The sequence below is a fragment of the Amphibalanus amphitrite genome, unplaced genomic scaffold (genome assembly GCF_019059575.1).
Source record: "Amphibalanus amphitrite isolate SeventyFive unplaced genomic scaffold, NRLGWU_Aamphi_draft 001374F_arrow, whole genome shotgun sequence".
NCBI classification, from domain to species: Eukaryota; Metazoa; Arthropoda; class Thecostraca; order Balanomorpha; family Balanidae; genus Amphibalanus; species Amphibalanus amphitrite.
The window spans coordinates 123,033-177,608 of record NW_024882867.1 but is presented as its reverse complement, the minus strand read 5'-3'; the positions used below and the strand labels follow the sequence as shown (position 1 = coordinate 177,608).

Sequence of the window (54,576 nt, the reverse complement as noted above, 5' to 3'; positions counted from 1 at the left end):
CCCCTAGAGAGGTAGCTCAGGTTGGGATTTTCATAGAAAATCACAATTCTAAAGAATAGTGATTGTTCTTAATTGAAAAGTCCCAACCTTCGGATAGGCCCGGGCAGCGCTTGTCGAACAGCTCTGCGGATCCGAAGGTTGGGACTTTAATTGTGAAAAAACCGCCCGACCGCCGCAAAAACGCAAACACCGCAAAACGCGCAAAACGCACGCCCAAAACGCCAACGCAAATGCCGCAAAAAAAAACACGCCACGCCAAACACGCACGCAAAAAACGCCCGTCCGCCGCAAAACACAACACCGCAAAAAAAAAACGCAAACACCGCCGCCGACAAAAAAAACAAAAAACGCCCGCTGCCAACCGCAAAACGCCGCAAAAAAACGGCCGCCCCGCCGCTAACCGCAAAAACGCCGCAAAAAACGGCCGTCCGCCGCTAAACCGCAAAACGCCGAAAAAAAAAACGGCCGCCCACCGGCAACCGCAAAACCTGCAAAAAAAACGGGCCGCCCGCCGGCAACCGCATACCGCAAAACGCCGCCCGCCTCAAACTGCCGCAAAAAAAAACGGCCGCCCGCCGCGAACCGCCGCCCGCCGCCAAACACAAACAACGCAAAAAAACGCAAATACCGTCGCAAAAAACGCCCGCCCACCGGCACCGCAAAACGCTGCAAAAAACGGCCGCCCGCCGCAAACCGCAAACACCGCAAAAAACGGCCGCCCGCCGCAACCGCAAACCGCAAAACGCCGCCCGCCTCAAACTGCCGCCGCCGCCAAACACAAAAACGCAAAAAAACGCAAATACCGTCGCAAAAAACTAACGCCCGCCGCCGCAACCGCAAAACGCCGCAAAAACGGCCGCCCCGCGAAGCAAACACCACAAAAAAACGGAAAGTCCCGCCCGCCACCAACGCAACCCCGCCGCAAAAAACACACGCCGTCCGCAAAACGCAAACACTGACCTATAAGACAAATATGGCGCCGTGCGGCCAAGTGTGGTGCATTTATTTCTGCCCGTTTAAGCAGCCACCCTCAATCAAAGCGCATCCTCGGATTTTCCACGAAGTTCCTCATCAAACACGTTTCCACGTGGCACGTGCTTTTCAATCGCCCCATATCTGACCCTACCATGTGGTAGCCGTATAAAAAATTCTTATTGTATTGCCCGCAACGGTCTGTCCCGTCTGTCCTGGCACGTGGCAATAATTTTGGAGATAGGTCTATCCTGTATGCTATTTGCGTGTAGTAATGAATACAACAACACTAAGAATAGCTTGAGATAGCGGGAGACGTTTAGTGGATGGTTGCGTGCGAAAGTTATTTTTAACAACAGTAGCTGCTAGAAAACGTGCTGGGTATCAAAACAATTATCAAGCGTCAAAATCTCATTATAAAGCGCATACAAGTCGTACATTTATGATCGTATGAGACGTTCTGCATTGATCTTATAACCACTTTTCAAAACAGACAAATAGAAACTAAAAAAATAATTATGCAGCGAACTGCTATGTGAACTTCATTCGAAGTCAGGCAACCATCTCTCCGGGGCGCCACGAGAGGCATCCCACAGTGTGGCATATCGGCAAACACAGATCTGCTGTAGCAGGTGAATATTATTTACCCTGCCAAGGCATTGGCAGCAATAGCCGATATTCCCACTGTCCGCCCCATAAATTTTGCCTGTGGCAATGCAAGCCACCCATTCATTATGAATGGTTTACCTTATTGTTCAACATCAAACTAATAATGGGTCAGCTACTCAGGACGAGTCAGCACCACCTAGCCTTACGTAACATACATTGCTTTTTTGCGAATAGTTGATGAATGCGTCTAAGCTTCAATTTAAAATCGGACGTCATTTACCTCAAGAAAAACTTTTAAAAGAATATTACTCAATTAGAGTGACTACTTCAAATTTGGCGAAAAGTTTGCTGAATGGATATCAATGAGATAGGTCATTAGAACGCTTCTTGAAGTTTCAGATTTAGACGTTGCAGCACTAAAAACGGTTATATCGGGGATCAGAACCCAAACGGAGCTAGGAATCTGATGCAACTCGCTTTTGTACCTTTCTTGACGTAATTACACTTAGTTTGCACAATACGTTCGTGGAACTGGTTAAGATAGACTTATTATATACTGACACGTTTATCGGGGATCAAAAGCGAACGTAGATAACAGCCTGATGCAGCTGGTCATTGTACGTGTCTTGACGCAATTAGGATTAGCTTTCAAAAGAAATGGAACTGGTTCAATGTACATTTTTGCCCAAAGTACAAGATATTGACGTCCCAAAACCTGCCATAACCAACAAATTTAACTAAAGAAGAAATGAGGTACATGCATTCTCAAAAAGACCATGCGAGCACACATGCAGTACATGGAAACACGAATGCATTAAAAAAAAAAATTCTATTTAAAGGGACTATCCCACCTTCAAAAAGTCCCGTTTAGGATTCGGAAAGTTCTAGATATTTGTGACGAATTCTGCAAGTTTTTACGCGTTTTCATCGTATACTTTTGAGATATTGCGACTTTATATTTCATCGTGACGTCATTTAGATCGGATCGTGACTAATGAAGGATTTACTTCATGTCAGTGTGGGGGAATTTGGCAGCAAATATATATTTGCCTCAAATATGACTCGGCTCATACAATATCAAAAGTGTCTCTGATTGGCTTATTCGTAAATCAAGTGATACTTCACTTGACCAGGCGTTCAAAAGGCAAATGGCGTCATCAGATACCGTTAATGGTTAAGAGACTGGGCCTTGCGCAGGGCTCATTTTCAAATGAAGGGAACGAATTTCTTTCAACACACCCGACTAGGCCGCGGCGGTTGCAAACCAAGATAGATAGTGGTTTCTGGGCCTCGCCGCAAACTTGGCTATCTCAACTCAAACTAATGTAAATGTGAGATAGTCCCTTTAAGGTGGCATGCAAGCACACATGCAAGACATGGAAGCACGTAGTTTTTTTTTTGAGGGTGGCATGCAAGCACGGAAAGTTTTGTTTTTGGAAAATGGCATGTGACTCAGGGCTGCGGAGTCGATGGATTTTCGGCGACTCTGACTCCGACTCCGACTTCAAAAACCAAATCCGACCCCGACTCCGACTCCGCGCAGAACTGTCGACTCCGACCGACTCCAACTCCCGACTCCGACTCCGCAGCACTGCCAGGACTGCGGAGTCGATTGATTTTCGGTGACTCCAACTCCGACTCCAGATCCGGTTTCCAAAATCGACTCCGACTCCGACTCGACTCCAGGCAGATCTGTCGACTCGACCGACTCCGACTCCGCAGCCCTGATGGACTCAGGGCTGCGGAGTCGATGGATTTTCGGCGACTCTGACTCCGACTTTCAAAAACAACTCCGACCCCGACTCCGACTCCGCGCAGAACTGTCGACTCCGACCAACTCCAGCTCCCGACTCCGACTCCGCAGCGCTGCCAGGACTGCGGAGTCGATTGATTTTCGGTGACTCCAACTCCGAACTCTGATCCGGTTTCCAAAATCGACTCCGACTCGACTCCGGGCAGATCTGTCGACTCCGACCGACTCCGACTCCGCAGCCCTGAATTGTGACTCAGGGCTGCGGAGTCGATGGATTTTCGGCGACTCTCACTCCGACTCCGACTTTCAAAAACACACTCCGACCCCGACTCCGACTCCGCGCAGAAGTGTCAACTCCGACCGACTCCAACTCCCGACTCCGACGCCGCAGCACTGCCAGGACAGCGGAGTCGATTGATTTTCGGTGACTCAAACTCCGACTCCAGATCCGGTTTCCAAAATCGACTCCGACTCCGACTCCGCAGCCCTGCGAAGCACACATGCAATCGTACACGCAAGCACATATACATTTTTAAAAAATGAATTTAAGGTGGCATGCAAGCACACATGCAAGACACGCAAGCACGGAAAGTTCTTTTTTTTGTTTTTTTTTTTAATGGAAAATGACATGCAAGCACAAATGCAGTCTCTGAGTGTTGGAATTGGAATAGATTGCTTAATGTCGTTTCGTTTTTAGCCTACCTAAGGTTCAGTAAACCCCTCATTTAATTACGGCGACGGGGTGAGGGATAGCAGTCTCTAGGCAGAACTTACGTCACCTTCCCACTATCCGTATACCTACTTCATTCGATCTAACCTAATTTACCTAAGGGCCTCGCCTGCAATCTCCGGCGAACCGGAGAGCTGTGACTAGCCGTGACGATTCAAAGATCTAATATTCATCCCACGCCTGGGCAAGGTTCCGTAAGTTCATACCTTGGAGACTGCTATGGGAGAAGAACAATGAGCGGGGACAGTGCAGCCTCGAGATTTTTCACCTATGTACTTATTTTCAGGCTCTTTACATCCTCCTACCTAGGTATAATAGAATGAACGCCTAGCGACCTAGTACCACTTTTTTGACAGCTTCCTACCAGTGACGCGTATTGACCAGCTGGTGCATACACCATGAGCGTTATTAATGGCACCGGACCAGCGTAAAATGTGCAGTTGTGCACTGCTGATGGGTGTGTTAAGGAAAGAAACTCCGGAAGCTCCTACGGTAGAAAGGGCTAAGGGCAGAAAGAAAGAAATACCGGTTGGCCTAGGCCTCCCAGACCCCGAATTCAACACCGACCTGTGTGATATTCTGCTTCCAAACACGTAACGTAACCACCTTGTGGAGCCCATTGACACGCGCGTGACATAGTGTCGGTCGTATTCTATCCGATGAAAAGATAGCATTACTGTGCAGGCCTACCAGTTTTGCGACCCCGCTTGGCGGGTCGTCCGCGACTAACTGAAGTGGACGCTGGCCTTTTAGCCCCGGTTGAAGACCGCTTACGCTTGGGAACACTCATCTCTAGCTGTCTGTGTTTGGACTGAGTCAAATAGATGGGCCTGGCGAGTATCAGGCTTTCTTCTGTAGCTAACATTTTGTTTATAACCGCTACGACTTCCACCATTTCTACATGTCTGCCGGAAGCAGCGAGACATTGCAAAACAATTTCACCTACGTCCTGAACATGATGCTGTCTCCACGCCCTGTGTACGTAATCTGCAATCAAATTTTGCTCCCGTGACCATTCAGCTCCGCCCTCTATCTCTACGTAAAGACGCCACGTTTTGGCGGCATTAATGCGCATTTGGCGCTCAAAAATTTCTGCTTCAATGACGTCATCATTAAGGCGCTGAACATTTATTTCCTGCGCGGTAGGCCATTCTGTCTCAGGAATGTACATGTGCTTTGGATGTTTAACGCGCGAAACTACGACAGTCCAAAAGCCCGGATTGCCCACCCATTCCTTTACTTTAACTTCTACCCGAGACAAAGTGGCACCCTGGCCTTTAAAGCCGGTAAACGCGCTGCCCCCCTCGAGCGGAAAACCTACGCGAAATTCAGAACAGTTATCTTCAGAAACAGCGCTGCCCTTTTTGCGAGATGCACGGCCGCGTTTCACTGCACGGATGGGAACAAGATCATCTGCGTCTTTTATGCCTAGAACGTTTTGACCACCGTTGGCGGTATAGCCAGGAACACGAACGACAATAAACTCGGGCAAATGAGGCGCACACTTTGGTGTGCGCAAAACTAGCTTAACAGGGTCCGCGGTGGCCACTAGTTCATCCAGACAGTTACCCTCTAAATCATTGCCATTTACTTTAACGATGACGCTTCCCACCGGCACCTGATAAACGTTTTCCCTATCTGAATGGGGCGTGTCGATAGGCTCCACAAGTGTCACACCTTCAACACGTACTTTTTCCGCAAAGTCGCGACGGCTAATAGTCACGAGCAAATCATCTTCTAGATATAGGGGACCCACAAACTCTACCTGAGACCCGTTAAATAGCCCGAAGCTGGGTGCTACATTTTCTAGCAGCATCAGCGGCAGACCCCTACACGCAAAGAGAACCGAAGGCACCGCGCGAAACTCTTTTGCCGATAATTTTTGTAATTTCTGAGCCTTCCTGGCTGGCATGTGCTGTGAATTTACGGCCATGACGTGAGCGCTCCTATCTGCAGCAAAATTAACCAGAGCACGAGCATTATCAGATTCTACTGTTGAACGGTTTGCAGCCCACTCACTAAACCAGTGATACCCATGTAACGTTATAGCACATTTCCACGCAGGATCGGCAGACAAATCCTCAGTTGTGGCACAGTTTTCCTTGAGCCACTGAATTTTCTCCGGGGTGGCCTTACCGTATCTCATGGACGGAAGAATCTCCTTAGTAAATTTTGCGGCTACCTCGTCATTTTCAACAGTACGACGCACCTCATTTAAATAAACAGTTTCATAGTCGCCGTCGTACGCGGCGGCGCGAAAACGAGCTACTTCCGCACGTACGCGGTCACTAAGATCAGCGCGGTTTACACCTAGCGTTTTTCTCCACGTTTCATACCCTGGCAAAGTGTCAAGCGCCGGCATTCTGAAAAGTTCACGGAAAGATGCCATACCCAAAATAGAGGCCTCACAGCATGCATTACCGTCGTCCGAGCGCTGACGCAAGCTCCAAATAGGAACATCCCCGATTGGAAAAATTTGCGCTGGATCACCGACAAACAGGACACCTATGTGATCCATGTTAACACCTGCCTGACCGAGACGCTGCATTACCCAACGTATCATGCGACGCTGAATCATTGAAAATTCGTCAAAAATTATCAAACCTAGCTCAGTACTAAGGCTATCACAAAGCTGCAAAAAGCGACGGCTATCCTCGGCCAGCGGCTCGTCCCCTGTTTGGCCCACGCTGATGGCGTATAAGCGGTGAATGGTAGTGGCGCCATGCGCCATGTGAAAAGACGCACATCCTGTCGGCGCCGACAATTTAACTACATCCGTCCACTTGGCAAAATCATCACCTAACATTTCACTGAGCTGATGCACGGCCGAACGCAAAGTAAAAGATTTGCCGGCACCGGGATCTCCTAGCAAGAACGCGCGCAGTGCCTTCGGCGGCGTTTGCCGCAAGTCTACAATATCCGGTCTGACGGGTGGGACCTGACGCGATGAGCCCGCCAGACGCCACTGCTTAACCTGCCTATCGTATGTATCCCACTGGCGACGCGAGCAAGCAAATTCCCTCTGTTGCGTTAAATAGCGCTTTAAAACCGCCGACAGCACGCGCTGACGCCCTGAGAGGGCAGCCAGCGGTGCGTGTGCGACGTCTCCTGTACCGCTAGCGACTAGCCTACGATAATTGCGACGCACTAGGTCGGGATTAACTGGCCTGTCTCCTAGCCAGTCTGCCTGAAAATCAAAACCAGCCGGATTGGCAATGCCGGCCGCGGCCACCCCTGGTACGCAATTTGCTTCCCCATCATCCGCCGACCTATCATCCCCCCGATTACCTAGCATGGCGTCTAGAGCCGTCTGATAAAAACGATCGGGCAAACGCGTCGCATTCGCCTCCGGCTCCACTGGTTCATTTTGTTCTAAAACAACTTCATCTTCGGGATCCGGGTCGTCGCTATCCGACGACTCGGACGCACTCGAATCGTCGTTGGCGTCAGACGGGTGAAAGTGATTATAATACCGCCGCACAAAAGCCGGAACGTCTAAGCCTGTTGACAGCAGACGATGGTACCTACAGATCCAATGGATGCACACCTCAGCCGGTGAAGCCTGCTGAGACGGCATCAGGTCCTCTGCGAGCAAGCAGGGTTCACACCAAAGAACAATATCGCGGGCGTATTTCCAGAAGCCCTGCCTGGACGGATTGGCGCTACTTTTACCGTAGTGTGGCGTCAGACGGACGCACACACGTGACCCGCAAACCTGGTGACGCCGACGGCCAATTGTCATTACCTTTTGATCACCTATCTTTTTCTCAGAGACTACAAAAGTATCAAAAAATTGACGCACCGACATAACGCGCTGAAACTCGTCGGCAGCTATGCCGCCATGATGCACATTATCATTTAGACGCGCGTTGAAATGCTCCAGACGGCTAGCAAACACATACTCTCCGGCATCTTCCGCAGAAATTGGCCGCAGAAGGCGAGTACCACTAAAGCCGAAACCGCGCGCGCGAATATTCCTATACAGCAGAGGCAGCTGCCAATTTTTGTGCATTGCCTGAAAGATTGATTGACACCTAGCCGACGAAACTGCATTATACATTCTCATAACAACGCCAGCGTCTATATTTGCGGTGGCGCCGCGCGTCTCCAGAGCCGTAAGAAGAACATCGGCCGGAGTTCGCACGGGAGCAACTGGCTTAAAGCCGTACTTTAGCGCGTATTCTACGTTAGCATCACCTGACCCAATTGCCAACTGCATTGTGAAAGAAAAGGCTACACCATCGTCTGTAGTTACGCTTTCCCAAACGACAGACGGCGGCCGCGCCAGCCACGCCGGCACGACCGCCTTATCGTCTACGTTATTCAAAATGTGCAAGACGGCGAATGGATCATGCCCTCCCATCCACACGTCATTGCACGCCGTTTCACACTGTTTTATACGCCTATCGTGAGAGTCTGACGCAACGACCGATTCAGTCCGGAGACGACGAGGCATCCGCCTTTTGCACCGAACAACCTCTTTCTTCACTGGTGCCGCGTTAGGATTTACTCTACGTGCTTCCGCGGTGGCTGCCTTGTCGACTTTCAGACGTTTAACTGCACATCCGTCTTTCAGCGACGGTGCTGTACCCCTACCGCTGTGACCCGTGTGGCGAAGTGTGCCGTTAATTACGCTCACATACAGCTGGTCAATATAAGCAAAGTCACCGGAGGACATGGCCCTATCGAGCTCGGCGGCCATTCGCGCGCGACAAACGGTTGTTTTCCTATCGTAGGCAAATTCAAATGTACGCCGACCACCCTTAGTAAAGCCCGCGTTCCAATTTGTGTACATGTTCTCAATGCGCCTAATGTAGGACTGCTGACAAGACTGCCACGCCGCGCGCACCTGTGTCTCGACCGCGCTGCGGGACGTGTCCCGTGCCAGCGTTGGGTCCTCGTTGCGCGCCGCGCGGTCAATCCTTTCAGCCTCAATGCGAAGCTGAACCTGAAGACGATGCAAGAAAGTAGAAAACGATTCACTAATTATATTACGGTGAATGTGAGGATTGGCGTTCGCGCCCCACTCCGCACGCACAATATGGTACGTGGCGGAGTAACGCACGCGCGCCAACGCAAGGGTGTCCATTTCCCCAATGAACGCTGTGACCCACGAAACGATGCCCGGATGCTTAAGGGTGTTGGCAAATCGAGCGTGTAAATACTGCTCGTCACTAAGTGTTTCGCTGGCGGCTGCGCCGTCAGACAGACGATGAATAGCGGGATGGTGGTTATACGGGACGGCCCTAGTTTGCCAAAGATGAACTACGAGCGGAATGTCACCAACCCGCCATGACGGCGGGTCTTCTAGATCACGAATAGCGCCTATCATTTCGTGCTTGTGTGCACGCCAAAATGCATCCGAATCATCCAATTTTGTTTGAAAACAGAGCAGAGAGCGAGCCAGCGTGCGGCACAATTGGGGATCGTCTACTAGCTGCTGTTTTGTGGGGAGACCATCTGGAAAATCGGTCAGATTTAGAGCGACGGTGGCATCGCGATTTGAAGAGTCCCTACTCTTTTGGTTGCTTATTACAAATTGTAGCTCAATGTTACCCTCGGATTCTGGCTGCTGGGCTAGCCAGTGCAAATACGTCTGACGCCAAGTCGTTATCGGTTGGCGAATAAGAACAGGCCGCTCCTGAAACGGGTCGGCATCACCAGTTAAAAAGACGTCTGGAAAACAGAGCTGAAAATAGCCGGGCGTCCACTCCGGCAATGGATGCTCGCGGTCGGCCGGAGGCATGCTAATACGGTGCAAGGCTGTCTGTGCCAGTCCTCGCTGACGAATGTCCTCCGGCCGTTCACTTTCGGGTGCGGCAACGCCGCCTACCGCCACGCCGCTGGCTCCGCCCTCGTCATTACCAAATTCACGGCTTAGAATTTCGAGTTCCTCGCAGCACATCAGCAGAAGCGTAGAACCGCGAGGAACAGTGCCTGCCGCCTCGTCTTCGACGGACGGCGCTAACAACCAGTGACGCTCCACCGCGCACTGAACTACGTGTCGTATCGTTACGTTAACATCGTCATCGTCTTCCGACCCGTCGTCCCGTGACTCCCTGACAGCATTGCGAATTTCATCCCAAAGATTTTTCAAGCAAGTCTCGCTCGTGTCCGCGCCCTCACCCCCGTGCTCCAGTGAGTAACTGGTGCGGAGTATGTCCGCCATCGGAAAGCCCGACTCTAGCCAGTTAACAAACTGATTAAAATGTAAAACTTTATTGACGCGCGCGTGGACCTCATCTACGTTAAGCACGCGCAGACCGTGTGGCTGGCAGGGACGGTTGCGTTCGGGAAGGCGACTCTGAAGCTCCCGCAAATTTTCATTGGAAAATGGCACCCACTGCTCGGCCACGAAGCGATAGAACGGCCGCGTGTTTCGCGGATTGTACTTGCACGGCATTAGCCTTTCCATGAGGTGCCTAGCTTTTAGAATTGTCTCCATGTTAACCATAGCCTCGCAATGGGTGCCGTCACGCCTGTTTTGTTGAACGACAATGAACGGCAGCTGGGCAAAATCGTACCAAGGCAGACGCGCGGCTTGGACGGGACGCTTCATGGGATAGCAAATTGATCCGTGCTTTGTGAAAGGTACGTTATTCGCCCTGGATCTGAGCACGGCAACAGTAAGATGAACGGGGCGCAGAATCATGGTTTCCGCACGGGTCCACGAATTAACAAAGAGACGGTACTCATCATCACCATAAACGTCAGTAGACATTAAATTTCGTGCAGAATAGGGGCAAATGTGAGTACGGGGACCATTTAGCTCCTCAGAATCCTGACTATCGCCGGCAACGTCTGCCATATCGGCAGACGCACCGGCCTGTGAAGACGGCAGCGACTGGTCCGTGTCGGACACAAGTGGTCGCGGCACGATATTATTCAAAGGGTCAATTTGGAATGAGGGGGAGCACGTTACGCAGACGCCTAAGGCTTCGCGGTCGGTTAAAACGGTGCCGTTGGCACCGAAGAATTCCGGATCTAACCTAACCGTACACTTGTTATCTCTACGCAAAATTTCTGAATTTGACAGCGCGTCGTCTACGATACCTCCCGGCACGAGCTGGACCATGTTGCCGCGTTCCGGGACACGAACTACCCAGCCCGGATGCGGCAGCCCTGGCGTTTGTTTTTTACAAATGATACAACGAACTTGACGAAGCGAATCATACACGGCATGCAGGTCTCTGAGCACCTGCAAAGAGCCTACGGTTAACTCTACCGACGGATCCTCGTGGTCAATGCCGTCCCCAATAGGATCGTGCCAAGCCTGACAACACTTGGCCTCGCGCGGAGTGGCCACCGTGAAGCGAGCGGCCGTGAAAGGTAAGTTCCGCATTGCCTGAAAACGTTTACGGCGCGACATTAAACCTACAGTTACTTTACCTACCGGTGAGGTCCGCGTCACGAGCGAGCCGCGGTCACGCCACACGACGGATCCCGAATCCCCGCGATGGCAGTAGGAGCCCATAATTTGATTTTCCTCCTTACAATCCCCAGAGTCCAGTACCCGCAATGTCTGTAGCCGGATGACGGCCGGCGGCAAATGGTCACCGAGCTCGCTGACAGCTAACGCTACCCATGTTGAGGGTTTCTCTTGGCGGCTGCACTGCGCAATGTCTATGGCTGTGCCGCAGGTAGTACCTACCAGACGGTCACAAGTGAACTTTATGGTTTGTTTCCCACCGGCGTAGGTGTAAGAGCCTAACGGATATTTGGCGGCAGCTCTGCCGTCTATCACGCGAAGTTTATCACATTCACAGCAGCGACGAATGAAAAAGGTTGGGAATTCACGGCCTACATCGTCGCTGCTGACGTCTGCGGTCTGCTGCGAACCGGCGAGCGGCGGACGGTTGCGACCGCCGCCCGGCGCACTAGCCTGATGTGAAGTAAATTTAAGGTCATAACCTATGCGAGTTGTGTAGGCCCTATCTTCATGACATTGGGGACCCGCAAAAGTTTCAAAGAGGTGTGTATAACGGGCATGATTTTTCCTAATTTTTTCATGAACTTGCCTGATTAGCTGCTCAAAGTGTTGCTCGGACACTGTGTCCGTCTGAGGGTCCGCCTGAAATTGCTCCCAACCGTCCCGTCCGTACATATTAGAAAATTCTTCCTGGAGTGTAGTCTTTCTATAATACATATACCACCCCCTACCGTAATAATAAAGCTTAAGCAAGTTGTACGCATCCTCCCAGCGTTGTGGCCCTCTGTGCGGTTCTAGACCCTCCTGCTCTACATAGCGAGCGTGTACTGAATAGTAACGGTTAACTTCACCGAGAATTTTCATGAAAAGATACTCGCTGTCAAGGACGTCTGCCACTGAGTGACCAGACTTCTTCACGAAATCTTTAAACCTCAACCATGAATAGAACCTAAAGGTAACAACACTACCATAAGACGGATCACAGAAGCCCCGCTTACAAAGGTTGCTCCACAAGGTCCGGCGCCGCTGACCCATCTCACCGGTTAGATAGGTGATAACCACCTTTTACTGTCCTTATATGCCCAGGGACCGTTAAGGTCGGATGTCGCGCCTAAAAGATCTGTCTGAACGGCTTCTATAACTATGTCACTAGCGCTGCGCTCCTCCAGCTCTTCGAGCATGGCGCGCGTCAAAAAGAAACTCTGTTCAAGTCTAAGGGGTTGGTTGACCTAGATGACACGGGACGATTGACATCTGGTTCGCTGTGCACTGATGGTGCACTTTCCCTGTCGGACCCTACCTCGGGGGGAGTCTGGCACACGCTGTTATCTAATCCCGCACCCTCCGCGAATGTGTCCACGGGTGTCTCCATGGCTGCGGCCAAGTTTTCAGTAGGAGCGCTGCCAGTCGAGGGGCCCCTCGTTCGCCACCCACGTTTCCCTCCCCTTCCCCTCCCACGTCGAACCTTATCAGACGAGGCCGATGGTTTATCCGCCAGGGAGTGATTAGCTGAAAGGCTAACGTTCAAACCATTGGGACTCACACTACGCGACGGCGCCCGCTTTGTCAGGCTGCCTACCTTTCTTTCCCCTGCCACGAACCCCGAAAACTCCACGGGCCCTTCCCCTAACCGGAGGCCCACCTACGGCCCTTGCTTCTGGCTGAACCACTACTGCCCGCGGGGGGAACTGTATCTGCGCGGCGCCGTCTTCAAGAATATCTACAGTTACAGCACGATTGGGAGAAAGTCCGCTTTGTTCAGCCCTCCCACCCTTGCCACGGCCACGCTTAACCCTACCAACCTCCACCCACGGCGCGTCAGCCGGCTTCTGAGCCTCGGAGCCGACAACGGTGCTAGCTTCTGGCTCTTTTGCTGTAACCAGGGGGGACTGTGCACTATGTGCAGACGGCAGTGTCGGCACTGAGCTCGACACTTGGACGTCAATTTTTTCGGGGACCTCTGCAGATGTGGTGGACATTACGGGGGAAGATACGACAGGCTCAGATGGAGCCGGGACCGCCTGATTGATGCCTACACTACCTATCACGAGATCGAACGCCTCCTTATGGGAGGCGAACGTCCTTTTCCCCCTACCCCGCATCGTTTTAACTGTCTTTGCGCGTTTGGAACGGCGCGAGGTAGACACTGGAGGGATCTTGCCGCTTTCAGTGGAGGGTTTCTCGACCTGCGTTTCGCGGGCCGCCTGAGATGGCTGAGGGGATGGTGACATCGGCGGCACAGCATAGAGGTCATAGTGACCTCCGTCGATTACCCCCGTGTACCGCACGTGAATTTCGGGGTGGTCCGGGTTCCCATGGCGCTGCATAACCTGCCCATTGCGCCAGACAACGATCCGGCGCCTCACAACGGCAGCCGCCGCGGTCAGCTCTGGCTCGGCGCCCCATTCTGCCCTAGGCACCACCCTCCTGTTCAAGTACTCCCCAAAGTCTCCCACGATGAAGCCCTCAAAGTCGGCGCGGTTAGCCCACATGTAAGTAACCACCATGAAACGCAACATTTCCGCGTCGATGACCCCACCTCCGACGCCGCGCGAGATAGCATGGAACATACAGTCCCCATCCATGGGCATGTTGATGATGTTAAGGTTCTGGGGACCACTTCCCGTTTTGACTACCTCCGCATAGGTGTTGAGCGCCATTTTCTTTCTTTTTATGGAAATACAACTAGAACAAAAAGCCAACTGGCTAACTGATCTGCGAACAAGTGCAAATCCAAGCGAGAAAAGGTTCGAAAAAACAAGGTGCGTGCAGAAAGGAACTAGAAACTGGCGCAACAGGCGCAACAACAAGAGGAAGTTTGCAGAGTGGCGTCTGGTGGTGAGCCTCTCAGCACTGCTCGGCAGATAGGACAGGACAGGCCTGGAAAAGGAAACATCCCATCAGGTGTTAGGACCGCTGATAGATGCATCCTCGTGGGGTGCTATCCGTGAAAGGAGAGGTGGGGCACTTGCTGTGAGTTTTAGACACAACTGCAAGAAGTATTAGTCGAATAGTGACCGTGTTGCGCACAAAATGCATACACAATACACATGAATAGACCTCTGTCAAGCAGCGTTATGATTTGCAGTGTCCTTGGACGGTGACAAGAACTATCTGCTAGTATGAATCAGTATGCTGACTGACAAACATTTGCTAACAAAACGAGTAATTCAGCAAGTATTACAAATCAGTAATCAGTATCAGAAAAATCTCAGATACCGTAAAATGGGGTGTTAAGGGACAGTGGGGTGATAAGGGACAGTTGCGTGGGAAAAACTTTGAGTCATGTTAAGTTCCTAAGTTGAGAAGGTTAAATAAAAACTTGAGTGTGGTAGTTGACACTGTTTTGTTCTTGACTATAGGACAAAATGGCAATGCTTTTCATGCAAGTGATTTGGTTCAAAAATGGTTATGAAAATAATGCTACATTTTCAAAAATTGAGACATCTCCAAAACTCTGTGTGTACCACATAAATTAGTAGGTGTACAGGTAAAATGAATGCACAGGTGTATTGTCACATGTAATGCACATGTTTCCTGAAAAACTTATACAAATCCACCCATTCATTCATTATCCTCTTCCTCTTTTCCGGACACATGCATATTTTGAGGTGGATGTGGGGTGCTAAGGGACAGGGAAGAAAAAATAAAAAAATAATGTCTAAATATAATTTCATAGTTTCTTTCAGTAGGCATGGAAAACACCAAATTCCGCATAAAATGCTGGCAAGTTCATGCTTTCATCTCTAACACATCTTAAGTTATATGTATAACAAAACACCTCAAAACTCCCTTAACACTCTTTTACAATGATGGGTCAATGAAGACTGATGTAGGTAAATGTGGTAAATGTGATCATAAAAATGCCCAAACAAAGAGGGCAACATAATGACAAGTGACTAGCTTCAAAATGGGTTTTTGTTGATGACAGAAGGGTACTTTTTGGTTTTGTTTACCTTATAATTAGCACATTTTCCAGAAGCGTAAACTGCATTACATGTAATTGGCTGAAAAGGCCATTAGTGGTGAATGAACCTGGCTTGTTTTGTGACAGAATATGCAAAACATTTCAATAAATAGATTGTGTGCCCATTTACACCCCAATTGTAGGAATTTGATGACCATTTCTTGGAATAATATAGGTGTCCCTTAACACCCCACATTGGGGTGCTAAGGGACAGTAATGAAAAATAAGAAAAAATAATATGCATGTATATATTTTTAAAACTAGAATGTAGCAGGCATGTTAAGCACCAAATTCCACATAAAATGCTGACAAGTTGATGCTTCTATCCCCAACCCTTCTGGAGTTACCTATATAACAAAACACCTCAAAACTGTCCCTTAACACCCCATTTTACGGTAATAGGGGAGCAGTTCAAGCCTGCACGATCTGACAACAGTTTTTGGTGATTTCCACCTCTGCACCCTTAAAAAACTGAAGGAAATTCACGAAACAAAAACATGAACATAAGAGAACACATTCTTTAAAGCTTGAAAAGTGAGAGCATTCATCAATACTTATGATACTTTTCACTTTCATCATCAATACTTATCAATATTTACTTATACATTCATCAATACTTATGATACTTTTTTTCTGAGCTGAGCTGAGCGGAAACTGAGCTGAGCTGAGCTGAGCGAAAACTGAGCTGAGCTGAGCTGAGCGTGAGCGGAGCGCAGCCGGTTTGAGCGGAACGTGAGCTGAGCTGAGCCGCGTTAAACTGAGCGGGAGCTGAGCGGGAGCGGATAAGACGGAGTTGAGCTGAGCGAGCTCACTTTTTTCTTGAGCTGTCACAAGTCTGACCACTACCTTTTTGTGTTTTGCTTCAAAACTTTGTTACTTTTGCAGCAGCAGAAATAAGGTATACACAATGCAAATTTACCATTAGTTATTATAGGTAGGACTACTTAATAAGGGTCTTAAGCAATATTCATGTTAACATCTCTAAAAGACAGTATCGGTAGGGCACACATAGCATGAGGTTCCATATCTCTGGGAATGCATCTTTCTAACCAAGCCAAAATAAAACATACATAACCTGACCTACAACCTACAGCCTACTTTCTACAACATAAAACCTATGGCGTCAGTAGAGCAGACATCATACAAAAGGCTATGAAAAGCTATTTAACAAATTTGAGCATGTAGACCAAAGTATGTAACAGTCGTAAGTCAGGCAGGCGTAGCATGAGCTGCCATATGCGATACCATGGATTAGGAATACTTCATCTATGGCGACACCATAGGTTGAAGGTTGTAGGTCAGCTTAGGTAAAGTTTGGTTAATTTGTTTTGGTTTGGTTAGAAAGACATTCCTGCACATGTGGCAGCTTGTGCTACGTCTAACCTAGTGATACCCCCAAGTCTCAGTCTAGAGACCTAGATGTAGACTTTCAGCTGTGACTCGAGTGGCTACCCATTGTGACGTCTGCTCTACCAATTGCCAACCTACAACCTACGGTGTCGCATATGTCAGCTCATGCCATTAGTAATTATAAAGCAGGCGTCACACTTCTTTTTTCATCCAAGGCAAGGCTACCCAGAGGTGCTTTCTAAACAAACCAAACCTAGCCTAACCTACAGCCTAAACCTACCACCTAAAACTAAAAAAATACCACCTAACCTACAGCGCCTCTCCTTGGTTGCAGAAACAAGTGTGATGCCTGCTTTACTACAACCGTGCCGTCTGCATTAGTTACCTACTGCTACCTACCAAAAAGACTGGAGTCTAGCACTTTCATCACCTACTATAAGAATAGTTGCCCTAAATGCTTTACAAAAACTGACTACTGAGGCTAGCAATCTTTCACAAACATGGCAGCACCTGAGACACCTGCTTTAGGAATACCTACCTACCTTAAATGCTTTATCTCAGCATTTTATATCCACATCCAGCATATAGTTCAACAAACCGGGTTGTGGTATTAACTGGATTATTTGCCAGCCTGCGCCGTACAATGGCACTAGCAGAACTTGTTGCATATCAATGCTAGATATAAAAGAGTGAATATCCACCTAGCAATTTCAGTTTTCAAGCCATTTTTAATGTTTGTCCTTCATACCTTGCTATATCGCAGGTCGCCAGCTGGCTAGCCAGCTCACCCAATCCATATATTACCAAAGCCCAATGAACCAGGAAAATGTTTCAGTTTTAATACACATAGCAACAACTGTGACAACTCCCTAAATGCTTTATCTCAGCATTTTAGATCAACATCCAGCACGTACCCAGTCCAACAAACCAGGAAAAATAAGTGCTTTCATTTTAAACGCGTTATATGCGTCGCAATTGCCGCATCATAACCTTTTAGCCTGAAATAGCCTCAGCTTGGGAGAAAAGCGGGAAACAACATTATCCATGTTATGCGCAACCAATTCAAGAAATCCTGGCGGTGAAGATACACTGCATAGTAGCAAATTTCCACTTGAATAACTATCCGGAAAAAACGTCGACCACCTACCTTCGAGCTCAAGCAAAAGCAGGCCGTTGGCCGTTAGAATTGGCGGGAGGTGGATATTCAAATTTTTGGTAGCAAAAAAAAAAGACCGTCAGAGCCTTATTTACTTGTACATATTCACATATTCCTTGAATTTATCGTTTTTTGAACATTCAAGGCAAAAAAAGCATGAAACACCTGTCATATTTTAAAAAAAAACTACAAACCCCTTAAATTAGGTTATTATTTAAGTTCTTGATGAAATTACATGAGCTGCAACCTGGCGCATGCGTTACAATAATGAACCATTGTAAACATTTTGACGGGTGCATATTTTTTAATCCCTCTACAAAATGACAAACAAGTTCTCTGCTGGACCACTCCATAGGCCACTCCCCGGGCGAGTGTCTAAAAAGCAGACGAGATTAGCAAACATGACAATGCTTCGAAACCACTGAACCGATGTCAATGACACCTTCACCATTCGACGCCACGTGCTCTGAAACGACGCCCATATCGATGACATGGACGTGCATGGACGTAGCCAGGGGGGGGGGGGGGGGGCAGAAGCGGCGGAAGGTAATTTTGGATGGGTGGCAAAGTTTTCTCAAGGGGCCCCTCTGGAAGTTTGGGCCCCCCTTTCATTTTTTAGAGTGATATTGTATCGAGCCCCACGAGGCGGCGTTCGAAAGGTCTCTACGAGAGCTTTGTCCCAGGAATCTAGTGGTGCCATTTGTTTTCACATGCGATGTTCAGAAGTGCCTCTAATTCCCGAAAATGCTTATGACGTCACCATCCCTACCATGTTGCAGCTATTTTGTACAATTTGGGGTCAAAAATCAAGATAGAAAGTTGAAATTTGGGACATCTAATGTTCTAATAGAGCTCTATAACATATATTCCGTTTTTTTTTGGAAATTCTCAAAAAAATTTATTTTATTAGCTGTTTTCCTTTTGGAATTTGTAGGGGTGAAAAACGCATTTCATGGAAAATCCGAGATAGCTTATTTAAAGAAGTCGTTGAGCTGCGTCTATTCATGTCCCTAATTTGCATTTTGATTAAAACCTTGATTTTTGGCTATTTTTAAACATTTACCACCTTTTGACTGGAAACGCCATGTAGTTACATCGCTAAAATCGATATAGGTATCTAAAGAAGTTTTGGAAAAAAATCTTAAAAATTACTTAGGAGACGTCAAATTGATGGAGGAGAAGGTATGCCAAGTTTCAGGTTGATAGTGTAAGCGGTTCATGAGTTATTCAAGAAAAAAGGAAGGGGGGTCGGATCCGACCCCCCCCCCCAGGCGGTCGCGGGTTAATAAGCGTGAATGCAAGGGACCCTCGGAAATCAGCCCGGGCATCGTCTGACTGCCGGCCGGCCGACCGATCCCGGCTGCTAGAAGCGGAGGCTAGTCACGGGTTGGCCCGGATGTGTATGAGCGGGGCAGCACCCCATTTTCACGCCAATTCGCGTATTTATTTAGGCACATCGACATGAAAAGTCATTACAATGATACGTGGCGAGATCACAGACCAGAGATTGAAAGTTTTTTTCTTCTCACTTGTATTCCACAAACTACAAAGACACAATTTTCAGGCGGCATGCTCACTTTCCTAGTAACAGTCGTAACAGATATTCAGGAAGACCGTACCAGGGCATACGGCGGCCCAGATCACCAACCTTTCGCTGTCCCGGCGGCGAGCGAGGGACACGGCGACTGCGCACCTTACCGACAAAGCAGCACGGTCACAACGAAGAAGCCCTCAAAGGGCCCGAAGATCCGAGGGCCCTTTGAGGCCTTCTGTGGGCCCTTTGAGGCCTTCTGAGTTCTGACCGCCATTTGACGCCAGCTGATGGCCATTTGATGTCAGCTGAGGGTCCTCTGACACCTGCTGGGGGCCCTCTGACACCAACTAAGAGTCCTTTGAGGCCTTCGTAGGGCCGTTTGACGTCAGTTGAGAGCCCTTTGCGGCCTGCTGAGGGCTCTTTGATACGACAATCACGCAGCTCGATCGGCCTAGTAGTTCCTGAGTTATAGAATGGCTGATATAGGCGACAACGGTCATGTGACCTCCCAAGGTCACCGAGGTCACCTGAGATCACCATTTTCGAAACGGCTGATGAAATCGCATACGCTGAGTCGACTGGTGGCGTTTTCGTCTCGATCGGCCCAGTAGTTCCTGAGTAATAGAATGACTGCAATAGGCGCGTCAATAGCCGTTTTCAAGACGGCCATCTGGTACACATTTGGTGCAGATTAGGTGCAGATTTGGTCAAATTAGGTTCCGTGTATCTCTTAGTAGCTATCAGCTAGGGTTGCGCTAATTGCTTATACCTATGCCTGCTTTGTCATATTATCAGAGAGTATCATCGATTAAAACACTTAAATAAATTCATAAAATGAAGATATTTGCTGCACCAGAGACTACGTGCAGATTTGGTCAAATAAGGTGCACTCGCCGGATAGCCCGTCGTGAAAACGGCTAATGCCAAGTTGACCTTTTGAGGTTACCCAGGTCACTTGAGGTCATCAACATCGAAACGGCTGACAAAATCGTATCCCCTAATTCGAATGGAGTTTCGTTCATCCCGATCGGTCCAGTGGTTCCTGAGTTATAGAATGCTGCAAGGGTGGCGGTCGAATAGTGTTGTCCCTATTTGGCAAAGTTGTGGACTGGTGCGTTTTGCGGCATAAATTGCGCACTGTTACAATTGTGGCGCATTGCGGCAAGGGCAGTCCTTCGTATGTGTTGCTTAAGCATGCATCCGTCCCCAAAATTGAATCCAAATCGGATCATGTTTGACAAAGTTACAAACATTTTGCGATTTCGGGCGATTATGGCGCATAATGACAAATGTGGTGCGGTGAATCAAACGCGGCGCAGTTGTCATTGACGCTTAAAAATGCAGTCACCCACCAAATTTGAACCCAATCGGGTCATATTTGAGAAAGTTATGGACATTTGAATATTTCACGATAATATATCTCCGCAAAAGAGGAGCCCAGCTGAACACGTGTGCCACGTGACCACTGGTGATGAAAGCAGGACCTGTCCCCTCACCGACTGACCCAATTTAGTGTTCTTAGCTGGTTCTGTTTCCACGCTATAACGGCCACCAGCTGTCCAAAACACCATTATGTGGGAGGTACTCGGCTCAAACACGTGGCCACGTGGCACGTGCCAGACCTTTGACAGCTTAACAGCTCACGCCACGTCATGACCAATATAAGTGGCCATCGGAATGTAAAAGATGACCCCGGCCGGTGTCACCGTCTCTGAACAGTGGACGGCTAAACTCGAAAAACGGGAAAATTTAGGGAAATTTCACCTTTCTAATATATAATTTCCCTAGAATTTTAATTTTTTCATTTTACAAAAAATCCGAGATAGCAGTTTTCTAGCACCGTTCATTCTGTGTCTATACACGTTTTCAGATCGACCCTATCTTAAAATCTGACGGCCTGACGGCTATTTCCCCCATTCCTTGCATTTCACAATGCTAGTATATTTAAGCACCAAAATTGACCCCGTGCCACGGCACGTGCAATAGCACGTGCGCCACGTGACCACTAGTGCGACAAGCTGGACTCATCTGCTCACCGGCTGCGTTGATTTGGTGTCGCTAGGTGGAGTGGTTTCCACGCCATAGGACCCCCAGTTGGCCAATGTCGGATTTTCCACGAGGTTCCCCCATCAAACATGTTTGCACGTGGCACGTGCTTTTCAATCGCCCCATATCTGACCCATACCACGTGGTAGCCGACACCCCGGTGCACAACATATAGGAACTTTTTCAAAATCTAACGTGGAAATTTTTGGCAAAATCGATTTGAAAATAATTTTTCGAAATCGCCATAGGCTCAACATGGGGTAACTGTCCGTCACGATTACCCGAAACTGTACCCTATGATTTTTAAATAATTACCCCCAGAAGGTGAGGTGCCAGCTCAAGAACTGACCCTAAAAAAGTGGACAAATATTACTGAACAGATTTTGCGCAAATCGCATTTTTAATTTTTCCCCATGTTAACCCTATGGGAAAATGCACGTGCCGATTACCCCAAAACGGGTTAATTATATTTCAAGCGACCGGTACCAGCCGGTAGCTCCCCCATACGGGAGCAAACGCTGAAAATGGCAAAAAAATCTAACGAGCCGTTTTCGAGGGTATCAAGATGACCCAAATCGCGGCAGAAACGCTAAACACCCCCCTAGAGAGGTAGCTCAGGTTGGGATTTTCAATAGAAAATCACAATTCTAAAGAATAGTGATTGTCTAATTGAAAAGTCCCAACCTTCGGATACACTGCGGATCCGAAGGTTGGGACTTTAATTGTGAAAAACCGCCCGCCCGCCGCAAAACCGCAAAACGCGCAAAACGCACGCCCAAAACGCCAACGGAAACTCCGCAAAAAAAATCGCCCGCCCGCCGAAAACCGCAGAAAAAAACGCAAAAAAACGCCGCCAAAAACCGCCCGTCCGCCGCAAAACGCAAACGCCGCAAAAACGCAAACACCGCCGCCGCAAAAAGAAACCGCATCGCCCGCCTCCAACGGCGAAACGCCGCAAAAAACGGCCGCCCGCTGCAAACCGCAACACCGCAAAGAACGCCCGGCCGCCGGCAACCGCAAAACGCCGCAAAAAAAACGGCCGCCCGCCACAAACCACAAAAACGCCGCAAAAAACGGCCGCCCGCCGCAAACCGCAAAACGCCGCAAAAAAAACGGCCGCCCGCCGCAAATCGCAAAACGCCGCAAAAAACGGCCGCCCGCCGCAAACCGCCGCTAAAACGGCCGCCCGCCGTCAAACGCAAACACCGCAAAAACACCCGCATCGCCCACCCGCCCGCCGCCAAACACAAAAACCGCAAAAAACGCAAACACCACCGCAAAAACGCACACACGCCCGCCGCCAACCGCAAAACGCTGCAAAAAACGTCCGCCCGCCGCCAAACGCAAACACCGAAAAACGCAAACACCACCGCAAAAAACGCCCGCCGTAGGCAAAACGCAAACACTGACGCATTAAGACAAATATGGCGCCCTGAGGCAAATGTGGTGCATTCATATCTGCCGTTTAAGCAGCCATTCCTTAATTACAAATACAGCGCATCCTAATCGTCCAATGTTCGACAAAGTTACGCACATTCTGCGCTTTGCGGCAAAAATGGCGCTTTTAGACAAACGTGGCGCACTGCAACAAACATGGCGCATTCGTTTCTGTCGCTTAACAATTCGTCCACCCACCAAATTCTAGTCCAATCGGACATAAACTGACAAAGTTATGTTTATTTGAATATTTCACCATAAAATATCTCCGCAACGGAGGTGCCCGGAATTGCACGTGTGCCACGTGACCACCGGTGGTGTAAGCAGGACTTGTCCCCTCACTGATTGCACCATTTCAGGCTTTTTAACTGGTGCAGTTTACGTGCTATAAGGCCACAAATCGGACAACACACGATAATCTGGGAGGTACGCGACTCAAACACGTGGCCACGTGGCACGTGCCGGACCTTTGATAGCTTCACCGTTCACGCCACGTGATGACCCATCGACGTGGCCATCAGCATGTAAAAGATGACCCCGGCCGGTGTCAACCTCCCTGAACAGTGGACGGCTAAAGTCGAAAAACGGGAAAATTTAGGGAAATTTCACCTTTCGAATATATAATTTCCCCAGAATTTTGAATTTTTCATTTTACAAAAAATCCGAGATAGCAGTTTTTTAGCCCCCTTCATTGTGTGCCTACACCCGTTTTCAGATCGACCCTATCATAAAATCTGACGGCCTGACGGCTATTTCCCCCATTCCTTGCATTTCACAATGCTAGTATATTTAAGCACCAAAATTGACCCCGTGCCACGGCACGTGCAATAGCACGTGCGCCACGTGACCACTAGTGCGACAAGCTGGACTCATCTGCTCACCGGCTGCGTTGATTTGGTGTCGCTAGGTGGAGTGCTTTCCACGCCATAGGACCCCCAGTTGGCCAATGTCGGATTTTCCCGGAGGTTACCCCATCAAACACGTTTGCACGTGGCACGTGCTTTTCAATCGCCCCATATCTGACCCATACCACGTGGTAGCCGACACCCCGGTGCACAACATATTGGAACTTTTTCAAATTCTAACGTGGAAATTTTTGGCAAAATTGATTTGAAAATAATTTTTCGAAATCGCCATAGGCTCAGCATGGGGTAACTGTTTGTGACGATTACCCGAAATTTTGTCATTTATATTTTAAATAATTACCACCATGAAGTGGGGTCCCGGCCCGAGATTCGACCCTAAAAATATAATTCATTTCTAACGTGGAGTTTTTCCGCAAATCGCATTTTAAATTTTCCCCCATGTTAACCCTATGGGAAAATGCACGTGCCGATTACCCCAAAACGTGTCAATTATATTTTTTGTAACTTTGCCAGCCGGTAGCTCCCCGATACGGGACCAAACGCTGAAAATGGCAAGAAAATCTAACGAGCCGTTTTCGAGGGTATCAAGATGACCCAAATCGCGGCAGAAACGCTAAACACCCCCCTAGAGAGGTAGCTCAGGTTGGGATTTTCAATAGAAAATCACAATTCTAAAGAATAGTGATTGTCTAATTGAAAAGTCCCAACCTTCGGATAGGCCCGGGCAGCGCTTGTCGAACAGCACTGCGGATCCGAAGGTTGGGACTTTAATTGTGAAAAACCGCCCGCCCGCCGCCAAACGCAAACACCGCAAAACGCACGCCCAAAACGCAAACGCAAACTTCGCAAAAAAAAACAATCGCCCGCCCGCCGAAAACCGCAGAAAAAAAGGCCCGGGCAGCGCTTGTCGAACAGCTCTGCGGATCCGAAGGTTGGGACTTTAATTGTGAAAAACCGCCCGCCCGCCGCCAAACGCAAAACCGCAAAACGCACGCCCAAAACGCAAACGCAAACTTCGCAAAAAAAACAATCGCCCGCCCGCCGAAAACCGCAGAAAAAAACGCAAAAAAACGCCACAAAAACGCCCGTCCGCCGCAAAACGCAAACACTGCCGCCGCAAAAAAAACGCATCGCCCGCTGCCAACCGCGCAACGCCGCAAAAAAAAACGGCCGCCCGCCGCAAACCGCAACACCGCAAATAACGGCCGGCCGCCAGCAACCGCAAAACGCCGCAAAAAAACGGCCGCCCGCCGGCAACCGCAAAACACCGCAAAAAACAGCCGCCCGCCACAAACCGCAAAACGCCGCAAAAAACGGCCGCCCGCCGCAAACCGCGCCCGCAGGCAAACGCAAACACCGCAAAAAAACGCATATACCGCCGCAAAAAACGCCCGCATCGAACGCCCGCCCGCCGCCAGCCGCAAAACGCCGCTAAAAAACGGCCGCCCGCCGCGAAACGCAAACACCACAAAAAAAACGCAAAATCGGCCGCCCGCCGCCAAACGCAAACACCGAAAAAAACGCAAACACCGCCGCAAAAAACGCACGCCGTCCGTTAAACGCAAACACTGACGCATTAAGACAAATATGGCGCCTTGCGGCAAGTGTGGTGCATTCATAGCTGCCGTTTAAGCAGCCATCCCTCAATCAAAGCGCATCCTAATCGTCCCATGTTCGACAAAGTTACGCATATTCTGTGATTTGCGGCAAAAATGGCACTTTGAGACAAACGTGGCGCACCGCGACAAACGTGGCGCATTCGTTCCTGTCGCTTAACAATTCATCCACCCACCAAATTCTAGCCCAATCGGACTTAAACTGACAAAGTTATGTACATTTAAATGTTTCACTTTAAAATATCTCCGCAACGGAGGTGCCCAGATTTGCACGTGTGCCACGTGACCACCGGTGGTGCAAGCAGGACTTGTCCCCTCACTGATTGCACCATTTTAGTGTTCCTGGCTTGTGCTGTTTTGGTGCTATAAGGCCACAAATCGGCAAACACACGATAATCTGGGAGGTACGCGACTCAAACACGTGGCCACGTGGCACGTGCCGGACCTCTGATAGCTTCACCGTTCACGCCACGTGATGACCCATCGACGTGGCCATCAGCAAGTAAAAGATGACCCCGGCAGGTGTCACCGTCCCTGAACAGTGGACGGCTAAACTCGAAAAACGGGAAAATTTAGGGAAATTTCACCTTTCGAATATATAATTTCACCAGAATTTTGAATTTTTCATTTTACAAAAAATCCGAGATAGCAGTTTTTTAGCCCCCTTCATTCTGTGTTTATACCCGTTTTCAGATCGAACCTATCATAAAAACTGATGGCCTGACGGCTATTTCCCCCATTCCTTGCATTTCACAATGTTGGTGTATTTAAGAACAAAAATTGACCCCGTGCCACGGCACGTGCAATAGCACGTGCGCCACGTGACCACTAGTGCGACAAGCTGGACTCATCTGCTCACCGGCTGCGTTGATTTGGTGTCGCTAGGTGGAGTGGTTTCCACGCCATAGGACCCCAAGTTGGCCAATGTCGGATTTTCCCGGAGGTTACCCCATCAAACACGTTTGCACGTGGCACGTGCTTTTCAATCGCCCCATATCTGACCCATACCACGTGGTAGCCGACACCCTGGTGCACAACATATTGGAACTTTTTCAAAATCTAACGTGGAAATTTTTTGTAAAATCGATTTGAAAATAATTTTTCGAAATTGCCATAGGCTCAACATGGGGTAACTGTCGGCGTCGATTACCCGAAATTTTGTCATTTATATTTTAAATAATTACATCCAGAAGGTGAGGTGCCAGCCCAAGAACTGACCCTAAAAATGTGGACAAATATTACTGAACAGATTTTGCGCAAATCGCATTTTCAATTTTTCCCCATGTTAACCCTATGGGAAAATGCACGTGCCGATTACCCCAAAACGGGTTAATTATATTTCAAGCGACCGATGCCAGCCGGTAGCTCCCCCACACGGGACCAAACGCTGAAAATGGCAAGAAAATCTAACGAGCCGTTTTCGAGGGTATCAAGATGTCCTAAATCGCGGCCGAAACGCTAAACACCCCCCTAGAGAGGTAGCTCAGGTTGGGATTTTCAATAGAAAATCACAATTCTAAAGAATAGTGATTGTCTAATTGAAAAGTCCCAACCTTCGGATACGCACAAAATGCCGCAAAAAAACGCGCGTCCGCCGCAAAACACAAACATCGCAAAAACGCAAACACCGCCGCCGCAAAAAAAACGCCCGCATCGCCCGCCGCCAACCGCGAAACGCCGCAAAAAACGGCAGCACGCCGCGAACCGCAAAACGCCGCAAAAACGGCCGCCCGCCGCAAACCGCTAAACGCCGCAAAAAACGACCGCCCGCCGCCCGCCGCTAACCGCAAATAACGGCCGGCCGCCGGAAACCGCAAAACGCCGTAGAAAACGGCAACCCGCCGCAAACCACAAAACGCCGCAAAAAACGGCCGCCCGCCGCAAACCGCAAAACGCCGCAAAAAACGGCCGCCCGCCGCAAACCGCCGCTAAAACGGCCGCCCGCCGCCAAACGCAAACAGCAAAAACACCCGCATCGCCCGCCCGCCCGCCGCCAAACACAAAAACCGCAAAAAACGCAAACACCGCCGCAAAAAAAACGCCCGCAACGCACGCACGCCCGCCGCCAACCGCAAAACGCCGCAAAAAACGGCCGCCCGCCGCCAAACGCAAACACCGCCAAAAACGCAAAAACGGCCGCCCGCCGTCAAACGCAAACCCCGAAAAACGCAAACACCGCCGCAAAAAAAAACGCCCGCCGTAGGCAAAACGCTAACACTGACGCATTAAGACAAATATGGCGCCCTGCGGCATATGTGGTACATTCATATCTGCCGTGTAAGCAGCCATCCCTTAATTACAGCGCATCCTAATCGTCCAATGTTCGACAAAGTTGCGCACATTCTGCGCTTTGCGGCAAAAATGGCGCTTTGAGACAAACGTGGCGCACTGCAACAAACATGGCGCATTCGTTCATGTCGCTTAACAGTTCATCCACCCACCAAATTCTAGCCCAATCGGACTTAAACTGAAAAAGTTATGTACATTTGAATATTTCACTATAAAATATCTCCGCAACGGAGGTGCCCAGATTTGCACGTGTGCCAAGTGACCACCGGTGGTGCAAGCAGGACTTGTCCCCTCACTGACTGCACCATTTCAGTGTTCCTGACTTGTGCTGTTTTCGTGCTATAAGGCCACAAATCGGCAAAAACACGATAATCTGGGAGGTACGCGACACAAACACGTGGCCACGTGACACGTGCCGGACCTTTCATAGCTTCACCGTTCACGCCACGTGATGACCCATCGACGTGGCCATCAGCATATAAAAGATGACCCCGGCCGGTGTCACCGTCCCTGAACAGTGGACGGCTAAACTAGAAAAACGGGAAAATTTAGTGAAATTTCACCTTTCGAATATATAATTTCCCCAGAATTTTGAATTTTTCATTTTACACAAAATCCGAGATAGCAGTTTTTTAGCCCCCTTCATTCTGTGTCTATACCCGTTTTCAGATCGACCCTATCATAAAAACTGACGGCCTGACGGCTATTTCCCCCATTCCTTGCATTTCACAATGCTAGTATATTTAAGCACCAAAATTGACCCCGTGCCACGGCACGTGCAATAGCACGTGCGCCACGTGATCACTGGTGCGACAAGCTGGACTCGTCTGCTCACCGGCTGCACTGATTTGGTGTCGCTGGGTGGAGTGGTTTCGGAGCCATAGGGCCCCAAGCTGGCCAATGTCGGATTTTCCTGGAGGTTCCCCCATCAAACACGTTTGCACGTGGCACGTGCTTTTCAATCGCCCCATATCTGACCCATACCATGTGGTAGCCGACACCCCGGGGCACAACATATTGAAACATTTTCAAAATCTAACGTGGAAATTTTTTGCAAAATCGATTTGAAAATAATTTTTCGAAATCGCCATAGGCTTAGCATGGGGTAACTGTCCGTCCCGATTACCCGAAATTTTTTTTCATTTATATTTTGAATAATTACCACCATGAAGTGGGGTCCCGGCCCGAGATTCGACCCTAAAAATATAATTCATTTCTAACGTGGAGTTTTTCCGCAAATCGCATTTTAAATTTTCCCCCATGTTAACCCTATGGGAAAATGCACGTGCCGATTACCCCAAAACGTGTCAATTATATTTTTTGTAACTTTGCCAGCAGGTAGCTCCCCCACACGGGACCAAACGGTGAAAATGGCAAGAAAATCTAACTATCCGTTTTCGAGGGTATCAAGATGACCCAAATCGCGGCCGAAACGCTAAACACCCCCCTAGAGAGGTAGCTCAGGTTGGGATTTTCAATAGAAAATCACAATTCTAAAGAATAGTGATTGTCTAATTGAAAAGTCCCAACCTTCGGATAGGCCCGGGCAGCGCTTATCGAACAGCACTGCGGATCCGAAGGTTGGGACTTTAATTGTGAAAAACCGCCCGCCCGCCGCAAAACGCAAACACCGCAAAACGCGCAAAACGCACGCCCAAAACGCCAACGCAAATGTCGCAAAAAAACCAAAAAAATCGCCCGCCCGCCGAAAACCGCAGAAAAAAACGCACAAAATGCCGCAAAAAACGCGCGTCCGCCGCAGAACGCAAACACCGCCGCCGCAAAAAAACGCCCGCATCGCCTGCCGCCAACCGCGAAACGCCGCAAAAAACGGCCGCACGCCGCGAACCGCAAAACGCCGCAAAAAACGGCCGCCCGCCGCAAACCGCCAAACGCCACAAAAAAAAAACGACCGCCCGCCGCCCGCCGCTAACCGCAAATAACGAACGCCGTAAAAAAAACGGCCGCCCGCCGCAAACCACAAAACGGCCGCCCGCCGCAAACCGCAAAATGCCGCAAAAAAACGGCCGCCCGCCTCAAACCGCCGCTAAAACGGCCGCCCGCCGCCAAACGCAAACAGCAAAAATACCCGCATCGCCCGCCCGCCCGCCGTCAAACACAAAAACCGCAAAAAACGCAAACACCGCCGCAAAAAACGCCCGCAACGCACGCACGCCCGCCGCCAACCGCAAAACGCCGCAAAAAACGGCCGCCCGCCGCCAAACGCAAACACCGCCAAAAACGCAAAAACGGCCGCCCGCCGTCAAATGCAAACACCGAAAAAACGCAAACACCGCCGCAAAAAAAAACGCCCGCCGTAGGCAAAACGCAAACACTGACGCATTAAGACAAATATGGCGCCTTGCGGCAAGTGTGGTGCATTCATATCTGCCGTTTAAGCAGCAATCCCTCAATCAAAGCGCACCCTAATCGTCCCATGTTCGACAAAGTTACGCACATTCTGCGATTTGCGGCAAAAATGGCGCTTTGAGACAAACGTGGCGCACTGCAACAAACATGGCGCATTCGTTCATGTCGGTTAACAATTCATCCACCCACCAAATTTTAGCCCAATCGGACTTAAACTTACAAAGTTATGTACATTTGAATATTTCACTATAAAATATCTCCGCAGCGGAGGTGCCCAGATTTGCACGTGTGCCACGTGACCACCGGTCGTGCAAGCAGGGCTTGTCCCCTCACCGATTGTTCCATTTCAGGCTTCCTGACTGCTGCTGTTTTCGTGCTATAAGGCCACAAGTTGGCTTATACACGATAATCTGGGAGGTACTCGACTCAAACACGTGGCCACGTGGCACGTGCCGGACCTGTGACAGCTTCACCGTTCACGCCACGTAATGACCCATCGACGTAGCCATCAGCATGTAAAAGATTATCCCGGCCGGTGTCACCGTTGATGAACAGTGGACGGCTAAACTCGAAAAACGAGAAAATTTAGGGAAATTTCACCTTTCTAATATATAATTTCCCTAGAATTTTTAATTTCTCATTTTACAAAAAATCCGAGATAGCAGTTTTCTAGCACCGTTCATTCTGTGTCTATACCCGTATTCAGATCGACTCTATCATAAAAACTGACGGCCTGACGGCTATTTCCCCCATTCCTTGCATTTCACAATGTTGGTGTATTTAAGAACAAAAATTGACCCCGTGCCACGGCACGTGCAATAGCACGTGCGCCACGTGACCACTGGTGCGACAAGCTGGACTCATCTGCTCACCGGCTGCACTGATTTGGTGTCGCTAGGTGGAGTGGTTTCGGAGCCATAGGACCCCCAGTTGGCCAATGTCGGATTTTCCCGGAGGTTACCCCATCAAACACGTTTGCACGTGGCACGTGCTTTTCAATCGCCCCATATCTGACCCATACCATGTGGTAGCCGACACCCCGGGGCAGAACATATTGGAACTTTTTCAAAATCTAACGTGGAATTTTTTTGCAAAATCGATTTGAAAATAATTTTTTGAAATCGCCATAGGCTCAGCATGGGGTAACTGTCCTTAACGATTACCCAAAATTTTGTTAATTATATTTTAAATAATTACCATCATGAGGTGGGGTCCCGGCCCGAGATTCGACCCTAAAAATATAATTCATTTCTAACGTGGAGTTTTTGCGCAAATCGCATTTTAAATTTTTCCCCATGTTAACCCTATGGGAAAATGCACGTGCCGATTACCCCAAAACGGGTTAATTATATTTCAAGCGACCGATGCCAGCTGGTAGCTCCCCGATACGGGACCAAACGCTGAAAATGGCAAGAAAATCTATCGAGCCGTTTTCGCGGGGATCAAAATGACCAAAATCGCGGCAGAAACGCTAAACACCCCCCTAGAGAGGTAGCTCAGGTTGGGATTTTCAATAGAAAATCACAATTCTAAAGAATAGTGATTGTTCTTAATTGAAAAGTCCCAACCTTCGGATATCGTCGGCGTTTCAGAAGCCTTAAATGCTGACATTGCCGACGTCATTAATTGAAAAGTCCCAACCTTCGGATAGGCCCGGGCAGCGCTTATCGAACAGCACTGCGGATCCGAAGGTTGGGACTTTAATTGTGAAAAACCGCCCGCCCGCCGCAAAACGCAAACACCGCAAAACGCACGCCCAAAACGCCAACGCAAATGCCGCAAAAAAAAACAAAAAATCGCCCGCCCGCCGAAAACCGCAGAAAAAAAAAACTCAAAAAACGCCGCAAAAATCAAACCGCCCGCATCGCACGCCAAAAAACGCCCGTCCGCCACAAAACGCGAACACCGCAAAAAAACGCAAACACCGCCGCCGCTAAAAAACGCCCGCTGCCAACCGCAAAACGCCGCAAAAAAACGGCCGCCGCCGGCAACCGCAAAACGCTGCAAAAAATGGCCGCCCGCCGGCAACCGCAAAACGCTGCAAAAAACGGCCGCCCGCCGCAAACCGCAAAACGCCGCAAAAAAACCGGCCGCCCGCCAGCAACCGCAAAACGCCGCCTGCCTCAAACCGCCGCAAAAAACGGCCGCCCGCCGCAAACCGCCGCCCGCCGCCAAACACAAACACCGCAAAAAAACGGAAATACCGCCGCAAAAAAAAACGCCCGCCCGCCGCCAACCGCAAAACGCCGCAGAAACGGCCGCCCGCCGCGAAACGCAAACACCACAAAAAAAAAAACGGAAAAACGCCCGCCCGCCACCAGACGCAAACACCGCCGCAAAAAACACACGAAGTCCGCAAAACGCAATTACTGACCTATTAAGACAAATATGGCGCCGTGCGGCAAGTGTGGTGCATTCATTTCTGCCGTTTAAGCAGCCACCCTCAATCAAAGCGCTTCCTCGGATTTTCCACGAGGTTCCCCCTTCAAACACGTTTCCACGTGGCACGTGCTTTTCAATCGCCCCATATCTGACCCATACCATGTGGTAGCCGTATAAAAATGTCTTATTGTATTGCCCGGCAACGGTCTGTCCTGGCACGTGGCATAATTTTTGAGATAGGTATATCCTGTATGCTATTTTCGTGTAGTAATGAATACAACAAACACTAAGAATAGCTTGAGATAGCGGGATACGTTTAGTGAGATGGTTGCGTGCGAAAGTTATTTTTAACAACAGTTAGCTGCTAGAAACGTGCTGGGTATCAACAATTATCAAGCGTCAAGAAGTCTCATTATAAAGCGCAATACAAGTCGTACATTTATGATCGTATGAGACGTTCTGCATTGATCTTATAACCACTTTTCAAACAGACAAAATAGAAACTAAAAAAGTAATTATGCAGCGAACTACTATGTGAACTTCATTCGACGTCAGGCAACCATCTCTCCGGGGGCGCCACGAGGAGGCATCCCACAGTGTGGCATATCGGCAAACACAGATCTGCTGTAGCAGGTGAATATTATTTACCCTGCCGATGGCATTGGCAGCAATAGCCGATATTCCCACTGTCCGCCCCCATAAATTTTGCCTGTGGCAATGCAAGCCACTCCATTCATTATGAATGGTTTACCTTATTGTTCAACATCAAAACTAATAATGGGTCAGCTACTCAGGACGAGTCAGCATCACCTAGCCTTACGTAACATACATTGCTTTTTTGCGAATAGTTGATGAATGCATCTATAGCTTCAATTTAAAATTGGACGTCATTTACCCCAAGAAAAGCTTTTAAAAGAATTTTACTCAATTAGATAGTGACTACTTCAAATTTGGCGAATAGTTTGCTGAATGGATGCCAATGAGATAGGTCATTAGAACGCTTCTTTGAAGTTTCATATTTAGACATTGGAGCCACTACAAAACGGTTATATCGGGGATCAAAACCCAAACGGAGCTAGGAATCTGATGCAACTCGCTTTTGTACCTTTCTTGACGTAACTACACTTAGTTTGCATAATACGTTCGTGGAACTGGGATAAACTTATTATATTACTGACACGTTTATATTGGGGGATCAAAAGCCGAACGGAGATACAGCCTGATGCAGCTGATGCATTGTACGTGTCTTGACGTAGTTAGGATTAGCTTTCAAAAGAAATGGAACTGGTTTAACTATACATTTTTGCCCAAAGTACAAGATAGTTATTGACGTCCCAAAACCTGCCATAACCAACAAATTTAACTAAAGAAGAAATGAGGTACATGCATTCTCAAATAGACCATGCGAGCACACAAGCAAGTCATGCAAGCACGTAAGTTTTTTTATTTTTTTTTAGGGTGGCATGCAAGCACGGAAAGTTTTTTTTTGTGGAAAATGGCATGTGACTCAGGGCTGCGGAGTCGATGGATTTTCGGCGACTCTGACTCCAACTCCGACTTTCAAAAACCAACTCCGACCCCGACTCCGCGCAGAAATGTCGTCTCCGACCGACTCCAACTCCCGACTCCGACTCCGCAGCACTGCCAGGACAGCGGAGTCGATTGATTTTCGGTGACTCCAACTCCGACTCCAAATCCGGTTTCCAAAATCGACTCCGACTCCGACTCGACTCCGGGCAGATCTGTCGACTCCGACTCCGACTCCGCAGCCCTGCGAAGCACCAGGGCTGCGGAGTCGATGGATTTTCGGCGACTCTGACTCCGACTCCGACTTTCAAAAACCAACTCCAACCCCGACTCCAACTCCGCGCAGAACTGTCGACTCCGACCGACTCCAACTCCCGACTCCGACTCCGCAGCACTGCCAGGACAGCGGAGTCGATTGATTTTCGGTGACTCCAACTCCGACTCCAGATCCGGTTTCCAAAATCGACTCAGACTCCGACTCGACTCAGGGCAGATCTGTCGACTCCGACCGACTCCGACTCCGACTCCGCAGCCCTGCCGGAAGCACACATGCAATCGTACAAGCAAGCACACATGCAAGACATGCAAGCACGGAAAGTTTTTTTGTATTTTTTTTTGTTTTTAATGGAAAATGACATGCAAGCACAAATGCAATCTCTGACTCTGAGTGTTGGAATTGGAATAGATTGTTTCATGTCGTTTCGTTTTTAGCCTACCTAAGGTTCAGTAAACCCCCTCATTGGTTAATTAAGGCGACAGGGTGGGGGATAGCAGTCTCCAGGCAGAGTTTAGTCACCTCCCCACTAACCGCCTACCTATTTCCGTTGACATGCCAGCACAAGCATCACCTGACACACTCGGCGGACCAAGCTGCTCGGCTAGCCAGCTGCATGTCACATCTAACGCACGTAGCGCCACCTAACGCATCTCCCACGCCTGGGCAAGGTTCCGTAAGCTCACACCTTGGAGACTGCTATGGGAGAAGAACAATGAGCGGGGACAGTGCAGCCTCGAGATTTTTCACCTATGTACTTATTTTCAGGCTCTTTACATCCTCCTACCTAGGTATAATAGAATGAACGCCTAGCGACCTAGTACCACTTTTTTGACAGCTTCCTACCAGTGACGCGAATTGACCAGCTGGTGCATACACCATGAGCGTTATTAATGGCACCGGACCAGCGTAAAAATGTGCAGTTGTGCACTGCTGATGGGTGTGTTAAGGAAAGAAACCCCGGAAGCTCCTACGGTAGAAAGGGCTAAGGGCAGAAAGAAAGAAATACCGGTTGGCCTAGGCCTCCCAGACCCCGAATTCAACACCGACCTAACTGTGTGATATTCTGCTTCCAAACACGTAACGTAACCACCTTGTGGAGCCCATTGACACGCGCGTGACATAGTGTCGGTCGTATTCTATCCGATGAAAAGATAGCATTACTGTGCAGGCCTACCAGTTTTGCGACCCCGCTTGGCGGGTCGTCCGCGACTAACTGAAGTGGACGCTGGCCTTTTAGCCCCGGTTGAAGACCGCTTACGCTTGGGAACACTCATCTCTAGCTGTCTGTGTTTGGACTGAGTCAAATAGATGGGCCTGGCGAGTATCAGGCTTTCTTCTGTAGCTAACATTTTGTTTATAACCGCTACGACTTCCACCATTTCTACATGTCTGCCGGAAGCAGCGAGACATTGCAAAACAATTTCACCTACGTCCTGAACATGATGCTGTCTCCACGCCCTGTGTACGTAATCTGCAATCAAATTTTGCTCCCGTGACCATTCAGCTCCGCCCTCTATCTCTACGTAAAGACGCCACGTTTTGGCGGCATTAATGCGCATTTGGCGCTCAAAAATTTCTGCTTCAATGACGTCATCATTAAGGCGCTGAACATTTATTTCCTGCGCGGTAGGCCATTCTGTCTCAGGAATGTACATGTGCTTTGGATGTTTAACGCGCGAAACTACGACAGTCCAAAAGCCCGGATTGCCCACCCATTCCTTTACTTTAACTTCTACCCGAGACAAAGTGGCACCCTGGCCTTTAAAGCCGGTAAACGCGCTGCCCCCCTCGAGCGGAAAACCTACGCGAAATTCAGAACAGTTATCTTCAGAAACAGCGCTGCCCTTTTTGCGAGATGCACGGCCGCGTTTCACTGCACGGATGGGAACAAGATCATCTGCGTCTTCTATGCCTAGAACGTTTTGACCACCGTTGGCGGTATAGCCAGGAACACGAACGACAATAAACTCGGGCAAATGAGGCGCACACTTTGGTGTGCGCAAAACTAGCTTAACAGGGTCCGCGGTGGCCACTAGTTCATCCAGACAGTTACCCTCTAAATCATTGCCATTTACTTTAACGATGACGCTTCCCACCGGCACCTGATAAACGTTTTCCCTATCTGAATGGGGCGTGTCGATAGGCTCCACAAGTGTCACACCTTCAACACGTACTTTTTCCGCAAAGTCGCGACGGCTAATAGTCACAAGCAAATCATCTTCTAGATATAGGGGACCCACAAACTCTACCTGAGACCCGTTAAATAGCCCGAAGCTGGGTGCTACATTTTCTAGCAGCATCAGCGGCAGACCCCTACACGCAAAGAGAACCGAAGGCACCGCGCGAAACTCTTTTGCCGATAATTTTTGTAATTTCTGAGCCTTCCTGGCTGGAATGTGCTGTGAATTTACGGCCATGACGTGAGCGCTCCTATCTGCAGCAAAATTAACCAGAGCACGAGCATTATCGGACTCTACTGTTGAGCGGTTTGCGGCCCACTCACTAAACCAGTGATACCCATGTAACGTTATAGCACATTTCCACGCAGGATCGGCAGACAAGTCCTCAGTTGTGGCACAGTTTTCCTTGAGCCACTGAATTTTCTCCGGGGTGGCCTTACCGTATCTCATAGAAGGAAGAATCTCCTTAGTAAATTTTGCGGCTACCTCGTCATTTTCAACAGTACGACGCACCTCATTTAAATAAACAGTTTCATAGTCGCCGTCGTACGCGGCGGCGCGAAAACGAGCTACTTCCGCACGTACGCGGTCACTAAGATCAGCGCGGTTTACACCTAGCGTTGTTCTCCACGTTTCATACCCTGGCAAAGTGTCAAGCGCCGGCATTCTGAATAATTCACGGAAAGCTGCCATACCCAAAATAGAGGCCTCACAGCATGCATTACCGTCATCCGAGCGCTGACGCAAGCTCCAAATAGGAACATCCCCGATTGGAAAAATTTGCGCTGGATCACCGACAAACAGGACACCTATGTGATCCATGTTAACACCTGCCTGACCGAGACGCTGCATTACCCAACGCATCATGCGACGCTGAATCATTGAAAACTCGTCAAAAATTATCAAGCCTAGCTCAGTACTAAGGCTATCACAAAGTTGCGAAAAGCGACGGCTATCCTCGGCCAGCGGCTCGTCCCCTGTTTGGCCCACGCTGATGGCGTATAAACGATGGATGGTAGTGGCGCCATGCGCCATGTGAAAAGACGCACATCCTGTCGGTGCAGACAATTTAACTACATCTGTCCACTTAGCAAAATCATCACCTAACATTTCACTAAGCTGATGCACGGCCGAACGCAAAGTGAAAGATTTGCCGGCACCAGGATCTCCTAGCAGGAACGCGCGCAGTGCCTTCGGCGGCGTTTGCCGCAAGTCTACGATATCCGGTCTGACGGGTGGGACCTGACGCGATGAGCCCGCCAGACGCCACTGCTTCACCTGCCTATCGTATGAATCCCACTGGCGACGCGAGCAAGCAAATTCCCTCTGTTGCGTTAAATAGCGCTTTAAAACCGCCGACAGCACGCGCTGACGCCCTGAGAGGGCAGCCAGCGGTGCGTGTGCGACGTCTCCTGTACCGCTAGCGACTAGCCTACGATAATTGCGACGCACTAGGTCGGGATTAACTGGCCTGTCTCCTAGCCAGTCTGCTTGAAAATCAAAGCCAGCCGGATTGGCAATGCCGGCCGCGGCCACCCCTGGTACGCAATTTGCTTCCCCATCATCCGCCGACCTATCATCCCCCCGATTACCTAGCATTGCGTCTAGAGCCGTCTGATAAAAACGATCGGGCAAACGCGTCGCATTCGCCTCCGGCTCCACTGGTTCATTTTGTTCTAAAATAACTTGATCTTCGGGATCTGGGTCGTCGCTATCCGACGACTCGGACGCACTCGAATCGTCGTTGGCGTCAGACGGGTGAAAATGATTATAATACCGCCGCACAAAAGCCGGAACGTCTAAGCCTGTTGACAGCAGACGGTGGTACCTACAGATCCAATGGATGCACACCTCAGCCGGTGAAGCCTGCTGAGACGGCATCAGGTCCTCTGCAAGCAAGCAGGGTTCACACCAAAGAACAATATCGCGGGCGTATTTCCAGAAGCCCTGCCTGGACGGATTAGCGCTACTTTTACCGTAGTGTGGAGTCAGACGGACGCACACACGTGACCCGCAAACCTGGTGACGCCGACGCCCAATTGTCATTACCTTTTGATCACCTATCTTTTTCTCAGAGACTACAAAAGTATCAAAAAATTGACGAACCGACATGACACGCTGAAACTCGTCGGCAGCTATGCCGCCATGATGCACATTATCATTTAGACGCGCGTTGAAATGCTCCAGACGGCTAGCAAACACATACTCTCCGGCATCTTCCGCAGAAATTGGCCGCAGAAGGCGAGTACCACTAAAGCCGAAACCGCGCGCGCGAATATTCCTATACAGCAGAGGCAGCTGCCAATTTTTGTGCATTGCCTGAAAGATTGATTGACACCTAGCCGACGAAACTGCATTATACATTCTCATAACTACGCCAGCGTCTATATTTGCGGTGGCGCCGCGCGTCTCCAGAGCCGTAAGAAGAACATCGGCCGGAGTTCGCACGGGAGCAACTGGCTTAAAGCCGTACTTTAGCGCGTATTCTACGTTAGCATCACCTGACCCAATTGCCAACTGCATTGTGAAAGAAAAGGCTACACCATCGTCTGTAGTTACGCTTTCCCAAACGACAGACGGCGGCCGCCAGCCACGCCGGCACGACCGCTTTATCGTCTACGTTATTCAAAATGTGCAAGACGGCGAATGGATCATGCCCTCCCATCCACACGTCATTGCACGCCGTTTCACACTGTTTTATACGCCTATCGTGAGAGTCTGACGCAACGACCGATTCAGTCCGAAGACGACGAGGCATCCGCCTTTTGCACCGAACAACCTCTTTCTTCACTGGTGCCGCGTTAGGATTTACTCTACGTGCTTCCGCGGTGGCTGCCTTGTCGACTTTCAGACGTTTAACTGCACATCCGTCTTTCAGCGACGGTGCTGTACCCCTACCGCTGTGACCCGTGTGGCGAAGTGTGCCGTTAATTACGCTCACATACAGCTGGTCAATATAAGCAAAGTCACCGGAGGACATGGCCCTATCGAGCTCGGCGGCCATTCGCGCGCGACAAACGGTTGTTTTCCTATCGTAGGCAAATTCAAATGTGCGCCGACCACCCTTAGTAAAGCCCGCGTTCCAATTTGTGTACATGTTCTCAATGCGCCTAATGTAGGACTGCTGACAAGACTGCCATGCCGCGCGCACCTGTGTCTCGACCGCGCTGCGGGACGTGTCCCGTGCCAGCGTTGGGTCCTCGTTGCGCACCGCGCGGTCAATCCTTTCAGCCTCAATGCGAAGCTGAACCTGAAGACGATGCAAGAAAGTAGAAAACGATTCACTAATTATATTACGGTGAATGTGAGGATTGGCGTTCGCGCCCCACTCCGCACGCACAATATGGTACGTGGCTGAGTAACGCACGCGCGCCAACGCAAGGGTGTCCATTTCCCCAATGAACGCTGTGACCCACGAAACGATGCCCGGATGCTTAAGGGTGTTGGCAAATCGAGCGTGTAAATACTGCTCGTCACTAAGTGTTTCGCTGGCGGCTGCGCCGTCAGACAGACGATGAATAGCGGGATGGTGGTTATACGGGACGGCCCTAGTTTGCCAAAGATGAACTACGAGCGGAATGTCACCAACCCGCCATGACGGCGGGTCTTCTAGATCACGAATAGCGCCTATCATTTCGTGCTTGTGTGCACGCCAAAATGCATCCGAATCATCCAATTTTGTTTGAAAACAGAGCAAAGAGCGAGCCAGCGTGCGGCACAATTGGGGATCGTCTACTAGCTGCTGTTTTGTGGGGAGACCATCTGGAAAATCGGTCAGATTTAGAGCGACGGTGGCATCGCGATTTGAAGAGTCCCTACTCTTTTGGTTGCTTATTACAAATTGTAGCTCAATGTTACCCTCGGATTCTGGCTGCTGGGCTAGCCAGTGCAAATACGTCTGACGCCAAGTCGTTATCGGTTGGCGAATAAGAACAGGCCGCTCCTGAAACGGGTCGGCATCACCAGTTAAAAAGACGTCTGGAAAACAGAGCTGAAAATAGCCGGGCGTCCACTCCGGCAATGGATGTTCGCGGTCGGCCGGAGGCATGCTAATACGGTGCAAGGCTGTCTGTGCCAGTCCTCGCTGACGAATGTCCTCCGGCCGTTCACTTTCGGGTGCGGCAACGCCGCCTACCGCCACGCCGCTGGCTCCGCCCTCGTCATTACCAAATTCACGGCTTAGAATTTCGAGTTCCTCGCAGCACATCAGCAGAAGCGTAGAACCGCGAGGAACAGTGCCTGCGGCCTCGTCTTCGACGGACGGCGCTAACAACCAATGACGCTCCACCGCGCACTGAACTACGTGTCGTATCGTTACGTTAACATCGTCATCGTCTTCCGACCCGTCGTCCCGTGAGTCCCTGACAGCATTGCGAATTTCATCCCAAAGATTTTTCAAGCAAGTCTCGCTCGTGTCCGCGCCCTCACCCCCGTGCTCCAGTGAGTAGCTGGTGCGGAGTATGTCCGCCATCGGAAAGCCCGACTCTAGCCAGTTAACAAACTGATTAAAATGTAAAACTTTATTTACGCGCGCGTGAACCTCATCTACGTTAAGTACGCGCAGACCGTGTGGCTGGCAGGGACGGTTGCGTTCGGGAAGGCGACTCTGAAGCTCCCGCAAATTTTCATTGGAAAATGGCACCCACTGCTCGGCCACGAAGCGATAGAAGGGCCGCGTGTTTCGCGGGTTGTACTTGCACGGCATTAGCCTTTCCATGAGGTGCCTAGCTTTTAGAATTGTCTCCATGTTAACCATAGCCTCGCAATGGGTGCCGTCACGCCTGTTTTGCTGAACGACAATGAACGGCAGCTGAGCAAAATCGTACCAAGGCAGACGCGCGGCTTGGACGGGACGCTTCATGGGATAGCAAATTGATCCGTGCTTTGTGAAAGGTACGTTATTGGCCCTGGATCTGAGCACGGCAACAGTAAGATGAACGGGGCGCAGAATCATGGTTTCCGCACGGGTCCACGAATTAACAAAGAGACGGTACTCATCATCACCATAAACGTCAGTAGACATTAAATTTCGTGCAGAATAAGGGCAAATGTGAGTACGGGGACCATTTAGCTCCTCAGAATCCTGACTATCGCCGGCAACGTCTGCCATATCGGCAGAAGCACCGGCCTGTGAAGACGGCAGCGACTGGTCCGTGTCGGACACAAGTGGTCGCGGCACGATGTTATTCAAAGGGTCAATTTGGAATGAGGGGGAGCACGTTACGCAGACGCCTAAGGCTTCGCGGTCGGTTAAAACGGTGCCGTTGGCACCGAAGAATTCCGGATCTAGCCTAACGGTACACTTGTTATCTCTACGCAAAATTTCTGAATTTGACAGCGCGTCGTCTACGATACCTCCCGGCACGAGCTGGACCATGTTGCCGCGTTCCGGGACACGAACTACCCAGCCCGGATGCGGCAGCCCTGGAGTTTGTTTTTTACAAATGATACAACGAACTTGACGAAGCGAATCATACACGGCATGCAGGTCTCTGAGCACCTGCAAAGAGCCTACGGTTAACTCTACCGACGGATCCTCGTGGTCAATGACGTCCCCAGTAGGATCGTGCCAAGCCTGACAACACTTGGCTTCGCGCGGAGTGGCCACCGTGAAGCGAGCGGCCGTGAAAGGTAAGTTCCGCATTGCCTGAAAACGTTTACGGCGCGACATTAAACCTACAGTTACTTTACCTACCGGTGAGGTCCGCGTCACGAGCGAGCCGCGGTCACGCCACACGACGGATCCCGAATCCCCGCGATGGCAGTAGGAGCCCATAATTTGATTTTCCTCCTTACAATCCCCAGAGTCCAGTACCCGCAACGTCTGTAGCCGGATGACGGCCGGCGGCAAATGGTCGCCGAGCTCGCTGACAGCTAACGCTACCCATGTTGAGGGTTTCTCTTGGCGGCTGCACTGCGCAATGTCTATGGCTGTGCCGCAGGTAGTACCTACCAGACGGTCACAAGTGAACTTAATGGTTTGTTTCCCACCGGCGTAGGTGTAAGAGCCTAACGGATATTTGGCGGCAGCTCTGCCGTCTATCACGCGAAGTTTATCACATTCACAGCAGCGACGAATGAAAAAGGTTGGAAATTCACGACCTACATCGTCGCTACTGACGTCTGCGGTCTGCTGCGAACCGGCGAGCGGCGGACGGTTGCGACCGCCGCCCGGCGCACTAGCCTGATGTGAAGTAAATTTAAGGTCGTAACCTATGCGAGTTGTGTACGCCCTATCTTCATGGCATTGGGGACCCGCAAAAGTTTCAAAGAGGTGTGTATACCTGGCATGATTTTTCCTAATTTTTTCATGAACTTGCCTGATTAGCTGCTCAAAGTGTTGCTCGGACACTGTGTCCGTCTGAGGATTGGCCTGAAATTGCTCCCACCCGTCCCGGCCGTACATATTAGAAAATTCTTCCTGGAATGTAGTCTTTCTATAATACATATACCACCCCCTACCGTAATAATGAAGCTTAAGCAAATTGTAGGCGTCCTCCCAACGTTGTGGACCTCTGTGAGGTTCTAGACCCTCCTGCTCTACACAGCGTGAGTGCATTGAATAATAACGATTAATATCACCAAGAATTTTCATGAAAAGATACTCGCTGTCAAGGACGTCTGCCACTGAGTGACCAGACTTCTTCACGAAATCTTTAAACCTCAACCATGAATAAAACCTGAAATTAACATGACTACCACGAGTCGGGTCGCAAAAGCCGCGCTTACAAAGATTGCACCAATTTGTCCGACGCCGCTCCCCTATCTCACCGGTTAGATAAGTGATAATCACCTTCGTACTATCCCTGTACGCCCATGGACCGTTAAGATCGGATGTTGAGCCTAAAAGATCAGTCTGAACGGATTCTATAACTATATCACTATTGCTGCGCTCTTCCAGCTCTTCGAGCATGGCGCGCGTCAAAAATGAAACTCTGTTCAAGTCTGAGGGCTTGGTTTGCCTAGATGAGAAGCTACGGTCTACATCTGGTTCACTGTGCACTGACGGTGTACTTTCCCTATCAGACCCTACCTCGGGAGGTGTCTGACACGCGCTGTTTTTTGAACCCGTACCCTCCGCGAATTTGTCTGCGGGCGTCTCCCTGGCAGCGGTCACCTCTTCATTGGGAGCTCTACCAGCCGACAGGCGCCTCCCTCGCCACCCACGTTTCTTTCCCCTTCCCCCTAGCCTACCACGTTGAACCGCATCAGGTGAGGCAGATGGTTTTTCAGACGGGGAGTGAATCGTTGAAAGGCTAACGTTCAAATCATTCCAATCAATAGGACTTAAACTACGCGACGGCGCCCGCTTTGCTGATTTCCTACCTCTGTTTCCCCTACCGCGACCCCCGAAGACTCCACGGGCCCTTCCCCTACACGGGGGCTTGGCTACACCACTCGATTCCGGCTGAATCACTACTGCCCGCGGGGGGAACTGGATCTGCGGGGCGCCGTCTTCAAGAATATCTACAGTTACAGCACGATTGGGAGAAAGCCCGTTTTCAACCATACCACCCCTGCCACGACCGCGCTTAGCCCTACCAACGTCCACCCACGGCTCATCAGCCGGCTTCTGAGCCTCGGAGCCGACTACGGTGCTACCTACTGGTTCGTCTACTGTTAGCAGGGGTGACTGTACACTTTGTGCACACTCACCGGCACTGAGCATCGGCACTGAGCTCGACACTTCGGTGACAGTTTTCTTTGGGACCTCTTTAGCTGCGGTGACCTCTACAGGGGAAGATACGACAGGCTCAGATGGAGCCGGGACCGCCTGACTAATACCTACACTACCTAGCACGAGATCGAACGCCTCCTTATGGGAAGCGAACGTTCTCTTGCCCCTACCACGCATCGTCTTACCCGTCTTTGAGCGTTTGGGACGGCGCGAGGCGGACACTGCGGGGGTCTGGGCGCTATCGGAGGGGGGTTTCTTGACCTGCGTTTCGCGGGTCACCTGGGACGGCTGGGGGGATGATGACCTAGGCGGCACAGCATACAGGTCATAATGACCACCGTCGATTACCCCAGTGTACCGCACATGAATTTCGGGGTGATCCGGGTTCCCATGACGCTGCATAACTTGCCCATTGCGCCAGACGACGATGCGGCGCCTCACGACGGCAGCCGCCGCGGTCAGCTCCGGCTCGGCGCCCCACTCTGCCCTAGGCACCACCCTCCTATTTAGGTAATCCTCAAAGTCTCCCACGATGAAGCCCTCAAAGTCGGCGCGGTTAGCCCACATGTAGGTCACTACCATGAAACGCAACATTTCCGCATCGATGACCCCACCTCCGACGCCGCGCGAGATAGCATGGAACATACAATCCCCATCCATGGGCATGTTGATGATGTTTTGGCTTTGGGGCCCACCTCCCGTTTTAACAACCTCCGCATAGGTGCTTCCAGCCATGTTTTTTTTTTTTGTGTGTAGAAATACAATCACAACAAAAGGCCAACTGGCTAACTGATCTGCGAACCAATGCAGATCCAAGCAAGAAGATGTTTAAACAAAAATCAAGATGCGTGCAGGAAAGGAACTACAAACTGGCGCAACAGGCGCAAACAACAAGAGGAAGTTGGCAGGTGTATCTGGCCGTGTGCCTCTCAGAACTGCTCGGCAGACAGGACAGGACAGGCCTGGAAAAGGAAACATCCCATCAGATGTTAGGACCGCTGAGAGATACATTATTGTGGGGCGACATCCGAGAAGGGACACGGGTGGGAACACTTATGAGACTATGAGTTGTAGCCACAACTGCAAGGTAGGAGGGGAGGAGCAGTGGAGGCGGAACACCTTCAATTAAGGGGGGCACTGCCGACCTTTGGTCCCATTCTTTCCATGCAACGCCCATAGGGCTAACGCCCCTAGGCCTAATGGCAGCGTGCTGCTAGCGCACGCTGCTGCTGCTAGCGCTGCTGCCCCCCTGTTCCTACGCCTAGGTCGCAGAGGGTTTCTGGGATTGCATGCCATTTGGGCCCCAAACGAGTCCCATCTAGGTCCCAGTTGATATTTATGTTGGCCCCAAGTGGGCTTTTAGCGAATACCCATGTAAGCCTGAGCTGGAAAAGCCCATTAGGCTAAATACAGGCCCATCTGGGCCAAATATGGACCTCTCTGGGGTGCCCAGATGGGACCCAGATGGTTAAAAGTGTAGAAGTCTGAATGAAGACAAAAAACATAATCTGATCTGATTTAACCTTACCTACTCACCTACCAACCTAAAACCTATCAACCTACAACCTGACAATTCATAAAATGCCAACCTACAATATATTCAGACTTTTTAAATAGGTACCAATAACCCCAGCTGGATACCCATGACATATCCATCTGAGTCTGTAGTGGGCAGCCCGGATGGACCCCACTTTGGTGCACACTTGGGGCCTCAAACAAATCACATTTTTAAGAGCAGATACATGGCAAATTTAATAAATGTTATTTTCCATAATTCATTATGGAAAAAAAAACTTTTGAATAATAGCAAAGATTTCAAATACTGCTTCACCGACAACAGAGCTAATGCAAAACAGAAGTTGGGAGGCATTGCATCTGATGTTGGGAGGCATTGCATCATCTGATATTGCATATAGGCAGAGGGGCCACATATGGCACAAGGTGTACACAAGTTTGAAAACGTGTAAAAAAGGTCAACAAAATTGTGCCAATCCATAGTCTCTCTTGTATCAAGAACAACACAAAACTGAGCCTATTGAGCCCAAATAATCGATTACAATGACAAGATCTGAATGAGGTGTACAATATTATGACTGGCAATGTGAACATTGACAAACGTCAATTCTTTGAATAGGTAATGAATTACAAGTAGATCCCAGAACAATAGGTCAGCTGTTGAAACTTAGGAAAAGGAGAACTTTGCAACATTTCAGAATATATATTACTGAACAGCTCTGGGAAATAAAAAATGGAAACTAGGTTAGGAGTTCCATAAAATTTGTTGGCATGAGGCATAGCTGAGTAGTTACCAGATACTTTTTGAAGACCAAGGTTTCCATTTTTCTTCCAGAGCAAGTTCAGTAAGTTATTTCCAATATGTCATTTGGCTATCCATTCACAAACTCACAACTGTATTGTTTCCATCACCTATAAAGGTATTTCATTATGAAATCACCAGTACTGTAGCCAGTTCATCAACCCTTTCCGGAAGACAGTGCGGGAAAGATCACTTGCAATGTTTCCTGCATGGCTAGGATAATGCTTCAGGGATATCTCATCTCGGCGTATAGGAAGCAAGTTTTTCACCAACAGAATTGTGGAATCACATCATGTGGTCAGTGTGGATGCATCTATCCATGCCGCTTGTGCTACACAGGGTTACAAAACTAAGTGTAGTTATACTACATCTTATATCATATCTATGCTGCAACCCACTTGTGAAAAATTGCTAGAGCCTTAACTCACCAATTCTTGAGACATTTATGTGAAGTTCATTGGTCAACTCACTGGCTGCTTAGTGCTTGCAAGGCAGACATAGCACATGTGTTTATTTGGCATAAATTGCTACTCACCAACTCTTGAGAATTGAGATATTTACACAAAGGCTGCAAAGCCATGGCGCAAGCTACCATATGCAGGGAATTGCATCTTTCCCACCAAACCAAAAAGGATGGTGTTTCACTGTTGATAGCAGCACGTTGCTATTACACACGTCAAATTTGGTTTCCATGGAGACGTCCACAAGCCCATTGCTCCAACACTACCATAAGTGTGACATCAGCTCGCAAAATGGAATGGCAGCATGCTGCTACCACCAGTGAAACACTACCAAGAAAACAAATCTAACCAAACCTAACAGTGAACTGCTACCTACAGCCTACTTTTTAGAACCTACAACCAACATATCACAAATGGCAGCTCGTGCCGTCTGCCCTGATACCAAATGCCTTACAAAAAGTTATGAGCCTGGAGCCCTTTCTCAAATCTATGACAGAACACGTGGAGATGCCATGAGTACATTAAATGCTTTATCTCATCATTTTACATCAACATCCTGCACAGTGCACACAATCCAGTGATCCAAGAAAACAAGAGCAGTCTCAAAAATGAGTAGGTACAGCCCTCCAGGTATTAAGTGGTTGGTTGCCAACATCAGAATAATCGAGCTGCATTGATGAATACGTCTAATAGCTATTGAAAACCACTGCCAAAATGTGTGCACGAACCCTCTTCTCATTTCTATTGAGTCATTTTACAAGAGTGTCTTGTCATTCAAAGTTATTTCACCAAAAGCACATAGGCTAACCAACTCTTGCTGGAGGGCCGTACCTAGCCATAAAATTTATATTATATGGCAGCACCTGAAACACCCACTATGAAACTACCCTAAATGCTTTATCTCAGCATTTTACATCAGCATCCAGCATGTAGGCAGGAAAATGATTGTTTTTAGCTTCAAGCGCGTTATATATGCGTCGGAATTGCCGCACCATAAACTTCTAGCCATAAATAGCTTCAGCATGGGAGAAAAAGCAAAAAACAACACTATCCATATTTTCCACAACCAATACCATTAATTTTGGCAGTATACATACACTTCATAATGTCAAATTTCCACTTAATATCTATCCGAATAAAATGTCAACCACCTACCTTCTAGCTCATGCCGGAAGCAGGCCGTTAGAAGTGGCGGGAACGCCGGGAACGATTACTTTACTGCGGGAACAAGTGTATTTTTTTATTATTCAAATTTTGGGCTGCAAACTGGAGCGACAGACCCTTATTTGTTTGTATAACTTCTTTAATTTTATCATCTTATTAATAAAATGGCGCGAAATAAAAATCCTTGACATATTATCAATGAAAGCTATGATTGCAAATAATTATGTTATTATTTAAGTCATTGATATAAATATGAGCTACAACTTGGCGCATATGTGTCAATAATGATTCATTTGAAGCTTTTTGTAAACACTTTTGAAGTGTGCATATTTTTATCCCCACCAGAAATCACAAACAAGGTCTCTGCAATACCGGGCGAGTATTGCAGATAAGAAGAGTAGACATGTCAATGTTCTGAAAAAAAGTTCGACCAATTTTAATAATTTCTGCACAATTCGATAGCGGAGACCGAGGATCGTTGCCGTTTTTCGGTGATAGATTACTCTGGGCGGACCAACAGGCAACAAGAGTGAGGACCAAATCGGTCCAGATTCCAGAACCCCTCCCCCCCCCCTAAAAGCAGACGAGCCCATAGGGCTGTTCGGGTCCCTGCAGCATAGATCTGTGTACTGCGTGCATCATACTTGGGTGACGTCAGCCGCCCGGCTCCAGCCACCCTCCGCCGGCACGCCGGGGCCCAGCGCCGCTGAAGCCTGCAGCCTGTTCCAACCGTGGCGCTTAGGGACTGGTGATTGTCGTTCAAATAACGGTTAAAATGCGTTCAAATATGGTAAATACCAATGTGCCATTGAAAAGAGTGAAAAGGGGGTATAGGGGGTCGTACAGGGGGTCGAACGGACCCACCCCCTCGGTTTTTCGCGAATAACTCGTGTAGAAAGCGGCCGATCGCGACGAAACTTTCAGTACCCTCGAATCAATCAATGTTACACCTACTCTAAAAAATTCATGGCCCTGACCCGAATGACCGTTGACCTGTGACCTATTTCTTGAGGCATTGTTTGCCCGGAATCGCGATTCGGCGTATATGTCGGTTCGCATTAGCCGCGCGTTTGCAGTGTTTTCGTGGTTTCCAGCGTTCAAACATGTGATATGATGTTGCCCCCATGCATTGGTGGGTGTCAAGGTCACCTGAAGGTCAGGTCAGGTCATTGACCTTTGGTGAACTCGGTTCACTCTTTTGAGTTTTACATGTTTCTAGACCAGTTTTCGAGCTAAATTCGAATTTAGCAACCATATGAACGTTTACGAAGTAGTTTTGGTGCCTTCGTAACATGTTACGAAGCTGTCAGAGGCGGTTGTCACCTACTACGAATATCCGGCAGGACCCTTACTGGTTGACCTGACCTGACCCGACCTGGCCTAAATGAATGAAGACATCATCTGTGATAAAAACTGGCATGATATCGTGATCAGCACCCCGAAAAACTCCATTGCAGTCACACTTACCGATGCTCCAACAGGTCACAATTTTCCCGACTTTTGGGTCATTGACCTGACCTGGAAGGTCAGCCGATGACCTAGGACCTTAAACTTGGGTATCATCGGCTTCCTCTCGTGAAGGGCAACACGCTCGTCTTTTCCGCGAAGCTCTAGCTAGATCAGGGGCCAAACGCGAGGGGGGTCTTACCTACCCCCTTCCCCTTGTGCCGTCGAAGGACGCAAAATGGCCTGTGCCGGCGATTAACCCGCGCCCCGCTGGGGGGGGGGGGCTATTCATCGCCCCCCTCCCGTTTTTCCGCAATAACTTCTAAACCGCTTGACGTATCGCCGCCAAACTTTCAGTACCTCGGCTGCATCAATTTGACACCATGTGTCCAAATTTGAACTTCGTATCTATGATAGGTCGGCCGGAAATGACGTCAGAGTGACGTCATGTTCGGCCGATTTCGACTTAAAGCATTGAACCACGGGAATCGCTCCCAAGAGCTCAGTTTTTTAGCTAGATCCAATTTCTTTGCATGAGAGGACTCAAAATGAACTGCGCTATTAAACTGCTATCTCGAATTTGCAAGATTTTGAAAATATCGAAAAGTATATGCTTGAGTATATGCAAATGTTGTGCATGGTGGGATCCACTCAGATCATAGATCAATGTTCTTGGTTTATCGTCAGATCCTATGAGATCATAGATTCAGATTAAATTTTTCACGCTGAATCCGGTGGGACCATAGATTCTAACCTGCAGTTTCCTTCGAGGTTCACAAAGATCATAGATCCATCACTCGGACCCATGCACGTGTCTGATAGGAGGGTCCCTTTGAAAAAGCGAAACGGGCACGTCAGTTCCCTTTTTAGTTCCTTTGTTTACTCCCATGTGTACCGACGGATCGGCCAAGTCTGGCACCAAGAACAGATGAGGTGAAGCGCTACTCCAGCTGCACTGAGATGGCCGCGAGCTGGAGACGATGTTGCCGGCGGGCGTGGTCTGCTGCAGTAGAGCTGAACTGGCGGCGATGCTGGCCTCCCCCACGTCTGCCTGCGGCGAGCCGATCCGCATTGGTCGGACTCCCGCTCAGGAGTCCAGCTCCTGCAGCGCAGCCCGGATGCTCAGCAGCTCATCAGGGTCGCACCTTTGCAGTGATGATTGCGATGGAAAGTGTTTGTGAGTGTTCAGACATTTGCATTCAAATATACATGTTTTAATCATAAAGCGTTTATTCACAGAAAGGATTTCGTAGACTGATCACAGTAGGTAATATTTGGACATTACTTTCCGAAATCGAACCGAGACAGGGCATCATCCTCCCCGCGCCTCAGACACGTATGGCCAATGACCTGGACCATGCATCCGCGCAGCTCTGCGCCGGCCATTACTGGGGAGTGGGGGGTCACCGGTAGACTGGGGAGGGAGCCGCCTCTGTTCAGGCGCATTGCAGGGGCGCAGCCAAAGGGGGGGGGGGGGCACACTGGTCTTAAACCCCTACCAAATCTAGCAGGCGCCCTCTGCGAAGACGATCATTTCGTGTCCAACATCGACGGTAAGCCATTGTGGTACACCACGCGGCACTGGCGCTAAGGCTTACAATTTTATATCTTTTATGAGTGAAGACGCGAAATTGGCGCCCTTCGAACCCGAAATTGGCGCCCTACTGAGCCAAAATTGGCGCCCTCATCAATTCACTGGTGGTGTAATCTTTTCAATGGCACACCACCAGCGCAGACCACTGGTGGTGTAAGCAGGACTTGTCCCCTCGCCGATTGTTCCATTTCAGTGTTCCTGGCTTGTGCTGTTTTCGTGCTATAAGGCCACAAATCGGCAAACACACGATAATCTGGGAGGTACTCGACTCAAACACGTGGCCACGTGGCACGTGCCGGACCTCTGATAGCTTCACCGCTCACGCCACGTGATGACCCATCGACGTGGCCATCAGCATGTAAAAGATGACCCCGGCCGGTGTCACCGTCTCTGAACAGTGGACGGCTAAACTCGAAAACGGGAAAATTTAGGGAAATTTCACCTTTCGAATATATAATTTCACCAGAATTTTAAATTTGTCATTTTACAAAAAATCCGAGATAGCAGTTTTTTAGCCCCCTTCATTCTGTGTCTATACCCGTTTTCAGATCGACCCTATCATAAAAACTGACTGCCTGAAGGCTATTTCTCCCATTCCTTGCATTTCACAATGCTAGTGTATTTAAGCACCAAAATTGACCACGTGCCACGGCACGTGCAATTGCACGTGCGCCACGTGACCACTAGTGCGACAAGCTGGAGTCATCTGCTCACCGGCTGCGTTGATTTGGTGTCGCTAGATGAAGTCGTTTCCATGCCATAGGACCCCCAGTTGGCCAATGTCGGATTTTCCCGGAGGTTACCCCATCAAACACGTTTGCACGTGGCACGTGCTTTTCAATCGCCCCATATCTGACCCATACCATGTGGTAGCCGACACCCCGGTGCACAACATATTGGAACTTTTTCAAAATCTAACGTGGAAATTTCTGGCAAAATTGATTTGAAAATATTTTTTCGAAATCGCCATAGGCTCAGCATGGGGTAACTGTCCGTCAAGATTACCCGAAACTGTACCCTATGATTTTTAAATAATTACCCCCAGAAGGTGAGGTGCCAGCCCTAGATCCGATCCTAAAAATATTAGCAAATATAATTGACGAAATTTTTCGCAAATCAAATTTCCAATTTTCCCCCATGTTAACCCTATGGGAAAATGCACGTGCCGATTACCCCAAAACGTGTCAATTATATTTTTTGTAACTTTGCCACAAGGTAGCTCCCCCACACGGGACCAAACGCTGAAAATGGCCAGAAAATCTAACTAGCCGTTTTTGCCCCAATCAAAATGTCCAAAATCGCGGCCGAAACGCTAAACACCCCCCTAGAGAGGTAGCTCAGGTTGGGATTTTCAATAGAAAATCACAATTCTAAAGAATAGTGATTGTTCTTAATTGAAAAGTCCCAACCTTCGGATAGGCCCGGGCAGCGCTTGTCGAACAGCACTGCGGATCCGAAGGTTGGGACTTTAATTGTGAAAAACCGCCCGCCCGCCGCAAAACCGCAAAACGCGCAAAACACACGCCCAAAACGCCAACGGAAACTCCGCAAAAAATCGCCCGCCCGCCGAAAACCGCAAAAAAAAACGCAAAAAACGCCGCCAAAAACCGCCCGTCCACCGCAAAACGCAAACGCCGCAAAAACGCAAACACCGCCGCCGCAAAAAGAAACCGCATCGCCCGCCTCCAACGGCGAAACGCCGCAAAAAAACGGCCGCCCGCTGCAAACCGCAACACCGCAAAGAACGCCCGGCCGCCGGCAACCGCAAAACGCCGCAAAAAAACGCCGCAAACCACAAAAACGCCCCAAAAAACGGCCGCCCGCCGCAAACCGCAAAACGCCGCAAAAAAACGGCCGCCCGCCGCAAATCGCAAAACGCCGCAAAAAACGGCCGCCCGCCGCAAACCGCCGCTAAAACGGCCGCCCGCCGTCAAACGCAAACACCGCAAAAACACCCGCATCGCCCACCCGCCCGCCGCCAAACACAAAAACCGCAAAAAACGCAAACACCGCCGCAAAAAACGCACGCACGCCCGCCGCCAACCGCAAATCGCTGCAAAAAACGTCCGCCCGCCGCCAAACGCAAACACCGAAAAACGCAAACACCGACGCAAAAAACGCCCGCCGTAGGCAAAACGCAAACACTGACGCATTAAGACAAATATGGCGCCCTGAGGCAAATGTGGTGCATTCATATCTGCCGTTTAAGCAGCCATTCCTTAATTACAGCACATCCTAATCGTCCAATGTTCGACAAAGTTACGCACATTCTGCGCTTTGCGGCAAAAATGGCGCTTTTAGACAAACGTGGCGCACTGCAACAAACATGGCGCATTCGTTTCTGTCGCTTAACAATTCGTCCACCCACCAAATTCTAGCCCAATCGGACGTAAACTGACATAGTTATGAACATTTGAATATTTCACTATAAAATATCTCCGCAACGGAGGTGCCCGGATTTGCACGTGTGCCACGTGACCACCGGTGGTGTAAGCAGGACTTGTCCCCTCACTGATTGCACCATTTCAGTGTTCCTGGCTTGTGCTGTTTTCGTACTATAAGGCCACAAGTCGGCAAACACACGATAATCTGGGAGGTACGCGACTCAAACACGTGGCCACGTGGCACGTGCCGGACCTTTGATAGCTCCACCGTTCACGCCACGTGATGACCCATCGACGTGGCCATCAGCATTTAAAAGATGACCCCGGCCGGTGTCAATGTCCCTGAACAGTGGACGGCTAAGGTCGAAAAACGGCAAAATTTAGGGAAATTTCACCTTTCGAATATATAATTTCCCCAGAATTTTAAATTTTTAATTTTACAAAAAATCCGAGATAGCAGTTTTTTAGCCTTTTTCATTCTGTGCCTACACCCGTTTTCAGATCAACCCTATCATAAAATCTGACGGCCTGACGGCTATTTCCCCCATTCCTTGCATTTCACAATGCTAGTATATTTAAGCACCAAAATTGACCCCGTGCCACGGCACGTGCAATAGCACGTGCGCCACGTGACCACTAGTGCGACAAGCTGGACTCATCTGCTCACCGGCTGCGTTGATTTGGTGCCGCTAGGTGGAGTGGTTTCCACGCCATAGGACCCCCAGTTGGCCAATGTCGGATTTTCCCGGAGGTTACCCCATCAAACACGTTTGCACGTGGCACGTGCTTTTCAATCGCCCCATATCTGACCCATACCACGTGGTAGCCGACACCCCGGTGCACAACATATTGGAACTTTTTCAAAATCTAACGTGGAAATTTTTGGCAAAATTGATTTGAAAATAATTTTTCGAAATCGCCATAGGCTCAGCATGGGGTAACTGTCCGTCAAGATTACCCGAAATTGTATCCTATGATTTTTAAATAATTATTACCAAAAGTTGAGGTGCCAGCCCTAGATCCGATCCTAAAAATATCAGCA

The 54,576-nt window shown here is 49.4% G+C and overlaps 1 protein-coding gene across 1 annotated transcript; it reads right to left on the bottom strand.

Moving 5' to 3' along the window:
* Positions 1-3,951: 3,951 nt before the first annotated feature.
* LOC122372571 lies at positions 3,952-36,909 on the bottom strand. Its single transcript, XM_043349927.1, has 2 exons — positions 34,996-36,909; positions 3,952-4,270 (listed from the first exon to the last, which is right to left on the bottom strand). The coding sequence occupies exon 1, from the start codon at positions 36,725-36,727 to the stop codon at positions 35,468-35,470; it is 1,260 nt and encodes a 419-aa protein (XP_043205862.1). The 5' UTR covers positions 36,728-36,909; the 3' UTR covers positions 3,952-4,270; positions 34,996-35,467.
* Positions 36,910-54,576: the final 17,667 nt, after the last annotated feature.

Excerpts from the sequence above, each read along its gene's own strand:
- LOC122372571 (XM_043349927.1), bottom strand. The coding sequence starts at position 36,727 with ATGGCCGTAAATTCACAGCACATTCCAGCCAGGAAGGCTCAGAAATTA.